Below are 72,089 nucleotides of genomic sequence, written 5' to 3' on the forward strand. Positions count from 1 at the left end.
AGATAACAGACTCTCAACAGATGGTAGAGAGTCTTCATTCTGAAGAGAAGGTCATTGGACCTAACCAGGGTGACGAAGGCAGTTAAGAGTAGGCCAGAGGTGTGGTAGGGCTTGGGAAAAGCAGGTCAGGCAGCTGGTGGGATTTGCAGAGTTGAGGAGAACCTTCTGGGTGCATTTAGTTGCTGACAGAGTCTGGCCCAAGCCCAGACCACAGGCACAGTCCCAGGAGACATGCTCATGAGCTGCCATCTCAGTCCAGCCGCTGACTCACCCCACAGGCAGGCACCCAGGGAGCAGGTGCTACAGCTGTTGCATCATTAGACCTCTAGGGCTGTAAAAGCTGATCATTTTCTGGCTGATGGAGTAGCTTGCCCACAGGTGGGGATGGGAGGGGTGAAGGCTCAGCCTCTTTTTCTTGTGTGTCTAGGATGAGAGGGGCAGTATCCTCACCTTGGTCTAGACCTTGTTGTTTAAAAGGTAAGCTGAGGAGCAGCAGGTTCAACATGACCTGGGCACATGTTATAGATGCAAACCTCTGGTCCAGTCCCAAACTTGCTGAGCATTTGGCAAGCTCTCCAGGTGATTGCTTTGTATGTAAAAGTCTAAGAAGCACTAGCTACCATCTTTCTGGTTCACATGCACACAGAAGCTTAAGAAGTGTTGGCCTAGGAATCTTTGTGGATTACAAAGAGAAGTCAGAACACCAATAACCAGCACGAATTCTGATTGTAATATCAACAGCTGAAGGATCAAGGTATTTGGAACCCAGGAATCACAATGAGAGTTTTTCAGCTCACAAATGGATTGTAAAAACAATGGAGGTCTCGCTGATAAGGTGACATTTTAGCTGAGCATGGAAGTGAGTGAAGACATGAACCATAAGCGTATCTGGGGGTCAAGCAACAAGTGCAAAGGCCCTGGGGCTGGAGCACAAATGGCAAGGAGTTCAGTGTGTCTGATGCAGATTAAGCGAGGAGGCCAGGAATAGGAGGTAGTATGGAAAGATTGTGCTGACCCTGAAGTTCAAGCTAAGGCCTTAGGATATTATCATGAGTGAAATGGGAAGCCATTGGAGGGTTTAGAGTGAAGGAGTCACATGATCTGACTTTTGCACTAAGAGGAATCTCTCCAACTGAGTCTAATGTGCTGAGAATAGACTGAAGAGGGGCACAGCAGGGCAGTCTGGTCAGAGGTACCTGCAGGAATCCCAGATGGCTGGTAGTGAAGGAGGCGAAGAGCTGAGCTTTAAACCTGGTCCTGTTTAAAGCAGAGCTGGCAGGACTTTCTGGGGATGAGTGCATGATGTGGGAGAAAGAGAAGAAGCTCCTGGGTTGGCTCTGTGCACCTCTGTGAGTCAGCCTTCCTGGAAGTGCTTTGCTGTTTCCCTTCAGTGTCTATGGCAGGCAGGGGCAGAAGAGTCTTTGCTTTTTTTGCGGAGGCGGGGGGGCTTTTTTGTTTATTTGTTTATTTGGTGATGCAATTTCACTCTTGTTGCCCAGGCTGGAGTGCAGTGGCATAAACTTGGCTCACTGCAACCTCTGCCTCTGGGGTTCAAGTGATTCTTATGCCTTAGCCTCCCAAGTAGCTGGTATTAAAGGCACCCACAACCACCCCCAGCTACTTTTTGTATTTTTTAGTAGAGATGGGGCTTTACCATGCTGGCCAGGCTGGTCTTGAACTCCTGACCTCAGGCGATTCACCCGCCTTGGACTCCCAAAGTGCTAGGATTATAGGCATGAACAGTGTGCCCAGCCCAGGTGGAAGAGTCTTAAACATAGCTGGTGGCATATGCACTTTCATCTCTGTTTCTGCCCAACCCCCCTAAAATGTCAGTAAAAGCATGAAAACAGGGAACCTACAGGATGAGGAACCCAGGACTGGGGACCAAAGCAGACGAATGACAGTGTGAGTTATGCCTGGAGAGGAAAGCAGACACAGCTGTGAGTGGGAGCTGACTTAGCAGAGGGAAGGAAGCCCACTATTGAGTGTCTGCAGTCAGAGGTACAAGCTGAAGACCTCTAGGATCCACCTGAGAGGCTCAGGAATCAGACTCCAGGCCCTCTGCAAGGTCAGGTTGAGGTGGGGCTGATAAAAGGTGGGTTGTTGAATGCTGTCCAAGGGTTGTTATATCTGCTGCTCAGACAGACACTAGCTCCCTGATCACCTAAGAGACTCAAGGGTGATCCTCTGGGAAATTGAGGCAGCTGGCACTCTAGTGCAGGGTGAGGCTGGGGTATAAATTCTGCACACTGAATTGTGGAATTCCAGCCCCTTCCCCATCCCTGGTCCAGGGCAGCCATAGCCAAGCCTATGACCAGTAAACAGGAAAACAGATGACTTCTGAGGACAACGTCATCCAGAGGACAGGCTCCAGATGCCAACAATGTGGGCTCCTCTGAACACACACTTTGCCTCTCACTTCACAGGCAAATCCTGCCCCAGCACATAAGTTTCCGATCAATATTTTAGTGCCTCGGTCTTAACTATGAAAGATAGCCAAGGATCACCAGACAGGAAGTCCTCGAACACACACAAACAGAAACTAAAGACAAGAGAGAAAGCGTCTCAGAGAAAACAGGAAATTCAGGGAGCAGAGGGAAACTTTCTGGACAAACCCACAATTAAAATCTTCCAAGACGTTTGGGGGGCTGCATACTTGTGATTCAAGATCAGGCTCCTAGCAGGAACATTCATAGCTCCAGATTGGGGGCAGGAAAGAGGACAAAGCTGAAACAAAATTCTACAGAAGGATTAGAAGATAACAACGAGAAATTTTGCAAAAAAATATACCACAAAAGACCAAAGAGTCAACAATAGGAGAGGAAAGCTGAAAAGGTAAAAGAATAAGTCCTGAAGGTTGAACTCCTGACAACCAGGAGTTCCAACAGAGAGAAGAGGAAAAAAAGATACAGAATTAAGTTATTTTTTAAAATGCAAGGACATTCCCTAGAGCTAAGTGATATAAGTCTCGTGATAGATGCTCAGGCCAAGGCAAATCATCATGGAATATCACTGCACCAGATATAAAGAGAAGGACTGAGAAGCTTCCAGGGGAATACAGAGGCCACTTAGCAAATATCAGCAATCAGGAGATCCTTGAAATTCTCAACAGCAACAAAGGAAGCTAGAAGACAAGGGAGCAGTACCTTTGAAATTCTGGAAGGACAACTAATTTCTAATATGGAATTCCTGGTTTAGGAAACTATTGATCAATTATGAAAATCAAATACAAGCATTTTCAGGTACTCAGGATCTCAAGAAAGGTTTTTTGAGACCCTGAATGCCTTTCTCAGGCAGTTACTGGGCATGTGCTCATCCAAGATAAGAGAGAAAACCAAGAAAGAGGAATCCCAGCAGGGAAACCAACACAGCAGAGCAGGACAGAAGGGATGGTCAGGCTGACAGCCATGCAGGAGGCCCAGGGAGCTCTCTGTCCAGGTGGGAGCCGTGAGACCAGGGGTTCCCGGAAGGACTCCTCCAGGAAAAACATGGAACTGAATGAACTGAATGTTTTTTTGATATATAGGCTATGTGGAAAATAGATTTGAGAAAGGGTTTTATTAATAAATTGTGGCTGTTGAAAATTAGCCAAAGGTGCATGGGGGGAAATCCAAAGTAATTATAAGCTTGAAAACGTACACATATATGAGACAGAAATGCAATCTTATTTCTTAATGTGGCTCAGTGGAAAATATTTACATAATCATAGTATTGACTTCACTGAAGTCAATACTATGTCTTCATCTTCCCAAACAACACTGGGAAGATGAAGAAAGAGAAGCGAGTGTTTGTTGGGGCAACAGGGTGGTAATTTGGGGTAAGTATAAAAGAGCGGTATTTGCTTCCTGTTGCTCCTCTAACTCATTACCAAACATTCAGTGGATTAAGACAATGCAACTGTGACCTTGCATTGTCACACTTGCGTTGTCTTAATCCACATTGGAGTTCGCAAGTTTGAAATGAGTCTTCCCTGCACGAAAATCAAGGCATCGGCAGTGCTGTGGTCCCTGCGGAGGTTCTGAGGAGACTCTTCTTTGTGGTTTTCAGCTTCTCGAGGTCGCCACATTCCTCAGCTTTGGCCCCTTCCTCTGTCTTCACAGTGAATTGCTTCAACCTCTGCTTCCATGGGGACCTCTCCTTTTTTCTGACTCACTTTTCCCTCCCTTTCATATGCACCCTTATGATTCTATTGGACCAGGCTGGAAAATCTAGGAAAATCTCCCCATCTCAAGGCCCTTACTTGAATCACACCTACAAAGTCCCTTCTGCCATGGAAAGTGACATGTTCACAGGATCCTGTGTCCCAAAATCAGGAAGTGGACTTCTTTAGGGGGAGAAGCCATGGCTTTGCAGACCCCAAAGGCCAATGTGCTCAATGGAGGATCAACATTTAGCCCTACGTTATTAACAAGTGTAGAGGTAAATTCCCAAAAGCATCACGAAGTGCACTGGTAGTCATAGTCTCATGGCTATGAACAGGGTGGTGTAGGCAGAGCCAGGGGCTAGTTGTTTCCATTAAAAGCCTTGTAATATTTTAAACCATTTGTATCTAATGCTGTGATAAAGAGTAAAATGTCCAGTCAGGTGCAGTGGCTCAAGCCTGCAATCCCACCACTTTGGGAGGCCAAGGCGGGAGAATCACTTGTGTACGGAAAATCCCGGCCAGCCTCAGCAACGTAGTGAGACCCTGTCTCTACGAAAAATAAAAAATGAGCCAGGCATGGTGGTATACCCGTAGTCCCACCTACTTGTGGGTGGGGCTGAGGTAGGAGAATTGCTTGAACCCAAGTGGTTGAGACTGCAGTGAACCATGATTGTGCCACTGCACTCAGCCTGGGAGACAGTTAAGACCCTGTTCTCAAAAAACAAAAAAACCCAAAAAGATAAAATGCTATCGTTAGACCCAACTCATACCTAATCAATCAAAATGTAACATAAGTTCTGGAGATCTAGTGTCCCCCATGGGGACTGCAATGAAAAATACTGTACTGTACACTTGAAATTTGCAAAGAGGTCAGATCTTGAGTGTTCTCATCACATATCATCACATACCAAAAAGCTAACTGTGAGGTGATAGATATGTTAATTAGCATAATTGTGGCGACTATTTCACAGCGTTATTTCAAATCATCAAGTAGGACGCCTTGAATACGTACCTTTTAATTTGTCAGTTCTGCCTGAATAAAGCCAAAAACAAACTAGATAGAAGCTCTGGACTCCGTATTTTTAGTAGACTTAGCCTGGGCTCCCCCAGGCTGTTGGCTGCAGAGCCGCGCAGGAACCACCCCTCGTGACTTCTGGAGTTTATTGCTGACTTGTCTCCAAAGCAGGGTGGGAGCGCATAGGTTGCAGGGATGGTGCCGGGACTTCTGGCTGCCTCTTGCCCACATCTGTTTCTTACATTTTCAAGGTACACAGAAGGATGTGTGAATGCACAGGAAATCTCAAAGGGGAGCATTTCAGAGGTTCCACCCCGTGTTCTTCACAGACACAAGGTTTCCAGGCGGCCAGAGCATTGGCTTCCCAAGTGCCTGCTTTCTGACTGGGGTTGGTCCATATAAAAATCTTTTCACTGGTCTGCAAACAAAAGTGGAAAAATAAGGAATGTTTAGCAAGTTTTCATACTTGTAATACATTTAATTAAGAAACTTATTTCAAGATAATTTTCTTTACCCTTCTAAATATTTATATTTAAAAATATCCTTTTATAAAATAATAGCAAAAACTAGTGTAGCTATCTTTTCAATTTCCTTATCTGGCAAAGTGGAAGGTTGAAAGCCCAGTAGGCTTGCTCCTTAAATGTTCATTGTTGTTGAAATTGTACAGGGCTTTGAAATTTACAGTTGGGAAACCTGTGAACAGAGCTGGTTTCTCCACCCTGCCAAGGTCCTGCCTCACATCACATGCGGCTATGTGTCCAGGACAGGTTACTGGTCAATTTCCCTTCTCTGGTTTGGACGTCGACTTTTTCTTGTGGTCTTTGTGCAATATCTATGTGGTGAATAATGTAGTGAGTGACTGGGCGACTTCCAGGAGCTTGGGATGTGTGCTAGATGAGAAATCATCTTCGAATGACATTTGAGAATCCCTTTTTCATTTATCTTGGCATATAAGTAAGCCTGGACTGGGAATCTATCGATATTTGCATTTCAAAAAGGGTTCTTGCATTGCAGAGGTTCACAGAAGTTCAGTAATGAATTTCTGAATGAATGAACTACAAATGGTTGTAGTTCATCATGGTTTTGTAGACATCTTGGTTGTCACCCTTAAACTTGGCTTGATTAAACTTGTCCTGTGAGTGACATGCAGACAGACCGCACCCCACAGTCAAGGCTGCGCTGGGAAGGGACCCTGAACAGTCTTGCCAAACTGGAGAAAGTTCCCTCATTCTGAGAGGGGTTGGGGGGTCCGAGGCTATCCCAGATCAGGCTGGAGGAGTAAGTAATGATTTCCAATGCAATGCTTTAAAAGTCCCATTATTTTTTACAAAGTAGAGGGCAGAGATGATGGCACTGTGCTGAAGGAGGTGGCTTCACAGCCAGATGGATTTTATTTCATGTGAGACTGGCTGACCAGGACTAGGATGACCTTAGAACAATGGCACTTCCTAACAGTCTAGAGGTAAATTGTGTTCTTACAATTGTATACAATTTATAGTTTTAATATTTGCTAGAGTCTTAATGTGTCCCCAGAATTCATACATGGGAGGCTTAATCCCAGTGTAACACTGTTGGGGGTGGTTGAGCCTTTTGGGAGGTGTTTAGGTTGTGAGGATGGAGCATGTGTGTAACTTGGTACAATCATATACAAAATTAAAAGGGAAGAATATTTTCTATAAATGTGATGTGCAACTAGTTGCTCTCCACAATACATTAAACATCATTAAATACAAGTATTTAAAAATGAAAATAAAAAATTTGCAGAGTAGAAAAAACACTGTCTAATAAAATGTGAATAACGTAAAAATTAAAAGTGTCATCATATTTAACAAAATTAAAAAATTACTAAATTTTGGCAAAGGTACTCTGAAGTGGACATTCTTGTCTTGCTGGTGAAAGAGTTAATTGGTACAAGCACTCTGGAAATCTCTTGCTAAAATATATCAAGAATCTTAAAATGTTCATGCCCCTGGATGTACTTTAGCACAGGAATTCCAATTATAAAAACACATCCCAGGAAAATAATAAGTGTTTGGACCAAACATACCACAGGAAAATACTTATTACAGGATTACTTATGACAGCAAAAATCTAGAAATAGTACCACAAAATCCATGAACAGGGAGACAATTCAATAAATTCAGAGATTGATTTAGGGTGATGATATTTGACTATGGAAACCAGGGGATAGCCCTTGAATGGAGAGAGCTACATGATTAGATATAGATTACTGTCAGTTAAGTTTTTGTTTGCAGGGTGAAATAGAGGGTGCTTATTACATTGTTAAAAATACATACACATGTATGAAATGCACCTACCATGCATAGATCAATACTGAGATTGTCCCATGAACTGAGGAGCAGAGTTTGCCCAAGTCTGAAAATAGAGACTCAAACAAAGATAGATATAGACGTAGACATTAATATAAACATAGAGCTGTAGTGATTGATATGTGTATTTTATATATATATGTATTTTATATATACATATATTTTTATATAGCATTTAAAAATAAAAAATTTAAAATGCTCTTTACAATAGCACCCCAAAATATGAAATACTCAGGGATAAATTTAACAAAAGGTATGTAGTACCTCTATAATAAAAGTTATAAGTTGTTGTTGAGAAATAAAAGAAAACCTAAATAAATGGAAATATATGCAATGTTTATGGATTGGAAGACAATTTTCTTATAATGTCAGTTATCTCCAAATTTATGTGTAGATGCAGTGCAATCTCAACCCAAATCACAGATGGTTTTTAAAAATAGAAATCAATGAGCAGATTCTAAAATTTAAATGAAAATTCAAAGCATATAGAATGGCAAAAATAATTTTGAAAAAGAACAAATTTGGAGGACCTATACTACCTGACTTCAAATTTTAACATAAAGCTGCAGTAATCAATATAGTATCTGATATGGTTTGGCTGTGTCCACACCCAAATCTCACTTTGGATTGTAATAATCCCATGTGTCAAGGGCAGGGCCAGGTGGGAATAAGTGAACCATGGGTGTGGTTTCCCCATATTGTTCTCGTGGTAGTGAATAAGTCTCATGAGAGCTGATGGTTTTATAAGGGGAAGTTCCCTGTATACACACTCTTGCCTTCCACCATGATTGTGAGGCCTCCCCAGCCACGTGGAACTGTGAGTCAATTAAACCCCTTTTCTTTATACATTACCCAGATATGTCTTTATTAGCAGCATAAGAACAGACTAATACAGTACTATACTGCTGAAAGAACAGACAAAAAAAGATCAAGGGAGCAAAACAGAAATTCCTGAATTAAGCCCCCAACTATATGGTCAAATGTTACTTTCAACAAAGATGCCAAAGCAATTCAGTGAAAAAAAAAAAGGTTATTTTCAAAAACAGATACAGAAACAACTGAATATCCACATGAAGAGAGGGAAGAACCTCAATCCCTACCTCATAACATACACAAAAATTATTCCAAGGTGGACCATAGGCCTTATTATAATACTAAACCTATAAAACTTCTAGAACAAAACTTAAAAAATATCTTTATGAATTTGGGGGTGGACACATTTGTTAGCAGAGTCACAGAAAGCATTAATCACAAACAGGTTTTTGGAATTAACCAAAATTCGGAACTGGAATTCACCAAAATTGGAATTAGAATTTGTATTAGTCCGTTTTCACACTGCTACAAAGATACTACTGGGACTAGGTAATTTATAAAGAAAAAGGGTTTAATTAACTCACAGTTCTACATGGCTGGAGAGGCCTCACAAAGCAAAGGGGAAGCAAGGCACATCTTACTTAGTGGCAGGAGAGAAAGAGAGAGAAGGGGATAGCACCAGGCCCTTATCAAACAACCAGATCTTACGAGAACTCACTATCACAGGAACAGCATGGAAGAAACTGCCCCCATGATCCAGTCATGTCCCACCAGGCTCTTCCCTCAACACGTGGGGACTACAATTCAGATTACAATTCAAGATGAGATTTGGATGAGAACCTAGAGCCAAGCCATATGAGAATTCACCAAAATTTAAAACTTCTGCCCATCAAAAGACGTTATTAAGTTATCAAATAGGCAAGCCGCAGGATGGGAGAAAATGTCCATACTTACAATTTTTTGACTTTATGATGGGTTTATTGGAATGTTAAATGCATTTGCAACTTCTGATAGTTTTGACTTACAATGGGTTTATCAGGATGTATCTCCATTGAAAGTCAGAGAGCATCTGCATATATTTTTAAAAACTGCTACAATTTAATAAAAAAAGACAAACAACCCTAGTTAAAATTAGGGAAAAGACTAAAAAGAGGCTTTACCAAATAAGATATGTGACCAGTAAGCACATGTACACCAATAGTCATCAGGGAAATGCACATTAAAACCGAGATAGGACTTCAGCCCTCCAGTATGACTAAAATGAAAAGATTGACCATTCCAAGTACCGCAGAGGAAGCCAAACTACTGGGACTCTTATATGTTACTGGTGAGCTTGTAAAATGACATAACTATTTTCAAAAATGGTTTGGAGTTTCTTACAATTTTAAACATATATCTACCCTATGACTCACAATTCAGTTCCTAGAGAAAACACATGCCCACAAAAATCCTTGCACAAAAATATTCATAGCAGCTTTATTCATACTAGCTCCAAACCAGAAATGTCCCAAATGTTCATGAACTGGCGAACCAATAACAAAATTGCAGTGTATCCATATATGACTCAGCAACAGACAGGACCAAAATACCGATACACAGCCACATGCCTGAATCTCTAAAGCATTACTCTGAGTAGGAGAAGCAGACACAAAAGTACATAGTGTATGTTAACATCTGTGACCTTCTCAAGGAAAACTAATTCATGGGGATAGAAATGAGAATAGAAGTTGTTTCTGGAATGGTGGGAATTGATCAGGAAGGGGCGCAGAAGGAATTTTCTAGAGTGATCGAAAACATCTATATATTAATAGTGGTGTGAGTTCCATAGCTGTATGCATTTGTCAGAACTGATTGGTATGGTCTGGATCTGTGTCTCTACCCAAGTGTCATGTCCAATTGTAAGGCCCAGTGTTGGAGTGGGTGCCTGGTGGGAGGTGACTGGATCATGAGGGCAGTTTCTTTGTTTGATGCTCTTCTTGTGATACAGTTCTCACGAGATCTGGTTGTTCAAAAGCATACAACACCTCTCTCCTTACTCTATTCCTCTTGCTCCAGCCACGTAAGATGTATCTGCTACCTCTTGCCTTCCGACATGATTGTAAGTTTCCTGAGGCCTCCCCAGAGGATGTCATGCTTCCTGTACAGCCTCTAGAACCATGAGATAATGAAACCTCTTTTCTTTACAAATTACCCAGTCTCAGATATTTCGTTATAGCAGTGCAAGAATAAACTAATACACTGATCAAATTGAACTCTTACAATCTGTTCTTTTTACTGCATATAAATTAAACCTCACTTTTTTAAAAAAGGAAAGACCTTGCCATTATGGAGCTTGAAAAACTATTACATAGTCATTAAAAAACATATTTTTGAAATTTTTCTAGTAACATATTAATAGTAACAGTGTTACTTATTAAGAAGCTATACAGGCTGGGCACAGTGGCTCATGCCTGTAATCCCAGCACTTAGAGAGGATGAGTCAGGCATATCACGAGGTCAAGAGATGAAGACCATTCTGGTCAACATGGTGAAACCCTGTCTCTACTAAAAATACAAAAAAATTAGCCAGGTGTGGTGGTGTGTGCTTGTAGTCTCAGCTACTCAGGAGGCTAAGGCAGAAGAATCACTTGAATCCAGGAGGTGGAGGTTGCAGTGAGCCAAGATCACTCCAGTCTGGTGACAGAGCAAGACCTCTGTCTTAAAAAAAAAAAAAAAAAAGCTATACAATCATATGTAATGTGATCTTCTACCGAGAAAATTATTGTATGTGAACTTTAAATATTGGAAAGAAATACAAAAAATACAATCAGTAATTATATCAGTATGCTTGGGCTGCCATAATTAAATACTATAGACTGAGTAGCTTAAACAGCTGACATTTATTTCTCACAGTTCTGGAGGCTGGAAGTCCAGGACCAAGGTGCCAGCCTATAGAGTTTCTGATGAGGGCATTCTTTCCAGCTTATAGACAGTTGCTCTCTCCCCTTTTGTGCCCTCATGTGGCAGAGAGAGACAGAGATAGAGATAGAGCAAACAAGCCCCTCTGGTGTCTTTTCTTATGAGGACATCAATCTTACTGGGTCAGAGCCCTGCTCTCATGGCCTCAGTTACCTTAATTATCTCCATAGTGACACTACCTCCCAATACAGTCCCATTGGTTGTTGGGAATTTCAACATACGGATTTTGAGGGAACACGATATAGTCCATTGCAATAATGATAACGATCTCTGGTTAGTGAGATTATAAGTAATTTTAATTTTTTTCTTTATTTTTTTCCCATGTTGTTCTGTTCTCCAAGAATGAGTATGTGTTACTTTTATCATCAGAAATATACAATGAAAATTTTATCTTTTAGAGAATACTATTTTATAGCATACCTCCTGCTGTCACTGAAATGGCTTGGTTTAGTTTTCTGTTGCTGCCATAACAAACAGTCACAAAGCTAGGGACTGAAACCAGTAAAAGTTTATTGCCTGACAGTTCTGCAGGTCGGAGGTCTGGGTTGGCTCAACTGCTTTCTCTGCTTTGGGTTCTGTAAGCCTGAAACCAACATGTCAACCAGCTGGGTTCTTACTGAGAGGCTCTGGGAAAAATCGGCAGCCAGGTTCATCCATGCTACTAGAAGTTCCCATGGTTGTGGGCTGAGGTCCTTGTTTTCTTGCTGGCTGTCAGCTGGGAGGAACCATTAGAGCCCCTAGAGATCGCCCTCTGGTCCTCACACGTGGCCCCTGCATCTCAGCGCCAGCAAGCATGCCTGCCATCCTTCTCGGAATCAGACTCCCACTGACTTCTCTTCCTGCAGCATCCCTCCTGCTCCCCGCCTAAGAGAGTTCTCTACTGTGACGGACTCATGAAATTAGATTTGGCTTACCCAGAGAATCCATGACAATCTTGCTATTTTAAAGTCCCTAAATTTAATTACATCTACAAAGTCTCTCTGACCACATACACAACATATCCACAGGCCTCAGAGATTAGGGCATAGAGATATTGGGGAGGCCCTTATTTTGCTGATCACACACATTGTGTGTGAAATTAGAAATAAGGCACATTGGTTGCACAACCAAGCACAAGGCCGTACCCCTTGGGAGGTTCTTGGTTCCTAGAGTGGAGTACAGCTCTTGAATGAACAAGACTGTTGTAGTCATCGCCTTGTTATAATGAGGGCAGCATTGGGCCAACACTTTGACAGAGTGATTCAAAAGTGGGTAATCTCTGTGGAGATATGATTTTCTTGTTACTGTGTGATCAGACAGCTTCACTTCATGGAAACCACCAACATTCTTATTTGTACTTTGATATTTCCATTGGGTATCTCTCAATTATCAGCAAAATGAGCTTTCTTGGAAAGCAGTTCTGTAAATCCTAAATGAGCCTATCTTTTCAATATGTTTTAGAGATAAGTGCTAGGGATGGTGCACAGAGTTAGGGAGAAAACGATCCTGGAAATAGGCGACTTTGAGGAGGGTTCATACACCAAAGGGCTGTTCACAAAGGTGTGGGTGTAGGAAACTGCAAGGTAGAAAGTGAGGTGTGGTACATGCAATAATGGCCTCCAAGAGGTCTGCCTCCTGCTCCTCAGAACCTGGAACATGCTGCCTTACATGAGAAAAGGGACTTTGCTGGGTGATGGAGGCTCTGAAGAGGGGCAGACTGTCATGGATCACCCATGTAATCACAGGAGCCCTTGAAAGAGGGAAGCAGGAGTCTCACAGTCAGAGAGGCAAGGATGAAGGCAGAGGGCGGGCAGAGAGAGAGTTGGAGATGCCACATTGCTGGCTTTCAGGATGGTGGAAGGGGCTCTAAGCCTGGGAAGGCAGGCTGACTCTAAGAGGTCCAGAGGGCACTAGCCCTTGACATTAGCCCAGTGGTACTTATTTCTGGACTGTTGTCCTTCAGAAAAGTAAGATGTGTTGTTTTAAGGGAATGAATGTGTGGACATTTCTTACATAAATTATACCTGTAATTTTGTTACAGGTAGTGAATACAGGCAGTAAACTGGGGCTCCCTGCAGTCCAGCTTCAGCAACTTCTAAGCCTCAAGGGACAAAGAGAGGGACTAGTTAGAGAAACCACAAGAGGAGTCATGGGGAGTGAGCCTTCTTTTTCTTTTTTTCTTTTTTTTTTTTTTTTTTTTTTTTTTTGAGACGGAGTCTTGCACTGTCACTTGGACTGGAGTGCAATGGCACGATCTGGGCTCACTGCAACCTCCGCTTCCCGGGTTCACATGATACTTCTGCCTCAGCCTCCCAGGAAGTTGGGATTATAGGTGCACACCACCAAACACAACTAATTTGTTTTTTGTATTTTTAATAGAGATGGGGGTTTCGCTATGTTGGCCAGACTAGTCTTGAACTCCTGACCTCGTGATCCACCCACCTCGGACTCCCAAAGTGCTGGGATTATGAGCATTAGCTACCTGAGAAGAGCACAGCTTCAGGCCCACAGACAGAGCCAGCTCAAGACCAGTTTGTCAAAAGGGAGGCAGGAGAACACAGTGGCTCACACCTGTAATCTTAGCACTTTGGGAGGCCAGAGTGGGCAGATCACTTTAGGTCAGGAGTTCAAGACCAGCCTGGCCAACATGGTAAAATCCTGTCTATACTAAAAATATGCTAAAATAACAAAAATTAGCCAGATGTGGTGGCACGTGCCTGTAGTCTCAGCAACTCAGGAGACTGAGGCAGGAGAATAACTTGAACCCAAGAGGTGGAGGTTGCAGGTCATGCCATGGCACTCCAGCCTGGGTGATAGAGTGAGACCCTGTCTAAAAAAAAAAAAAAGAGGGGTGAAGTGAGGCAGGAGAGTGAACCTCCAGTCTCCTTCTGAAAATCCCCATGGGCTAAACCCAAAAGAAGCAAGGCGTAGGAACCAGGAACCTGTTTGAACCCCACAGGTCAGCAGCACCCCGCAGGGTAGAGGACAGAGAGTAGACACGAAAGACCAAGCTGACCACACTGTACACCATGCAGTCACGAGACGTGAGAAGTGGGAGCCCCTTATGCTGAGTCAGAGGCAGACACATGTTTCTCTCTGGGCCACACTCTTAAGATCATGCCTTAGTGCAGTGGCTCCCTAGCTTTGCCAAACATTAGACTCATGAATGGAACTTGGAGAAAATACAGATGTCCAGGGCCCACCAAAGAGCAATGGAATCAGAGGCTCCCAGGGAGATGTGTTGACTACTCCATTGTCTTCCTAGCTGCTCTTTCTATAGTTCTTTTCCTGGCATAGCAACTCCATATCTTTCCATTATATCTTGAGACTCAGTGTCTTACTTCACCACAAAAAATGTCCTTGGATCTGAGTCAAACAGATGAATCATTTGTCTATAATTCACAAGAACGTTGCATCATACGAACCTTAGAATGGACTCTTGTGAAACGATTTTCAAGCCTTATATCTTCAGGTCCACAATAAATTAGGGGGTCCTTAACTTTATACCCACACCTCATTCAGCTTTTATTAGGACCTTCACAAGACTGAGGTGGCTTACATTTGACCTTTAAGAATGTAGAATTGTCTTAATCAAAAGTGTGATGTTTCCACACGGGTTAACTTGGCAAAGCAGTGGTGTTTCTTTGTCTGTCCACGGCTGTATTTAGAGTTTGATTTGACTCATGTTGTCTATTTTCTCATGAGCTTCTATATTTTAAGAATGATGCAGTTCTCTTTGAAAAGTTTGAACTCAAGTGACCCATTCATTGTGTGTGATCACATAATTTATTGTCGTAACTGAAGCAATTTTAAGAGTGAAAGGGAGCTGTGAATAATACGTTGACCCCAGCCAGTCCTGTCCAGGGCACGTGGGGATGTGTGCTCACCTTTGCTGTTCATGACCTGAGGTAGGAGACAGGGACCAAGGCCAAGGGCTGCTGCAGACTCACCATGTGCAGGCCAGCCTGGCTTCACACAAAGCATGCTCAGGTCTTTGGCAAAAGGTCCAGTCTGGCCATATGCAGTCATGAATTGAAGGAAGTAATAGTGAAGTGGGGGCCTACTAAGGGAGGTGATTACCTGAGGAACAGAGCGCCTGGGAAAGAGGTGATGGTGGCTTGCAGGATGGTGGTAGTTGAGATGGACAGAAGAGAAGAGAGGGGCTTTGCAGGGTGGAATTTATGAGAGTACCTGATGGATGGATGTAGAGGAGTCAGGAGGGATTTCCAGGCATCTGGGCTGAGCAACCGGGGGAGCAGGGAGTTGTTGACCCACACAGGGGATTCTGGAGGCCAAGCATACCCTCCTTGGTGGCTTCTCCAAGGGGGACCTTCAGCCTATGCTTCCTCATGCTCCTCTGAGACGGGTGGTATCCTGAGGACAAGACTTACCCACAGCAGATGTGAGTGTTTCCGAGGATAATTGGGAAGACACCCTGCACAAGCTACACACTGGTTCTCAGGGTCCTGTCCTCCCTGCCTGATGCTGAGCTGCAGAATCCCAGTCGCATGGCGCAGCCCACACAGACCAGGCTGTTTGTGCCCTCGTGTCTTTGCCTGGGCTGTACTGTCTGCTGGAAATGCTCCTGTCCCTCCAACTTTCACGGATATTGCTGTACAATTATCTAAGGATGCTTGGTGTTCCACATTTAATCCTTCCATAGGCTTTTCCTGGGAGCAACCCAGGGTCTCAGCTCTTGCTTCAAGACCTGATGAATCCGAACCTGCTTAGTTAAAGGTCTCCAAGTGATTCAGCTACTCCTTTGTGTGTTGAAAGCATTGGAGATAGGTCCTACTTACCTGTCAGTGTTCAGCTCAGAGACCACCTTCTCTTCTCCAGAGAGCCTGCCCTGACGTTCCCACCCTCCCCAGCCGCTGTAGAGACAGTTGGAGAGTGGGGCGCAGCCCCAGCAATGAGCCCTGGCCACCTTAGTAAGCATGTCTAGCTCTAGTTTCTCTAGGTCCCATGACAGTTCATCACTGGGCTCAGATAACAACGCATCCTCCTCCCTTTGGGCCCAGAGGTGAGACTACCTTTCCTGGAGCTCTACCCTGGGAGCCTCATTATCTCTTGTCCAAGCCTTTATCTCTGCCCAGGAGACTGTGACAGCCCGCAAAACTGTCCTTCATGAGAGGCTTTCATCTGTACCCTTGGGATGAACTGTTTCTTGTTGGAACCTTGTCTGGTAATCAGGCAACTCTCCTTTAGTGTGTAGACAATTTAAGTGTCTTTCCTGTATGTACAAATTGTGTACTACACATTTTTCCTTTATTTATATAAATATTTAAAAAACACTTTGTGCCTCTCTTAATTCTATGTTTTCTTCAGGTACTGACATAACAACTGAAAGCCCCTTCTATCAACATTGGGTGTGTGTCGTGTGTGTGTGTGTGTGTGTGTGTGTTTGTGTGTGTAACAGAGAATGGGTTTGCCATCAATGGAAATCTTTTTGTTGATTATATGGCTTAGAAATGTTTAAACAATATTGTTTTAAAACAGCAATGGTTGCAAAAAATACAAAACAAGAAACAAATAGTTGTAAAATAGCGACTCCTCCAAATTGGTCAATAAATGTAGGACTAAACTAATACAAATGTTAGGTGGTTCGAGTGGCATGTTGTTTTTAATTTTTTGTGTTGTTTTTTCAAAACAATTAAAATTATTCAGGTAAATATTGTTATTGTATAGATGTACAAAAACAGTTTATGGCATACAGAAATGAACTTTATTGTTTTAAACGCCTCCACCCATCTCAAACTTAAAAGGAGATATTGAATAAAAATGTGATACTCATACCATGTAATCTAAAGGGTCCAGTGATGAGAAATTGTATTTATGAGAATTATATTGATAGATCTGTATTTAAAAATGCTAACATAAAATTATAATGCTATACCAAACTTCAAGAAATGAAAATTGTGGCATCATCAAGTAACAGTAGCTAAACTAAGAGGAGCTAAATCAAGATGACTTTAAAGAGACAGCCCAGGCTGCTGTGTCCCGCTGTGATCCTGTGCATTCAGGGTCCTGCTGCTGGGAGAGCTGAGTGACACCTGCTGGCCTGGGTCCCTGAGCCTCACAGCACCTCCCTCTTCTTTGCTGGGGACCTGATGACCCAGGGGACCCCTGGTACTTCTGGGCCTCTGTGGGCTGTGTCTGGAGAAGCAGACGCAAAGGAACTCCCAGGGAAAGACTAGAACTTGAACTCCACATCAGCCAGCATCTGCCTACTCACACCATCTTCTTTTCTTAGCTCCTGGGGCTTTCTCTCAGTGGACAGAACTGCCCTCCAACTTTCCTGAGCTTTCCCCTTGCAGGCTAGAATCTCATTCTAATAGAAGGAAGTGGTTCTCTCCAATTCTTTGCCAATGTGTTTGACCATCTCCTTGTAGAAGCTTCGAATCTGCTGTGCATGTTCACATTTCTAAACGTGCTGGGAAGTTTCTTCATCTCTAAGCTGTGTGTTTCCTCCTCAGGTGATCTTCTCTGAGGTTGCACTATGTGTTCTCTTGATGTGGTTCAAGCAGGATTTGAAGCTTCATCTACAGGTTCTGGATCCCACAATTTTTTTCTGTTGTTAAGATGGAGCCTTGCTCTGTTGCCCAGGCTGGAGTGTAGTGGCATGATCTCTGCTCACTGCAGCCTCTTCTTCCTGGATTCAAGCTATTCTGCTGCCTCAGCTTTCTAAGTAGCTGGAATTACAGGTGCATGCCACCATGCTGGGCTAATTTTTTGTATTTTTAACAGAGACGGGGCTTCACCACGTTGCTCAGGCTGGTCTCGAACTCCCAACCTCAGGTAATCAGCCCGCCTTGGCCTTCCAAAATGCTAGGATTACAGGTGTTAGCCACTGCACCTGGTCCCAGCTGGGAATTTTCAAACTGCAAAGATGCTTTCTCAGTTTGGAGGCATTTGATTTCTCCTGTGAGCTCTTCATTCATGGCATTTTCTTCCCACAATTGTCTGGCTATTTCTTGATTTTTCTTCACTTTCACAGAACACATTTAAGTCACTATCACCTAACACACTCTTCAGATCACCTTCTGACTGATAGATGGGTGGGCGGGGGCTGGGGGAGACGGTCTTCATTTTCTGCTTTCCTCTTAAGCTCTGCTTTCTGGTTCTCGTCACTGTGGTCCCTAGGGAAATCTCCCAAGCACATGGTGTCCAGCAAGTTTTCAGGCATAGATTTTAATTGGCTCATGAGATCTTTCATTACCTGTTTTATTTGTGCATTCAAAAGTTCCAGCCTTTCTTTCTCCTCCTTTCTTTCCTGTACTCTCTGCTTCCATCTCGCAATTTCTTGGTGGAGCACTTCTGGACTTTCTGCAAAATGAGTGTTTTCATTCAAACCACCTGTTATTTTTTTCTGAAGTTTTTCTCCATCTTTCTTTGATCCTTTTAAGATGTGTCCTACATCAGTGACTTGGGAACATTTAGGGGGCTTGTTTTTCCATGCTTTTTCCAGAAAGCCTCCTGTGTCCCGCAGGGAAGATCTGCTCAGATTTGTATTAATGGTTGGCAAGCAGAGAGATTACAACGTTCAAGATCTGGCCTCCATCAAGGTGAGTTGAGGGCTTCCTTGGACTGGGTCTTGACTGCTGTCCTTTTACATGTTCTGGCTGCCTTCTACATGGACACCCTGATGGAAACAAAGTGTTTTGCTCAGTTGTTTTCCTCTGTCATGAAATGTGTCACCTCTTGATGATTAAGATCACTACAGCAGCACAACTCGGGACCTCCCAGGGATGCCCAGGGACCCCCAGGGCTTCTCTCAAGCCATCACCAGTTGGACAGCCTCCAGCAGCTTCAGAGTGACTAGAGTGACATTCTGGGGAGCAGCAACCCCTCCGTGGCTCTGCCTCTGCTTTCCAGTGGCCTAAGTGCCACAATTGGCCACTCAGAACCCTGCAGTGTTCTGTCTCTCATGCAAACAAGTGCTTGGCAACCAGGACAATCAGCTGGACTGGGAGAGGGGAGCCAGCTAGGTTCCTGACATTGCTCTGCTTACTGTACAAATAATAATATACTAATGAAAAAAGTGGAAGAGAACACAAACAAATGGAAAGACATCCCATACTCATGGAATGAAAGAATTAGTATTATCAAAATGATCATACTGTTCAAAGCAATCTACAGATGCAATGAAATCCCTATCAAAATACCAACGTCATTTTTTTCCACAGAAATAGGAAAAAAAGTGTAAAATTTGAATGAAATACAATGAGATCTGAATGGCAAAAGCAATTCTGAGAAAAAAGCAAAAAGCTGGAGGCATCACACTATCTGACTTTAAAATATATTACAAGGCTATGGTAACCCAAACAGCATGGTATTAGTATAAAAATAGACACAAAATCCAATGGAATAGACAACCAAGAAGAAAATCCATATACTTGCAGCCAATTGATTTTCCACAAAAGCAAAGCATACAATGGAAAAAGGACATCCTCTTTAATAAATGGTACTGGGACAATTAGATATTCACATATAGATGCATGAAACTGAACTCTTTTATCTCTCATTATGTACAAAAATCAAGCCAAGGTGAATTAAAAACTTGAGCATAAGACCTGAAACCATAAATTGGTAGAAGAAAACATAGCAAAAACACTTCAGGACATTGGGCTAGGCAAAAAAATTAAGGCTAAGACCTAAAAAACACAGGCAACAAAAACACAAATAGGCAAATGAGACTATACTAAGCCAATAAGCTTCTGCACAGCAAAGAAAACAATCTAAAAAGGGAAGAGATGCCCTTTTGAATGGGAGAAAATACCTGCAAACTATGCATTTGGACAAGGAACTAATATCCAGAATATGCAAAAACCTCAAGCAAGTCAACAGTAAAAACAACAACAACAAAATAATCCCGTTAAAAAGTGGGCAAAGGACACGAATAAACATTTCTCAAAAAAGACATAGAAATGACCAACAGGTATAAGAAAAAAGAAGCTCAACATCACTAATCATGAGAGAAATGCAAATTGAAATGCAGGGAAAAGGGAACATACTATTGATGGGAGTGAAAATTAGTGCAGCCACTACAAAAAACAGATGAAGATTTCAAAGAAGTAAAAATAGACCTATTGTATAACTTATTTAGTGTTGAGGTGTATATGGGCTGTATTGTGTGGCCTCTAATATGTTGAGGTCCTAACCTCCAGAACCTCAGAATGACATTGTCTTTGGAGGTAGGTTATTTACAGAGGCAATTGAGTTAAAATGAGTTAATTAGAGCTGGCCTTAATGCAATATGACTGGTGTCCTTATGGAAAGGGAAAATTTGGACACAGAGACGGGCATGGAGCGAAAGTGACGTGAAGAGACACAGGAAGAAGATGATCATCTACCAGCCAAGGGGAGAGAGGGTTGTAGCCAACCCTCTCTTCGCTTCATTCAAAAGAAGCCAATCTTATAGACACCATGATCTTGCATTTCTACCTTCCAGAACTGTAAGAGGACACATCGCTGCTGCTTTAAACCACCCAGTTTGTGGCACTTTGTTATAGTAGGTAGTACTGGGGGAATTGATACAGGAGACAGGGCAGGGGAAATGGTGACTACCAGGAAGAGCAGAGACAGACAAGGTGAAGCAAGCAAAAGCAGTGGTTTATGTGGGCACACATGCACATGCGAGTTAGTGTATGAGTGTGCATGTGTGCATATGAGTGCATGTGTGCACACACATGTGTGTCTACATCTATGCATGTGTCTGGATGTGTGACCCGCACACATATACATGCAAGTGGGTTGTGTGTGTGCATGTGTGTTCTTGGGATCCTGAACTGTCTCAATCCCAGTTGCAGGGCTGATTTACAGAGACACTTAAGCATGAGTGGCCCCAGCCCCTATCACAGTGTTGGGTAGGGTGATTTCCTATGGCCTCTTGCTGTGATGCAATTGCTGACATGCAGCTATCAGGAGCAATTGGTCATTTTGGCTCTAGCCACAGACATAGTCGAAGTGCTGGGCTTCAAGATTCTCTTCTAGGGAGCTTCCTAGGCTGTTGCCTCTCTTCCTGGGCTCCTTCCCTAGAAAATGGCTTCCAGAAAATGTGAGCAGCCTGGTTTCCAGTTATCTTCAGATTCTCAGAGGCTGACATTGAAACATGATTGGGATTTGCTTTGGGGCCCATACATAACTTGAGAATACAGAAGTCCCAAGGCATGCAAATTTGACCCAGAATACAAGTCTGATTGCTGAGGACCTGAGAATTAGAAACAAGATGCTAATTCTCTAGGACAGGCTTCATCCAGAGGGTGGGAAGGCAAGGAGCACCTGCAGCACTGTTCACAGCTACCGGGGTCGTGAGGAAGCCAAAGGAGGGTACCATCTGAGGGAACGTCTGGCCACTCAGCTGAGCTCCAGCCCTCTGAGTCCTCCCCTATTCCCAAGCTACAGTCTACATCTCAGGCACAAGGAATCAGGGACTACTGATGCATTAGGATAGGGGTTTCACCTCTCTGAGCCTCAGTTTCCACATCTGTAAAATGGGCGTAATAAAACCAATATTCCCGGGTTACAGGGTGTAAATGAGGTGACAGATGAAAGTGAGCTTTGAAAATGGTGCCATATTTCCCAATTAACTAATTACATGCTTTGACTGCAATGAAAAATAACCTCTTCTAGCACCAAATTGGGTGGAGTTTACCAGCAAATCTTAAAGGCGTTTCTCATCATGAGCTTTACAAGGAGATGGGCTATAGCAGATAAGCAATCTTTTTTGCTTAAGAGCTCATTTTTTTGCTTACTGTTCTTCATTCGCTCCCACTTCCACTTTCTGTCCTTCAACCAAACCTTCCTCCAGACCACAGGCTTTCCTGGATCTGTGTTTCTGACCTTGTGCCACTCAGACACACATATGCTTGCTGAGTCCCAGGTCTATGTCTGGAGAGTATGAAGCCATAGACACAGAAACAGCTAGAGAGAGTCAGATGTGGCAATCCTGGGCAGTTTTACCATCTGAACATGACTTTGAGAAGCGGGGAGGGGACAGTTACTCATAGCACATGGAACAAAGGCCATGTCAGTTCCAGTTGCCAAGATGTCATCACCTCGGCTATGACCAAAAATGGTCCTTCCCCTAATGTTAGATTTCAAGCAGAAATCACATGTCCAATCTCCACCCCGGAGTTACAAAAGAGTTGCATAATAAGGGGTTTCCCCCTGCACTGCTTCAAGACTCACCCTTCTGTTTTGCTCTTATAGAAAAGACAGATTAACATCTGGCCCAGATTATGAGATTCTTGCATCTGTTCAAATTCAACTAGCTGCCACGAGCTGCTGTACATGAGGGCTGTGCGTTCTTTAAGTAGGAGGTTCCTTGATAATTTAAAATTCAAATCAAGGGCTGTGGCCTCTGGTGTGTGGAAGGAGGAACTGGAAACTTGGAGGAGCCTCTAGGTAGCATCTGGGCAGCGTTTATAACAACTTCAACCAAACATGACAGGGTTATTGTGGCCAGAGAATAGCACCAGAAAACAAAAGACCAGGGTTTGAGTCTTGGTTCAGTTTAGTGCTTGTTTCATCACTGAACTCTGCACTTGGGTTTCTTTTTATGAAAATGGAGACATGATTGTCCAGGAACCATATTTTCTTCGCAGACCCTCTGGCTCAAACATATTTTCCTTGGAGTGCTCTGCTCAAATAGCACACCCACCCCAGGTTACTGACTTCACACAATCCCACACTTCCAATAGATCAATCCCACCCACAGCCACCAATGACCTGGATTTATGGAGGGGAAACTGAGGAAGAAAGTGATTAAATTGCATGCCCAAGGTCACAAACAGTGCCTGACAGACCTGGTGACAGTCTCTCAAAAATAAAATGTGGCAAAATATACATTTTTTGTTTCCTAAAACAGGTTTGGAATTGGATCGGAGCATGGAAAAGAACAAAGAAGGATGGCAGGAAGAGTTTTGAGAGTGTCCACTTCACCCTGTGTGAAGGAACTTTTCTTTATCATGCAGACCAGACAATTCTTTTTGTAAAAGAAATGCTTCCTGCTTACCTGGCTGTGAAAAAGTCAGAAGATTGGAAGCAAGGACATTGGACTCGAGAAGCCAAAGGCTAATTTTCCTTACCTTTGCTCCATCCTCCTGAGGTCCACCACTTTTGCTCTGAGTGAGCCCCTCTTCTTTCCAGAGCAATTCTCAAAATGTGGCCCACAGAATCTGAGGTCTCTGAGACCCTTTCAGAAGGACCCTCACAGTTAAGACTATTTTTACAAGGATACAAATCCATGCTTGACTTTTTGACATTTGCTGTGATGGTACAAAAGCACAGGTGATTTTGTGCTATGGTGCTGAACCAGAACCACATGAACCAGAACAGTTGCACTAAACTGTAATGACAGTCACTGCACTCTCCACCACCACCATGCACTTGCAGAAAAAAAGAAAAGAAAAAGTATCAGTTTCACTCAAGAATGTTCTTTTTTTTTTTTTTAGTCAGAGTCTTGCTCTGTCACCCAGGCTGGAGTGCAATGGTGTGATCTTGGCTCACTGCAACCTCCACCTCCCAGGTTCAAGCAATTCTTCTGCCTCAGCCTCCTGAGTAGCTGGGACTACATGCACATGCCACTGCATCTGGCTAATTTTTGTATTTTTAGTAGAGATGGTTTTGCCATGTTGGCTAGGGTGGTATCAAACTCCTGACCTCAGGTGACCTGTCCACCTCAGCCTCCCAAAGTGTTGGGATTACAGGGGGAACCACCACACCCAGCCTCAAAAATGTTCTTGATGAAGCAGTAAAAACTAATTTTACTAATGGAACACACATCTTTTTAATTCCTGTGTAATAAGTACCCATTAAGAACTTGTCTGCAGACACACTGAAATATGGTGATTGTTCTAAGGAAATGCAGTTGTGTATTTGAGTTACAAGCTAAACTATCTATTCATGAACACCATTTTTATCTGAGAGAATAACTGGCAAATTATTCTGACTTGGGCATTTGGCTGATATTTCCTTAAAAACAAATAAAGTGAGTCTGTCACTTCCAAAAAACAACTTAGGGATATTTGTTGCTGATTTTAAAATTTGAGGTTTCAAGTGAAAATTTGAATTAAAAAAAATCTGTATCCACCACTATGAGTTTGATAGATTTGATTCCCAGTACTTTTCTGATGTGATTTGTGGTGTTATTAAGTAATGTGATTGTTTAATATTGTATTTTGAAATGTGTTAACATTCTGAAGCAACATTTTCCAAAGGACCAATGCAGGAGGTTACAAAAATCACACATGGGTAAAAGATCCATTCATAGTGCAAGGTAGACCAATGAAATTTAATGTAACCTTAGGAAAGTTTATTGATATGGTTTCACATCTTAACTGCAACTAAGGAATTATACTTTGTTAAGTTTTGGCATAGTAAAGAAAGAATATCCACAATTATCTGAAACAGCCTTAAATGCTCCTCCCTGTTTCAATTACATATCTGTTAGGCCAGATTTTCTTCATGTACTCTATCAAAATATATGTGAGCAGACTGAATGCAGAAACAGAAGAATCCAACTCTAATGCTAAACCTGACATTAAAGAGATTTGCAAATGTGAAACAATGCCATGCCAACTTTCTAAAAAGGAACTACTTTTTGTAAGAAAAAAATGCTGTTAATACCAATAAGTGAAATTATTTTTAGATGAATTCTTTTAAAATTTACCTTCATTTCTAATATGGAAATCACTGACAGACATAACCATTAGGGTGCTGGTAAATGTTTAACAATCAGCACTCTGGTGGAGAAAAAGCCCTGATTTGTAGTATCTGCTGATTCCCATGGTGTAAATACTCTCATCATGCCCCATCTCAAGCTACCGTTACTGATGCAGCACCATGGTGGGAAGAGACAAGTGCTGTTAGCTCTCAGGAGCATGCAGTGAGCTGGCTCTAGTACACCAGTGAATATAATCCACATAAGCTGCTTGGCTTACTCACTAATTTTGAAGCATGTAAAGGAGCCTTGAGAACAAATATGAAAACAGGTGTCCTAAGACCACTATCACCCTACCAGTATCAGACTCCACTGAGGGGACAGAGAGTTGTGGCCTCACTTCCAAAAGTACTTAAACCTCAAATTCTAATGTACTTTACATAAACATCCTAGAATCTCTCCTCAGTTATCTCTGCCAAGCTTCTGGCAAAGACATTTGAATCTTTCTATTATAACACTTTCTTAAAAGAATTTTTTGCTTTGAAGGGACACTTTTTGGGAATTCCTTCAGGAAGGACTCAGAGTTGATTCCAATTTGGGTTGTGGTTTCTCAGTCACTTGTGTATAAACCAGTTAAACAGAGACTTGCCGCTTGATGATGGAATGTTTTGGGTAGAGAATGGGTCTGGGGTTAACATCCTTACTCCACCTCCTGCGTGCTGGATGTGGAGAAGAACAAGGACTATCACGAGGAGTTTATATAAACAAAATACTTTATTACTGAGAGAGTAAAGGCCCAGTTACAAAACTTTTATACTTAAGATCTGTTCATTACCATGCCAATGGTTTATAAGGACTTTAGTTTCTGTAACTGTTAGGTTGAACCCCATGAAACTCCTTCTTTGTAGATAAAAACCAGTCTAATATGGGCAATTTCACGTGGCTAAACCTCACATCCAATGAGCCAATGGCTAGCATTCTTTTGGCAGCAAGATGTTCCCAGTCACATGTCTGTTTATATCATAAACAGATATATCATCTGTTTATATCATAAACAGATGTCCGAGTGATAAATATGTCCCTCTTGAGAAAAACATCCTGTGTTTAAGTATACTGGGAACGTTCTTTTGTGGGTATTTAGGCGTCGCAGCTCTGGCTTTGCTCTTCCCAGCTTGCCAGGCCACCCGATTTCTCAGTTTCATCACAGGAGGATTCTTTACAGATGTCAGCCACCGGTCCAAGGCCACACAGCTAGTAAACAGTCAAGCCCATCGGACTTTGAAACCAACTTGACCGGGTCGTTTATAAAGGCCAGGAATACATGTGACTCAGGTGCTCTTTTGAAATGACTACAAAAGTCTCCATCTCGATCAAAACAATTTCTCCGAACGAATGGCTCCGACGCATTCTCTTTCCCATCTTAAGTACCTGCTCTGTGCCTCAGAACATTCTGTGTCCAAGAAAATAAGAATAACACCATCTTACTGTGGGCACTGAGCAGAAAAGGGGCAGCATGCTATTCAGATGGTTTGAGACACACAGTGAACAGAGATGGGACAAGCCGTGCTTCCTTGAAGAGGTTTCATTGAGACCCCCACTGCTCACCGTCCTTCAGCTCTGTACAGTAAGTTTAACTTTACATGGAGCTGAGATAAAAATAAAGCTTTCTTAAACAAATTACATTTTTTTTTCCAGTGAATTACTTTTGCAGTAAAAATAGCTGCTACATAAATCCCTCCTGATCTCTGAAAAGGAGTTGCATATTTCCAAAAATAGTATTCTTATTTTAATCATACAGAAGAACGTGGAGCGCAGGAAGGAAATGGCTGGTTGGTCAGGGAGAGGTGAGCTGTTGGAGAAACGCAGTTAAACTAAAAAATAAAATCTATTTTGTGTATAAACTGACTGAAAGGCATGCACAAGTGGAAAACATATGCCATTTGTCAAGAAAAATACCGCTTTATAGCTTTGACTTTACAATTAAAGGAAAAAGCAGAGGCCAGATATAACCCCAGATAATAACATTTAGGTTTCTCATAAAAATCCCTAAATGTACAAAGTCCTTGCCAGACAACCAAGGCAAGAAAAACCCCAAAAACAAAAAACACAAAAAGCAGGGATTACCCTCCATAGGCCTTATCCCTGTAAGTCTATTAAATGTAAATAACACATACTTTACAAGTTCTCTTCGTCGGCCCTTGGCAGATTAAATCTTTGCAAAATTCCATATGTGCTATTGAAGAATGAAATAAAACCTTGGATGCCTGAATTCTTATTTCAAATACAGTTATATAATTATTTTAAATTACAATATATAATTTCTGATAAATAGAACTGTTAGGGGATTTTGAGAACAATTATAAGATTATAATAATATATACACACTAACTTCTGAAATGACATGGTTGTTTCCTTCCCACCCTCCTACCCTTCTCAAAGAGTTTTTGCATTTGCTGTTCCTGGTTGCAGAAGGCAAAAGAAAATCTAAAAATAGTGTGGGGTGTGTGTGTGTGTGTGTGTGTGTGTGTGTGTGTGTGTGTGTCCGCGACATGCTCGCTCCTTTGAGAGTCTCAAACAGCCAGAACCATCCCGTCCACAGCCTGCCAGGCGCCAGGATGGCTTCCCGGTGCCTCTTTCTCGACCATTTTCACTTAAAAGCACTGTGAGGAGACATAGCTGTGCCGTCGCTGTCACTAGGGAGACAGCCTGGTCAAGAGGCGTGGTTTGGGAGGCAATAAGGCCACTGCTTCTTGGCGACTTTCCCGGGCGTTTTCTTTCCTGTCTTTCCTGGGTCTTCGGAGCAGTTGGTCAGGATGGACTTCCCACTCAGTCCACGAGCCTGGGGCCGGCTCAGGGAGGTCCTGGCGACCTCAGTCCTCCGTGTCGGGCTGGACGCCCAAGATGGCGTGCAGCTCCTCGGGTGTGAACCCCAGCAAGTTCTGGAGGTCGCACACAAAGCGGTACACGTAGCGCTTCCCCGATGTCTTGTGGATGATGTTCTTGTCATAATAGTAGCGTAAGCCCCGGCTCAGCTTCTCGTAGTTCATCTTGGGCTTATTTTTCCTCTTTCCCCACCGGCGGGCCACCTTTGGTGAACATGGATGGAAAAGAGTTAAACTCAATTTGTCAGTGAAGAAAACATGGATAACATTCCTCCCTGATTATGATTCTGAGGCACCTTCACCCTAGAGAACTTGACATCTACATAAGGTCCACAGGAGGGTCTATCTCTCTGAGTACATATGCCAGGGACACTGTCCCCGCAGGACAGAACCACTGGGAGTGAAGTCCCTGCTCCTTGTCCACAGCTCAGCGAAACCTCCTGGGAGCCAAGGGTTCAGAGCCAGGTCAGCCACCCTCCAGGCTTTTATTCCAACTACTGAAGTTAACAGGTGCTGAGTGGGATTCTGAGCTACGTGACATACTCATTCCTCAATGCTTGTCTCCCAAGGGACTGGGGGCCGGGTGGGAGTGGTGACAGATTATGCTCTCTGGTGCCAGAGACCAAGGGCTTCTCTCTAATGCTTTTCTGGAGGGGTTGGTATCCCACGTGCCCTTGGCCTTTTCCTTTAGACAGGGTTCTAACCCTGCAGGGCTGGTGCCAATGCTGCTGGGCTCAGCTATGGAGCAGACAGAAGGCCGGCTTGCGGCTACATGAGGCTCGTTCCCCTAGTGGACGAGGGCAGCCTTCCTAATGCATTTTCAGATGGTCCGCAGAGAACCTGCGTTTGCAGCTTGGGCCTCTTCATCAGACAACTAGTGAGACAGTGAAATCTGTGCAACACCCTTGTATGTAGCATACCCAGGAAACACTGTACACATTTATCAACAAAGCAATGACTCCACTTCCATTTTCCCAACAGTCAAGGATGCCTCATGTAGAAAGATTCTCATCAGTACCGGGGAGCCCTTTTGTGTGCCCAGAGAACTGAGTTTTTGAACCCAAGCATGAAATCCAGTTTTCAAGCCCAGAGACTTCCCAGGGCTCTAGCCGTACCTCGTCGGGGTCGGCGAGCTTGAACTCCCACCCGTCTCCAGTCCAGCTGATGAATGACTGGCAGGATTTGTCTGATAACAACTCCAGGAGAAACTGCCACAGCTGAATGGGTCCACTTCCTGCGGGGAGAGTGGGGGAGATGGATCACACCCTTTCATAGATGTAAAATACAGTAAGGCTTTAACCATCCTAATTGTGCATGCTGATTCAGGAATGCAGACCCAACTCTCTGAATGGGGTGTTCCAATGTGACACTCAAGGGTGGCACTCAAGGTGTTGGTGACAGAACTAAGTGCTTTAATGGGATAGGGCTGGGCATCAAATGTGACTTCCTCCTCCACACTGCCTACTCCTAGAAAATAAGGTCACTAGATGCAACACTCTTCCCCTTGATTGTCGGGTTTGTTCTTTCTGGAAAAAAGTTGAGGGCCACCAACTCTTGGCATTAAAATTCCTCATCTGGTTTAATTGTTCCTTATGTAAAAACCTTCAAGGTTTATTTCTAGAAACACCCAGTGGGGCAGAGATGGGGGTGGCTGAAGGGGCATTTCATCACAGAACGAGGCATGTCATACGTGGGATCTCATCCTATGCCAAATGACCATGTGTACATTGCTTAATGTGAGCCCGGTTTACTCACCAGCCACACAGGGTCACATCCACTGCCTCACAGCCTCTGCCTGGTGAAGCATGCTTCGCCAAGAGCTTCTCATGCATCTGTTCTCAGTTGATATTTAGAACTACCACCTTGCAGGCCGGGTGTGGTGGCTCATGCCTGTAATCCCAGCACTTTGGGAGGCCGAGGCGGGCGGATCACAAGGTCAGGAGTTCGAGACCAGCCTGACCAACATGGTGAAACCCCGTCTCTACTAAAAATACAAAAATCAGCCAGGCGTGGTGACATGCACCTGTAAACCCAGGTATTCAGGAGGCTGAGGCAGGAGAATCGCTTGAACCCAGGAGGTAGAGGTTGCAGTGAGTTGACATCGCACCACTGCACTCCAGCCTGGGTGACAGAGAGAGACTCTGTCGTAAAAAAAAAAAAAAAAAAAGGAACTACCACCTTGCAAGCCAAGTGCCAGTGTGGTCCTGTTCTAAAGAGAAGGGATAAGATGCAGCTCAGAGACCAGGTGCCTTGCCCTGGACCACACGCCCATCACAGCAGAGGGGAGAAAAGCCTAGCTCTTATGACGCTAAGCCCAATCTCTTTCTACCAATTAGCTCTTCCTCAGAAACACAATGGCTGTTTTCAATAAAGCTTTGCTGGAAAGCATGGGGCAGGCATTCTAGAACCAGAGCTCTGTGACCACTGAGAGGGGTCTACTTGTGAGCCAATTTCCCCATCTGTAAAATGGCCTCATACCACCCCCATGCCAGGCTGTCCTACCGACAACAGACCGTATGACACTTAGCCAGAGTTGACAGTCGATAAACAGAAACTTACAGTACTATTAACATGAAACACGCTGACGTTATGGCTGTTTATTATTCTCAGGCCCTGAACTCCCAATAATGAAAACAGTAACAGCTTTCACACCCTCTTTCCGTGTATTTTAATACATTTACGTGGCTGCTTGTTTTTAGGTGACAGAAAAAGAATGAATGTCTCAGCATCCTTATTTTAACTTATCAGGCTTTTTAAAGTTAGGTGATTTCAGTCCACAGTGGCTCCATAGGGTCAACAACAACAACAGCAAAACACATGTAAGGACACATGAAGCAGTGAAAACAAAGTCCCAGCATTTTCGCGAAAGTACTGGAAATATCTGGTTCTAAAAGCAGCGTTAATATTTGTCCTCTGCCTAGAATAGCTCTCACCCAAGCCTCAAAAATAAGAGTAGATAGATTTTAGAAGCAAGAAAAGGTAAACAGTGCCCATATTATTAGAGGCCAGCTCTGCTGCCCCTCCCTAAGCCAGTTTACATTCTTTGAGATTCTTGGAGTGGGTGAGTCAGGGCTAAAGACTGCCCAGGCCATGTCCCCTGCTCCTACTATGCCTCAGAACGTTCCAGGTGGAGGGAGTGGCCTGCCGATTTTCATTCACTCCACTGAGCTCTGCGTACATGAAGATTCCTGCAAGTGCGGCTTTTCTGGAATTCAGAGACACAGCAAGCCATGCAGAAAACATGGAGTGTAGATCCAGTGCACCCCGCTTAGAAACACCCTTGGTGAACGTGGTACTATGGCTCGAAAGAAAACAAGGGATGGGGCCCAGGAGACTGGGTGGCCAGGCTCCGGGAGCTGCGCACGCACCTGTGAAGCCAGCCAGCACAGCCGCAGGTATAACTGGTTTGCCTTGCTCCACCGGGTCACTCCTCTCTTGGATGTAATCCTTGAAAGACATGGTTGGCTTATTGAGGCAGAGCGACTGGCTGCAGTCATCGTCGAAGCTCTCAAAGGAAGGCACCCGCTGCACATCCAGCAAGGACGACTGGCTGTTCCAAGACTGGAGGAGGGAGTCTGAGCTCTCGAAGCTGTCTGCACCATTCTCGGTGGAGATGTGGTCTTTGGGCGTCCCTGGCAAAGACAACCAAGCACATACTTTGATTCTTCCAGGACACGGTTGGTCTTGGGCACGACCACAGCATCACCAACCACTCCCAGTACAACCGTACACCTCTGGTGTAGAGCCATGCAGACTACTCAAAATGCTCTCCACTCAGGTGCCAATTCCTCAGAGTAACTGTACTACACAAATCCTACCTTCCATCAACAGTAGAATGAATAACACTCTTACAATGGAATACTATACAGTGATGAAAAAGAACATGTGGCTCCTATATCCAACAACCTGGATGAATCCCAGACATCATGAGTAAAAGACAAACCCAAAAGAAAACATTCTTCATGATCCCGTCTATGTAAAGTTCAAGAAAAATCAAAACCTGGATTCATGATGATAAAGGTCAGAATGGTTTCCTTTTGGGCAGAGGGGATGTTATTGATGGGAAAGGGTACGAAGGCACCTTCTGGGCTATTGGAAACTTGTCTACATCCATCCTGATGGTTATTACGTAGGTATACATACGTACACAAATTCAACCAGCTGTATGACCTGAGATTTGGGCACTGCTTTTATGTTATATCTCCATAAAAAGAAAGGCCACTTTCCTGCATTGCCTCCATAAATATCCCAAAGTGTGGAGAAATCCGGCTGTAAGAGCAGGGGCTGTGTTTTGTTTACTCAATCCCCACAGTACCTGAAGCATATTAGGGGTATGCTTGTTGGAAAGCCACTCAGAACGTGGCCCAGTGCTTTGACCTCCTTCTCCAACGACTGAACCCAGAAGTATTGATTAAGAAGTCCATTACGGCTTTGGGATTCTCAGAATCCAACCAACAGCCTTGCTGAAAGATGCTTCCAATCTTACCAGAATTGTTGGTGAGCAAACTCAAGTTGCTGCCTGGGAAGTCCTGACTGACGGAGCAGTAGGCGACGCTGAGGGAGCTGAGCCGAGACTTGGGGAACATCTGAAACTCCTGCTCGGAGCTGAGTACACTGGGTGTGGAAGACGGACACATGCTGTCCAGGAGACCGCCTTTGGGGTAATTTTGTGTCTGCATTCCATAGGGTGCCTGCTCTGTGCCAAAACCTGGAACAGAACAATCGGACGGCAGAGCTCTTAAAGTCAGTATTACTATAGCAACTAACCCCAAACAGCAAATCACAGGTGACCACACCGCACACTGCAGCCCTCTGCAGAACCTCAGTGGAGACCTGGGTTTTGGGGGGGTGGTCTTCATCAGGTCTTCTTCTCAAACCATTGATCTTTTCAGCCAGCAGCCCTTTCCCAAAATGACCGCAGCCTCTGCGGGCAGGATCAATGTTCCTATTTCCACAACACTAGTGTTTTCATGGCACCCTTGGGAAGACAGGGCTCACTGGCTCTTTTAGTTTCTGAGGAGAGTAAGGCTCAGAGAACCAAGTGATGTGTCATGCCCTGTGTGATTCATAAGGAGCAGAACCAGGCCGTGAACCCTGTGTGCTGCGACACCGCCCACCCTGCTTTCTGCTCCTTCATCACGCTCCTCCTGTCTCTGTTCATTGCAGAATAATTCATTTTCTGGAGAGGGAAGGAAGATCTCTGACTCTGATTCAGGCTCAGGCAGGCAGAGGGTGTCCCACTGTGCCACATTCAGAAAGACCTCCTGAGCAGGAAGCCCCCAGTGGGGCAGAGAGGTGGGTTTCACCGGGTCTGAAAGGTGGAGCTGGGGCCAGAGAAAACACTAGGCTGGACCAACACCACCCAAGCCTGCCGTTCCGAGGAGCCCTCCCACACTGGCCTGGCCAGACCATGTGTCCTCCCCAGTGCCAGCAACCAGAAGAAGGGACCCAGCTCCCATGACAGTTCTTTAAACTCCCAAGCTCAGGGCCAGTTTACAAACTGCTTTCCAGACACTCTCTGTGCCTGCCGCCTCTTGTTTGTTACACGAGATCAACAGGTGGTGACCGTGGTAATCAGTTCACTTATTCTGCCCCTTGCTTTAAGAATCAGCTGGACTGGCACTAACAGTGCTGAGCTATGCAAAGATAGTGCCATCCACTTAAGGAACTTTGAATGTTCTAGTGGCCGTATTAAAAAAGCAAGAAGAAACAGGTGAAGTTAATTTTCTTATTTTACTTGACTTCATACAGCGATTATCATTTCAGTATGCAATCGATGTGTTAAAAATTACCACAGAGACATTTTGTATTCTTTGTTTCACACTAAGACATCCACATCTGGTGTACATGACTATATTCTTCCTACACATCTCCATGTGGACCAGCCACATTTCAACAGCTCAGCTCAACACCCACGTGTGGCACCGTAAGAGACACACAGGTCTAGATGGCCCCTTAGGAGCCTACAATAGAGAGAACCCAAGTCTACTGGGCAGACTGAAGACCAAATTCTTAAGAGCAGAATCAATCGGACTGACCTAATGTATTGCTGTTAATCCAATGAGGAACTGAGGTGAGGTGTGAATTTTCTTCATATTGATCTTCTGTCTTTTCTTGGTTTTCTGAAAAAGACACAGGAGACATAAGAGGGCAGAGGTAGGTGAAAACCACATTAGAACAGACTTACTTTCTGAATTCCTATTAGGTGATAATTTTAGAATGATAAAATGCATTGAGTGCTTCACATTTAATCTCATGGTGCTCCATGTCACTGCAAGTCTTTTTCAAAACACGAGAGAAAGCAACTCATCTTTCTAATTACTAAAATAAATTTTCCAAAATGAATGATGTCATTGGCAATGTTAAATTTTCTATCGCAAAAGGTCCAGATGGTGTATTGAATTCATTCATGCATTCAAGAAACAGTGAAGTATTTATGAAATGCCATCTGTACCAGAGGCTGCATAGAGAAAATTAATAAAATGGATGGTGTCTGCCCCCGGGAAGCTTACAGTTCCACTGCTTCCAAACTTGCAAGCTTCCCCAGGGTGTGGGAGGCCTCCGGAGCTGTGGGAGTCTAGAACGGGGAACACACGTGTCCAAGAACTTTGAAAGAAAAAAGGTTTGTGCACTGTGTATGCTGCTTACTATGAATATATTATGAAGCACACATGCACCCAGAAACGCAGACACACACAAACTTTCAGGCCCTAGGAATGGCAAAACGGGCCCAATTTGCCAATAAACAGATCATCAGAAACTTGTTAGAAAAGCCCTGTCCAAGTTCAGAAAAAATGAGGGTCTTTAAAAATGAGTTTCCCTGGCCCTCAGAAGCCGTAACTAATAAAACTTAGCTGTTGAATCCTAGGTGTTTTTGAGATTCTGAGTCTACAGTTGACGTTGAAATTCAGTGTGTTTAAAATCAGTAGGGTGAGGACTATTTCCCTGAATTCTATCAACATGCTTATTTTCTTATACATTTTTTTTAACTTAAATAATCTCTACTGTATTTTTTTTTTCTTTTGAGACAGAGACTAACTCTCTCACACAGGCTGGAGTGCAGTGGTGTGATCTCGACTCACTGCAACCCTCTGCCTCCCGGGTTCAACAGATTCTCTATTGCCTCCTCCCGAGTATCTGGGATTACAGGTGTGTGCTACCATGCCCAGCTGATCAGTATTATTTTTTTGTATTTTTAGTAGAGACAGGGTTTCACCATGTTGACCATGTTTAAGTGATTCACCCACCTCGGCCTTCCAAAGTGCTAGGATTAAAGGTGTGAGCTACCACGCCCAGCCTTTTTTATTTTTTAACTCAGTGTGTTTTAAACATTGGTCTCCCTGGTATTTTAAGTTTTGAATCAAGACTTTCTTTGTTTTTGATGAGAATTCTACTGATCAATGGCCGCTTTCTGTACGATACAATAGCATAAAAATAAATACCAATTTCTTACTTGTTTAAAAACATACCTCCTCCCCAATCCTCAACATCCAAAACACATTCCATTTGGACATAGGAAAATTTATAATAGAATTCACAGGGTTTATGCAAGTAAAGGCTTCCTTTCATTAAGGCTGCCATATCTTTCAGCTCTGTAAGGTGAGCTTATAAGATGTGAGAATTCTTGCTGTCCTACATATGAGTCAACGTGGACTCCCGTGACGAATACAGCCCAGCAATAGTGAACAATTCAGTGACTAAGGCTACTGCCTTGGGGCTATACTTGATGCTATATACACACACACACTCACATAAAGTGGGATAAAAATCTATAATCACTGTCACATATCTGACTCACTTGAGTGGCATTTTGAGGCAATGTACTCTATGCCATTTCAAGTGCCAACCCTAAGGTTGAAGAACACCCACGTGACTTTCCCGGCCACAGCTCATCCTGGACAAAGAGAAGCAAGACATTCAGCCGGTACCTTTGATCATTTGCTCCAGATGTTCCCAGAGAATGTCACCCACAAAGTCAGGTGCCAGCTCCAGAAAGCGTTCCTTGCCAAGGTTACACAACATCTGGCCATTCATGCCAAACCTCTGCAGATTCACGTTCACCAGGCTGAACTCGTTGGTGGCCCAGAGAAGCCACTGGCACACCTGCTGCTCACTCCACAGCCAGGGGTCTGCCAGGAGAGAAAAGAGGCACACACGAGGTAAGAACAACGGAAAGGGGGTGAGACCACTGTCATCCCGAATTCATTCACCAGGTCCAGACACATTCCAGAACCCATGAATGAGCAAGACACCATTCTGACACCTGTCACCATTCTGCACAACCCAGGCAAACTCCAAGACACCAGTAACGGTTCCTTCTACTATAAATTTAGTGAGTTATGGATCAAGTCTTCAGTTGACTGGGGTGAAACAGAAACTGGCTCAGGTTAACGACATCTCTGCTACTTTTTGCAGAATACCCCAGGCAAAAGCTTACAAAACAAGTCAAGATCATCAGCTACACCCAGGTCTGTTCTCCCCCAGTGCAGGCTCAGGAAAGCCGTACTCACTCTTTGGAATGCCGAGGCGCCGCTGCTCCTTTTTGAAGCCACTGAAGGTAGCTTTTAAGGCTTGACTCATCACAGCCTTGCTGCATGGGGTTAACAAAGGCAATTCACAGTTGGCTGAGTCTGCAAGAAAACCCCCCCAAGGGGACATTAGTACTTCAAGTGGGTGATATAGGTGGAGATTTAGGAGAGACATCTTAGTTTTTGGAAAAGGACAATTTTAATCTCAAACTTTGGCATGATTCCTTAAAACAGTGTAACTATTAACAAAAAACTTTTCTGACTACAATCGAGAAAATATATGTCTCAGAACTACACTTATGAAAAAAATCTAAAATAAAACTCAAATTTTATTCTGTTTTACAAAGTGTCACAAAGCAGCTGTGTATAGGGAAAACGGCTATCTAAGTCTATTTTTAAATTGTAGGCAAGGGAAGGAATTGTGTGCTTTCCAGTCAAATGGCTGAAAGGACTCTATCATTTGGAAGTTGCTTCCATTAAACTAGGCACATAGCTGAGAAGTGCGCATGATAGAAACGTGCTGCTCTTAGCAAGGTAATGAAACCACACCTTCCATTTTTACTGGAAAACAATCTTCTCCAGACACCCTCAGCAATTTCAAGAATGATAAATGGCTGCCATGCAATGTTATGCTTACGCCAGTGTATGCGTTTTAATTAATTTTCCTAGTATTCTCAGCACCTACTTCATAGGACACAGTTATTTCTGGCATGTTCCCAACTAATAACTCTGTCACAGTCATTGCACAGACATTATCTGACGTGCTATTCCTTTAAAAAGAATAAACAGTGACACAAAGAACTACAGAAATCAATACAGATGGAAAAAGATGACAAAGGACAATTTGTTGCCCCAAAACTCAGGGCAGGGGAGACGACTTAACTCATGATGCAAACCTCAAATTACAAGGTTGGGTGTGTTTTAATGTCCGCTCTTCTGCTTGTTTTCAGAGCAGAGCAGGGGGAGGAGGACCTGCTTGCTAATGTTGAAATCATCCACAAGGGACAGATCAGGGGTTCTCCCCCCTCTCGGCCCCCCGCAGTTTCCAAACAGTGGCTCACTGGGGGGCGTCTGGCAGTCAAGATATCAGAATCCACATCAGAATCACCAAGTTTATACAAATGAAAGCCTGCTTTATCCCAGGTCCAGAACTTCTGGATATTCATACCAAAGATTCCAGATGCCAACATTCCTCACTTAGGAACTGCCATCTCTTTATTAACTGAACTACTTAGGAAATATCATGCAGTTTGTCAAGTTTGAGGAACAAATTACCATGAGAAATTGAATCCAAGCCTGTTGGCACTTCTTGTAGTGTTTGCTCTTCATTGAGAGAAGGGAAAACAGCAAACAGGGACCCATCAAAGGTGTCAAAGGCTGGCTGGCGCTGCAGAGACAGATGGAAAAGAAAATGGAAATAGAATACTAAAACTGATTTCATTACCTATTGTAAAAGTGCACCACAGGCAATCCTACCAATATTCCCTGATTAAACTGGCAATTCTGAAGCAAACATGGAATCAACCAGTCAGTCCTCAAGGCAGATTTATAAAATGATCAAAGTGACTGAAATCATTTTATTTTACTGTGTATTATAATTATTATTATTTTGAGATGGAGTCTCACTCTGTCACCCAGGCCAGGGTGCAGTGTTGCAATCTTGGCTCACTGCAACCTCTACCTCCTGGGTTCAAGTGATTCTCCTGCCTCAGCCTCCCAAGTAGCAGGACTACAGGCGCCCGCCACCACGCCTGGCTAATTTTTGTATTTTTAGTAGAGATAGGGTTTCACTGTGTTGGCCAGACTGATCTCGAACTCCTGACCTTGTGTAATCCACCTGCCTTGGCCTCCCAAAGTGCTGGGATTACAGGCATGAGCCACGGTGCCCGGCTACTGTGGATTTACTTAAGTAACCTCACAGAGTTAGAGTGACTGGGAATTTATTTTAGTGGCCTAATCCACTTAAGTTAATATATTAAATACACAAATCTAAAAATAACAGAATCTTACAACGCTGTCGAGAGGAGCCTCAGAGACCTCTTTACCCAGCACCTGACCCTCCTGTTACATGGAGAAAAGTTTAATTAGGCTGTGTATATAAGAAAAATGACCCTTGACAAGGCTGTCTGAGTATAGTGCAGTTAAAAAAAAAGGCAAATGACTGGATAAAAACAGAAAATCAAACAATGAAATAAAATGCTTTATCTTGGGAAGCATTTATTTTGAAATGTTTGCCATGAAACTATTTAACTGAAACTAGAGATGCTTTTCCACATCGATTTCAGTGGTTTGGAAAACAGTAATACATGACAAAATTCCTTTACGTTTCTTTTTATAAAAAGTAAATTGTCTTAAAAAAGAAACCCCTCCCCGCCCCTGAGGCCATGTGGGGTGGCTTATTCCTGTAACGCCAATGCTTTAGAAGGCTGAGGCCAGAGGATCACTTGAGCCCAGGAGTTCAAGGCTGCAGTAAGCTATGATCAAGTCACTGCACTCAAGCCTGGGCAACAGAGAGGGACCCTGTTGCTTAAAACCAAAAAACAAAAAGCAAGCAAACAAACAAAACTCAAATCACCTACTAAGGGGAAAGATTTCCAAAGGAAATAGGTTTAAAGTTAAACTAAACTATCTGCAGAAGAGAAGAGACAAACAGAAAGATAAAACTTACACTACATCAATTTCGGATCATCTTACATAATATTTATGAAAGAAACAGCTTTTAATATAAGACTTGTTTGTAAGTAACAGATAATGTCTTGATTCATAATTGCCTAAATTGTTGAGGAAAATGTGAAGAAAGACTATATTTTTTCCAACATAAGCTGGAAATCCCATGCTATGTGTAATACAATGACCCATCTGTTGAGTCATCAATAAGAAAATGTGTAACACATTTACAAATAAAATCGGTTACACGGTTTCTTTTTAGAAATGCAACAATGAATGACGCATTGCAAAAGAGGGCAGGCAGAGGCTGGAGCCAGCGCAAAAAAATTCAAGTCAATGTTGACCAACTGCCTGGGATCTATAAGGAAAGCCAATCAATCAGGCCTGTGCAAATTACTCATCTGGATTTATAAACTACTTTAGAACAGAGCTAACTTTGGTGAAACCTCCAATAAACTTTTAAAGTTCCCACAAGCATTGCCCAGGCAACTAAGAAATGCCTTTCCTGACTGTAAATTCTTTTTTTTTTTAAGCCAGGAAGCCAAAAGACAATACAAATCTGTGCTTCCTATTTCAACACATCAGTTTCAGCAATGACTGCTTCTTTTCCGTATCCAGAAACCGCATGAGCATCATCAAATTATTTGAATTCATAGAAGGATTTTTCTTAGGGGTACAGGTGTGGTTTCAACTTAATATCATGACTTTTTGTACCACTTCTGCCATGCTTAAAATGTCTGGCCAAATCGAACAAGCAAACTTACTAGTCTGAAGTCTGATGACCTTTAGAATACTCCAGAAAGGACTGTGCTGAATTTTGTCTCTTTGGGTCACATCAGACAAATAACCTCAATAATGATATACAAAGGAAAATGTAATATGCCACAGACGTACATCATTATTATGCAAGACACTTAGCTTTGAGGAGGACAATTTTAAAATCATGCTTCTGAAACATGTTTACTACATAATGCTGAAAACAATCAAATCTTGCTGTCATATTTGGAGAAGGCAAGTGGGAAATTACCAGTTTGTGTTACTAAAGAATGTTCCCAAAAGGAATGATGATAGAAACTACATAAAATGTTTATGCAGCAGAGAGGGCGCTTTCATTTCTCATCTGGTTTTTAGTTTAACAAAAGCAGGCCTGCTTGTTCTCTGTGCCAGTAACAGGCTACCTACAACCCCAGAAATGCTGCTCTTTCTGATAGGAGCTTGGGTCTGTCTGCCTCTTCTCTCTCATTTCAGTCCTTAAACAGCTTCCCGTCATCCAAGGAAACTCCTCAGTAGACAGAAAAGGCATTAGAGCCAGCCTCTCCAGCTGTTTTATTGGTAGTCATAGGACTTTCAACTGGAAGGAGCCTCAGAAAATAAACCATAGAGACCTTTGGTTTCATATCGTGGAGAACAAGTACAACATGATCAAGATACCCATTCTGCAGACCAGAAAACCAAGGCCCAGAGCAAGTAAGCAAATAGTTTATAGTCATATGGCCAATAAATTAAAAAGCTAGGACTACAACCAGTTTTCTGGGACCCAGGCCGTTTTTTCTTTCCTCTTAGTGATCAAGGTTTCCATTTAAAAAAAAAAAAATTAAGACTTGCTCACTCACCTTGAGCGTCCCTCTGTAACTGTTAGCCACAGGGGCTACCTGGTCCATATTCTTGACTCCGAAATCATTCATCTTAAAGAAGAAGAAAAAGAAAGCGTCAAAGAGGCAAGGAAGTACACTAAGAACTCATCATTGGTGGCATCAAGACTAGGTTATGGCTGAGTTCTACAGCTAACAAGTAATTCAAAAGTGAGTGCAGGGAATTCTTATTTAAATAGCTGTCCTCCCAGGGGTCTCAAGAGGAAAGCCTTTCTTCAGTATAACAAGGGGATATGCTGTTTAGGTGATTGAATAATAATGCTGATTCTCCACTGAATTCCACTTAGATGTGCACAAAAAAATGTCACAGGCTGGCTGGCTGGTCAGAGCCTCCTGGCTGGGTTAGCTGGGCAAGAGGGCCTGAGTCAGGCTTTTCCTTGACATTTCCATGGTCAGCTTAGGTGAGCAGTTGGGTGGGTATGGCGTGGCAGTGGGCTGCCTCCTGTCTGCTCTGGACACAATCAGCTCAACCTGAGAGTTTCAGGGCAGCTGCAGGGGGTCATCTTCCAGAGGCAGGAAAGCACGCTGAACGGAAGCCCTCTCTCTTCCCTTCCCCTCTCCAGGCTGTGAAAAAACACACACCCAGGGAAGGGATCAAAGGGAGAACTGAAGACCAAACTCCCTTACTGGGTCCCAGATCTTCCTGCTTTGAATACAGAGCTCAAAATATATCTGCTTTTTCTGTTGCTTGGCTGTGCATTTCTTCAAGAGGAAGTAATTCCAAGCACAGAGCTGCCTTACTTCCTCTGACTGAGTCTTAGTCTTCTACTAGGCCTGGGCTAAGCAATGTGGTAGCCACTTGCCATGTGCAGCTACAGAGCTCTCAACCAGTGGCCAGTAGGAATGCACACAGATACACTAGCTCTCAAAGGCTTAAAAAAAGTGGAAAAAAGTGAAAAGCTCAATAATTTTTATACTTATATAATATTTTGAATATATTAGGTTAATTTGAAATACATTGAAATCAATTTCAATTTTTACTATTTTTAACGTGGCTATTATAATGAGGCTTGTAATTGGATAATGCCATAATAGACTGAAAACTTATTTGGGGCTCTAAAATGTAATTGTTCAGCCAGGTAAGTTACAGATCAATAAGAAATCTATTGATATGTATCTTACCCGATCGAACAATTACTCAGTATCTCCACTTGGTGGATTATGTCACTCACATTCACTCAACAATCACTATAATAGAGTATTATCTAAGTATCTTTCTTATTGATAAATATCAATAAGAAAGGTAAGTTACATATCAATAAGTTACTTAGATAATAGAGTAAATAAAACTCATTTTCAAAGACCTTGGGTTAACACTGATGAGTGGCCTTCATCTCTAGGGCAATTGCTTGCCCTACCAGGTTCAGGGCTGTGGAACTGAAGGCTGGTAGCAAAGCTCCAAGCCCAGCTCCATGGCCTCCACTGAGTGCTCTCACCTGTTTGCAACTTAAAAGTAATGAAGACAGCACTCAACTGATAGAACTTACTGGAGGTGGTGAAATAACATATTCTCACAGAATTATTTAATTTGCATTTGTTTTCTTGTTTTCTCTTTATGATCAACATTATGGCTAAACCAGACCTTCCAAGAACCCTACCACCCAACACACACCCAACACACACACACACACACACACACACACACACACACACACACACACACCCTCCCTCTTGGGTAAAAGGCAGCAGGTGAGGCCAGAGGCATCAGAAAACTCTGTTAAAACCCTCCTAGTGCAGGAAATGACCACGGTAGCCAACAAAGGCTGGCCAGTACTGGCAATAAACAATAGACCTATGGGCGGACTGAAAGGGGCAGCAGCCTTGGATCCAAAGTGGCCAAATTTACTCAGAATCTCCACTTGGTAGATTATGTCACTCACATTCACTCAACAATCAATATTCACTCCTACTGATGGCTGCCATTGCCAGAATGCCTAGTCACTAATGGCTAAGCCCCGTGCTGGGGGACCACCCACTCCAACCTAATTGAATCTTCCTGCATCCTTGAGAGGCAGACGTCATACAGTGAAGCAACAGAGACCCAGCAACATGGACAACCTGCCCACGAACCACACAGCCACCATGGGGCTACCACAGGGCAAAGTGGAGATCAAGCCCCATTTGAGTGTGGTCCTCAATCCTGAGTCCTCCACACAGTTCTCCATGCCCAGAGAACATGAATGATGAGGAATGGACCCTTCCCACCCCACCCTGATATTAGACCAGGCTCTTCTCACTACTCCTTCCAATGTGAAATGCTCCTTCCTTTAGAGCTTTATGTCATCTATCCGCATGAAATACGCCCTGGTACCTGTTGATAAAAGAAATAAACAAGCCTCAAACAGAAGGCCAAAATCAGAGACATCTTGAGTGTTGCCAATTATCCATCCAGAGCAGGATGGGTCAGCTCTTTTTCTTCCTTAGGCTTGCAGACTGCTTGCTGACTTGATTCTGTTTTTCAGCTTCTCTGAGATAGACACAGAATGAATGTGGAAGGCAGTGGAAAAGCTCTGCCCCGCTTTTGTGTACAAATACCAGCCTACCACTCCCACATAAAGAGCTGTAATTACTAGCTACAGAATAGAATTCTTTTGTTGTCCAGCTTTTAATGAGTTTTGTAAAAACCATGCAGAATTAAAGTGCTCTACTAAATGGTTTCAGGCAGACACACAACTAATCAAATTTAAGCTCGCTTATTTTACTCAACAGTGATTGTTAGGTGGCAGACAAGCCAAGTTTTTCCACATAAATCAATTTCAAGTTTGGTGTTGCTGATGGATCACTGCTTTTGAACCAAAAACAAAAAAAGAAGGAAAAAGGGCAGAAGCCTAACAGCTGAGAATGGTTAAATTTTAAAACAAGGAGGATTTGCCTGACAACAGTACTCTTATTGGAACAAGTAATCACATCTCTAAGATCATTTAGATAAATTTGAAAACAAAAAAAGAAACACCACAACCTTGTAACACACATTTGAAGGTAGTTTGCTTTTTTCGCTTTGAAAGCGATCAGTTTAGAGAGATGAATGACTAATCCCAGAAATGAGTATCTGAACATTTCCCTGGGGATGGTCGGTGTTAACATTCACTGTACTGCGTTATTACTCAGAATTTTAATAAAGCTTAACGTGGAGATTTATCTCCTTGATTGGAGGTGGTGTGGGCAGATAACGCATAGGCGCTACCATTGTACAGAACAAACATAATCTCTTACTGGCGAATTAAAATAAATTACTCTTATCTCCAAAGGGGACTGCTCATTTCTTTACTTTCTGAATAACTGGCGCGTCAACTACTATTTTAGGCTACCCTGAAATTGGGTACAGGTTAACATAAAAGGTCTCCTGCGCTAAAAAATAAAACAGGCTAACACACGCGAAACCCAAACACACACAAGCAAACAGTTACCCCTTCATTCAAATGCTGTACGAACGAGAAAATAAAAGCAGTCCAGCACAACCAGATCCCACTTTTGACAGGTTTCCCACGCTCTCCTCGCAGGACCGAGCGGCCCCCAGCCCGGGTCCTGGACGCGGCAGAGCAGGTGACCATGGTACCCTGCGCCCCGGAGGTTCCCGCGGTGCCGCAGCCTCCAGGTGTCTTAGGCGCCCCAGATCCTCTGGGCCCGGCACCGCTCCAGGAAGTCACCCTCAAAGCCGGGGCGCCGGGCCACCATGGACACCCTCTCCTGTGCCCCCAACCCCGTTCGCGAAATCACATTTGCCGGGACGCCCACTGCGCAGGACCCCCCACCAGGTCCACGTTTCCTTTTAAAAACAAAAGCGAGAGAAACAAGCCGGCAAACCCCGGCCGCGTCCGTGGCTCGGCGACCCCGCGGACAGCGGCCCTAGCGCGCGGGGACCTCGGCCGACCCCGCCTGCCTCGGAGGCCACTCCGCAACCGGAAAACGAGCCGGCGCGGAACTCAGACGCGCGCCCCTGGAGTCCTCGGAGCAGTCGACACCCCCACCTGGACGCCCGGAGGCGTCCCGCGATCTGCACGTCGGTGGCCCCCGCGCCCCCCGCCCGGGCCCCGGGTGACCCTCCCTGGGACTGGAGCGGCGCCCCGGGTTTTGCTCTCCGCGGCCCCGGTTCTTACCACGCCGCTGCGGGCAGGGCTGGCGCGCGGTTGGGGCGGTGGCTGCTCTGGGCCCGCGGCTGCTGGGTGTGCGCCGGGCGAGGGCGAGGGCGCGGGCCGGAGACGATCGGGGAGGCCGGACGCGGGCCAGGCGGCTCCGGGAGCTCGGGGCTGGAGGAGCGACACCGCGCTCGTCAGTCGCTGGAGGAAGTAACCGGCCCGTCCCCTACGCGGCGCGCTCTTCAGGAGCGGGGGGAGGAGGGAGGAGGGACGGCCGAGGGGAGGGGAGGAGGGAGGGGAGAAGAGCGTGGGGAGGGAAGGGGAGGAGAGAGCGGAGGAGGGGAAGGGAGGTAGGCAGCGTGGGGAGAAGCGGGAGAGGGAAGGGGCAGCAGCAGGGGTGGGGAGCGGAGGGGAGGAGAGCGAGCGCACGAGGGCGGAGGCGGCGAGGGAGCGCGGGGCGGCGCTGGCTCCTTCCGGTCCAGCCCTCCCTTCGCCGCCTGCTGTCACTTGGCTGGGTCCCTCGCCTGCTGGCCCTGGGTCCTGGGGACCCGGGCCTCGGCCCCACGTGCGCGCGAGTGTGCGCCCTGGGAGCCGGGCGGAGACTTTCCGTGGAGCGCTCGGGTCCTCCCCGGGGCCGAGGCCCTCACGCCAAACCTGCCTTTGGAATTCCGCAGCGACGGAGCAGTGGTGCTGGTGGCGCCGAGGGGCAGCCGGGCTTGGGTAATGAGGCCCTGAGGTTGAGCCGACCCCTTCTTGAACCTCCAAATGGGCTTATGACGAAGGATCATTTTATCACAAAAAGGCTCCCAATAATGAGGCGCTGCCTGTAGAAACCGGGCCCCGGCTGTGTCCCCGAGCCGTGGTGCTGATCCGCGCGGCTCCCGGGAAGCCCCGATCCCGCAGGCTCCGCGGGAGTGGCGCCCTCTGGAGCTGAGCGGTGCCCACATAGTGACCAGCCTTGGCCGCGCTTCCCACTTGGCTGGGCACTTCACGCACACCATCATTTCATCATTGTCACTCTCGGAGGCCTTATGGCTCCTACTTTATGCAGGTGGGAACCGGACCTTAGGAGGAATAACCTGCCAGGTCAGATCAGCGAGAAATTCACGGTGGAAACCAGAGTTTATCTGACTCCCAAATCCGCAGTCGAAAGCTCCCTCCACACTGTGGTTTCCGTTTTTATCAGAAGGTGCTTGAGTCCATGGCTGTTTAGACTCAGGTCACATGCTCAGCATTTTGCAGGAAAGTTTAGATTCCTAAAGTTGCGGATGAAATAGGAAAGCCCAGTTTAGGCAAAGCCACGGGGCTGAAAGCTGCTCATTTATCTCAAGGACTGCGGCACCGGTAAGGGAGAGGAAGGGCTCAGCTTCTCTGTGACTCAGGGTTCCCGGTTTCCATGGCGACTCTGGAACTGGAGTTATCCGGTAATTGAGATATTCGTGCACCTTAATGTTTCTGGGTACCCGAAGGTCTCCAGGTATCACCATGGCATGAGTCACAGCCAGAATCTATACCGCTGAAACAGTCAGGTATAGGGGAAGTGATATTTCTTGGAGATTGAATGGATTCTGATGGCTTCTCAGTGTCTATTCAGGCCTGCATTAGAGAGAACAGATAGGTCAAGAAAGAGTTCCATAAATGGAATACAGATTCATAGTAAGTTACCATGGAGACATGAAGAGTATGTTACTATTTTTTTAAAAACCATAGCAGAAAATACTGATTCATCTGAGCTGCAGTTTCAGCTAATATAGGGTCTTTCTCCCTCAGGCTACTTGCATAGCCCTGAGAAGCTGGGTGTAGATAGCTGCTCCCCAAAGCTCAGCTACTTCCCAAAGCTCTCTTGCCCGGAACAGACTGCCTTGTCCCACTGCGCCCACCCTCGTGTTCATGGGTGCTCAGTGCCAGGTGCTCCAGGGCTCCCTGAGTAGAGACATCTTTCCTCTTTGCAGGGCTGGCCCAGGCTGGGGGCTGGAAGGTGGTGCTTTGCTCATGCTGGGCTGTTTCCAATCTATATGAACAGAAAGATATCCAAAGAGGAGCACAGGAGTTTGAAGACCACTGGTTCTTGACAGCAGAGCCCTCCTCTGCTCACTAACTGTGGGCCTCCTCTACGGATTAAGGGATGATTATGGAACCTATGTTGTTAAGACTGCGGTGAATGACATAGAACCAAATCTGCAGAATTTATTCGAGTGTTGAGTACATGGTAGAGAAAGGCTCAAAATGATCTAGTTATTAAGAATCTTTTCCCCAGCTCCCCTCAGGCAGGATTTTATAAAAACTTTTTTGAAAAAAAACTATCATATACACACACAAAAAATCATCCCTCCCCTCGTGAGTTTAAATGTGTGAAAGCCTTGGGAAGATGATCCTGGCCGGAAGACCAAATGGCAGAGCTGAGAGGGTGGGGAGGCCGCTGGAAGAGGAAGCCGGCCTGTGTGCTGGAGTCATCTTAAGCCTAAGCTCCTGCCTCCTAACCAGGTCCCTCTTCCTCCCTGTTTCCCCTTCGGAAGAGCCTGGGGCTTCCCCAAGCAGCCCCCTTGCCCCGGGGGGCTGCTCCACCTCTGCAGGTGGGCAGTCACATGCTTATAATAAAATGGCGTATCCTGGTTCTGTGGCAGTATCAGGGTTCCTTACATTTTTGTCCTTAATACTAGTTGGCTCCCCAGTTACTCAGCAGAATTAAAACACAGTCTGGCTGCAGCCTGTGATTATTCATTGACTATTATGGTGCGATTCACAGGGAACAATGAGCTTTACAGTAAATTAAACCTAATAAAAGTACAATCCTTGTGCTTGGTGATCAAAAGTCGAAGGTGTTGGAAGGAAATGAAAAGTCAGAAGGTGCATGGGGTGGAGCGATCAGAGGCGCTAACCAAGGTGGACTGAGCTTAAGAGCAATTCTAATTAACACTTTCTCCTGAAGAAAGAGGGACGCTCACAGAAGTGAGGAGGAAAAGGGATATTACAGTAGAATATATGTGTTACAAACATGACATATTTAGGGAGTAAAATGCAGAAAAAAGAACTCTTTAGGACCCAGACATAATTATGAGAAATGATTAGCTAGTTGACGAAGTCATCCTCTTAAAAAACATGCCCACAAAAACATCTCCTTAGAAACACGTCTGCATTTACCTTAAAATCCAAATCAATAGTCGACATGCAGTTTGTGGTAGTTTCCAGTTGCAAGTTAAACAGACGTCATTTGGTCTGAGGTGCATCATTTATTCACTTAGCACACACAGAGTCAGATGCTGAGAAGACAAATATGAATAAGGCTTAGTAAGTCCCTGCCCTCAAGAGGTAAAAGTGAGGTGCACAGTTCAGTAAAAATCACGTGCACAGTGAGACTTTGGTGAGGAGTGGAAGAAGAGAAGAATGAACCTAGAGATAGAAATCGTCTACTCAAGTGTGAGCTGGTGCCTGCATCTGCCCTGCTGACCGTTCAGGGGGGTGTCTGGCAGTGGTGACTATTTCACTGATATATGTTGGGGTCAAGGATTTGATAAGCTTAGCCCCCACTTCCCCTCACTCCCAAATCTGACCAACCTTGCCTATTTGCAGGCTGGCCCAGGTACCAAGAATCCTGGGCAGATGTGGGGCCATGGAGCTGCCTCCTGTTCCATCAGGGTGGACCCAGTTTATGCAAGAGCTGGCCAGTGTCTAGTTTCTTCTCTGAGATTCCTTGGAATGGCAGATAGGGTGCTCTGCTGGTGGTTAAAAACTTTTGTTAATGCTCCTTTCTAGTTCCTTCTGCTTGCTGTCAGCCTCCTTTTTCCTTGCACTCCCAGTGGGCATGAAAACATGGTACCCAGGTAGTGGCTGCTGTCTTCACCTCTGAAGGGCAGCCTGTGGGCCCAGACTGCCTGGGGTCAAATCCCAGCCCAGCCTTTCCCTAGCAGGCCATCTGTGGGTCCCTCTGGGCCTCCCTCTGTTAATGTTTCCCAGGCACTTAGAACAATGCCTGGCACGTCATTCAGTGCGTGACTACTAAGTAGCAGGTCGCCTGGCTCTGGAAGGCTTGGTCTTCTGCGGGCATCCCTGATCACTCCTGCCCTACACTGACGCTTCTGGAGGAAAACAAGGAATAAAGTCAATCCCACTGCTGTCAATGGGAGCCATGGTGTCTTTGACTACGATTTTCTTGCCTTTGGTCGTCAGAAACCAGAATGTGAAACGATTTTAAAACTGGAAAAAGCTTCAGAGTTGGTGTCTGAGACCAAGTCTGGTTTTTAAGATGCAGAAACTGAGACCCAGGGAGGATCAGTTCCTTGCCCAGGATCAAGTGGCTATTTCCTGGCGAGGCTGAGGCCACACTCCAGGCCTCCTGCCCCCTCATGCACCACGCTGTCACCCCAGAACGGTAATTTTCCCTTATAAGGCAGTACTCTGGAAGGGTATAAACCGCTTGAAAATCCACCATTATATCAAACTGCACAGTGACGTACTTTAGGCAAGTCTGAACAACCAAAATAGTAATAGCCACCCGTTGTATTCTGTAAAACTGATAATCCCTAAATAAATGTGTCTGAACTGAGTCAGACCTGTACAGATATATGATTTTATAGTTGTGTGTTTTTGTCTGAATCACAAAATGATTCCAACAGTATGCATGGAACTGAGTAATCTCAGTGCCTCAGCTTATGTATTTTGCTAACCAGAAAACTGAACCACCAGTCTTCACACAAACTCAGCGTTAGTCATTACTGTGCCAGTCAGTCTAGCAAATGATTACGTTAGCTTCACTCACATTTTGGTGACAAAATAAAAGTTGGATGAAATTGTTAAGGCTGAATAATGTCACTGACTTAGGCAGGTGTATAAGGAAATCATTCAGAAATTGGAATATTTTTAAGTTATAGCACGTCTTTGGAGGAATGGCTTTCCAATTGCTGCAAGACATTCCACCCACGTCTTCCTATTTGTGACTTTTAGTGTGTCTATTTCAGACCGACTGAGCTGTTAGTACCTCTCGTTTATGGCTGTAAAGTCATCTCGCCTCGTCTCATGTGCTCTGCTCCAGGCGAATGCTGCCTTTACCTCTAAATGCTAGTCACCACACCTGGGACATGCCCCTTTGGTGCAGGTTGAGGAGCCAGAGGAGGGCCAGCACCTCCGCCCTTAGCTCTCAAGGCAGAGGGCGCCAGCCTTCATCTTCTGAAGATTCTCACTGAACGCCCTAGGACTTACCCCAGTTTTCCTAGCAGGGAAATACCCCTTAGAGCATAAACACTTGGCTTAATTCTCTGTGGTCACCACCTTGAAATTGATCATAATTTTTGCCTCAGAGGCCCATTTTCATTTTGCACTGGGCCTTGCAAATTCTGCAGATGGTCCTGGGTAGGCCTTTGCCCTGTGTGCAGGAAGCTAACAGCACTGCAGGTACACAGGGCACATCCTGGTGAGGGGTTGTCAGCCCCTGCTCCCAAGGTAGGGCTGGGTTTCCATGTCACACTCACTCTGTCTCCACACCTTAAAACCACTCTTTCTTGTTTGACAATGGGAGTTGAAAGGGCATGTTTACAAACTCTCCTGGCTGAGTGTAAATACTTCTATTTGTGATTATTAACCTTTTTAAGAAGTCACAAAAGAGCACTGCGTTTATGTGTATGTGCATCTATGTATGCATATGTATATGACACACACATATGGAAACACCTTTACTGACATATAATTCACCATAAAATCGGTCCATGTCTTGGTCCATTCCTCCTACTAGGACAAAATACCTTTGACTACGTAATCTGTAAACAACAGAAATTTGTTTCTCACGGTTTGGGAGGCTGGGAAATCCAAGATCAAGGCACCAGCAGACTCAGTGTCTGGTGAGGGCTTTCTGTTTCATGCTGGGTCCTCACATGGCAGAAGGGATAAAGGGCTCCCCAGGCCTATTTCATAAGGGCACTAAGCCCATTGATGAGGGCCCCACCCTCATGATCTTGTTGTCTCCTAAAGGGCCCACCTCAACACCATCACCTTGAGGGTTAGGTTTCAACATAGGAATTTTGAGGGGACACATGCATTCAGAGCATAGCAACCCGTTTAGACTATACAATCCAATGGTTTTTAGAATATTCATAGGTAAGGGCCAGGTGCAGTGGCTCACACCTATGATCCCATCATTTTGGGAGGCTGAGGCGGGCAGATCACTTGAGGTCAGGAATTCCAGACCAGCCTGGCCAACATGGTGAAATCCTGTCTCTACTAAAAATACAAAAATTAGCTGGGCGTGGTGGTGAGTGCCTGTAATCCCAGCTACTTGGGAGGCTGAGGCAGGAGAATCACTTTAGCCCGGGAGGCAGACGTTGCAGTGAGCCAAAACCGTGCCACTGCTCTCCAGCCGTGGTGGTGGTGACAGAGTGAATGAGACTCTGTCCCAAAAAAAAAAAAAAAAAAATTAAAAAAAACCCAGAATATTCATAGGTTAAGTACAACCATTATCCGAGTCCCTTTTAGGACATTTTCATTACCTCAAAAACAAGCCTGTTTTTATTAGCTATCACCCCATTATCCCTCTGACCCCCAGCCCTCAGCAACCACAGAGCTAACTTCTGACGCTATGGATTTGCCTGTTCTGGACACTTCATAAGAATGGAATTGAACACTGTGTCGTCTTTTGTGACTGCCTTCTTTCACTGAGCATAATATTTCCAAGGTTCTTCTGTGCTGTAGCACATACTGCATGGATGAACTTCATTCCTTTTGATGGCCAATGTATTTTCTTTTTTATTAAACCCAATTATCCCATTTCTGTTTGTAGGCACATGTGAAGCTGCTGCTGGTCAGTAGTGATGGAGGAGTCTCAGGCTGTCTTTGACACCGGAATTGGGTCACAACCCTTGATGATCTTCTTCTGCAGCAACCTGGGTGGGGCTGGAAGATGTGCTGCAGGGACCTGGGTGGAACTGGGCAGCCCATCACAGGCCTCTCTCAGGTGCCCTTGTCCCCTCAGCTCCCACCGTCCCAGCAGAGGCGGGTGAAGGAAGTCATAGCTGGGCTCACCCTTCTCCACTCTGAACTCAGCGTTCTTGGTGGCAAGAAGCAAGTTTGACTAAACTTAGTGAGTTGTGCCTTCTCGTTTCTTTCTTTTCATCCTACTCTTTGGTGTTGGTATAGAAAACTGAGTGGACTATTTCATTGCAAGAATGACCTGCTCTAGTTTAGGGGAAAAAGCAAGCATGTGACATTTAAAAAATGACTTTCAGTATGACTTGTGAATTCAAATACTTATACTCATTTCTAAAGGCTTCTAAATGCGATGCCCATTCTCAACACAGCAGCCAGAGGGATCCTGTTAAATAGCAGTCCTGTCTGTCCTCAGCTCCCGTGTGACTCAGAGGAAAGACCTGAGCCCCTGGGGGCCCTGAGACCCAGCCTCTGGCAGCTCCATACCTCTCTTCCTCATGCTCAGTTTCCCCTCTGGCCACCAGGCGGGCTCCCTGCCCTGAGCTGTTCCCTCTTCCTAGAAGGTTGTTCCCAAGAGTCCCTGTGACTGATCTTTACTCAATAGTCACCTTTGGTGAGGCCTTCCTTGGCCCTCCCACCTAAAATTTCAACAACTCCTTTCTGACACAGAATGAGTCTTTTTCTTATGCCCTTATCATTATCATTACATTATTTATCTTTTGCTTTTTCTCTGTCTCCACAGCGCAAATTCCACCCCATTAGGGAAGGAATTGTATCTGCTTTTTTCATTTCTCTCCTGCAATGCTTAGAATAATTCCTGACCCACAGCACTCAATAAATATCTGTTGGAAAAATTACACTGTCTGATTCTGAGGAATTCGCCCTTTCAAAGGACAATGTAAAATGCTGGTTAGTAAGTACTAACGCGTGTAGTAAACGTTGTATCAGTAAAAAGATGTAAATGCATTGCATAATGTCTTTTACAAACTTCACTGAAATGGTAAACATGATAACAATGACAGAACCTCACATTGATACAGTACTTTATATCTTTCCTAGGTGTTCACACCGTGATACTACTGATTTAGAGTAGCATTACTATCTTCAGTTTAAATAAGTTGCCCAAAGTCGCAGAGCACCATTCTAGAGGATGCAGGTCAAAAACCCTCCAAAGTTTTTCCTAGAGGGATTCCCCACTAAAACAAGCAGAATGGCAGGAGCCCTTCACAGCTTTCAAACCGTTTCCCAGATATCAGCTCCATCGCCCCTTGCCCTGTGATAAGCGGAGTGGGCACTGCTATCCTGCGTTAAGCAGTAGGGACACAGTGACTCAGCCTGGCCCGGAGCCCTGACTGGCTAAGCTGAGTGCCAGGCCCAGACCTCTGCTCTTTGTCCCAACCTGATGGCAGACAATGAACAATGACATATCACTTGGCATACCACTTCCTTATGCTTGGCAGAAGAGGGCACATCTTGACCCCTTGACATTTGAGGCTGTAGAGCCCATTGGTTTCATCATTTAAGAGCAGCCCTGGCTGGGTGCATCAGCTCACGTCTGTAATCCCAGCACTTTGGGAGGCCGAGGCAGGTGGATTACCTGAGGTCATGAGTTCGAGACTAGCCTGGCCAACATGGTGAAACCCCGACTCTGCTAAAAATACAAAACTTAGCTGGGCATGGTAGTGCGCACCTCTAATTCCAGCTACTCAGGAGGCTGAGGGAAGAGAATCCATTGAACCTGGGAGGAGGAGGTTGCAGTGAGCCGAGATCATGCCATTGCACTCCAGCAACAAGAATGAAACTCTGTCTCAAAAAAAAAAAAAAGGGGGGAGGCAGCCCTGAAGACCCACAGTGCATCGTTTTGAAATTTGGCCAAGGCATAATGCCTTAATGGTTGTGGCTATGTGGCTTGCAAAGGAACCTTACCCACTGCCCAGCTTGTATTTTACTTTGACTTGACTGGATTTCTTTTCTCTTCCTGTGCATTAACCCTCGACAAGGCATAACAGTGACTCCCTGACATGGGTCGAATGGTGGTCCCCAAAAAGACATATCTATGTCCTAACCCCTAGAATCTACGAATGTAATTTCATTTGGAAAAAAGGACTTTGCAGTTGAGTAAGTGAGGGATCTCAAGATGAGATGATCCTGGGTTATCCTGGTGGGCCCTGAGTCAAATGTCAAGTGTCCTTCTAAGACACGCGGAGAAGAGACACGGGGAGATGAGGAGGTGGCTGGGTGAGGATGGAGACAGAGCGGGGAGAGGAGCAGGCACAAGCCGGGAGTGTCAGGGACCCAGGAGCTGGAAGAGGCCATGAAGGATCCCTGCTGACATCTTGATTTCAGACTTCTGGTCTCTAGAACTATGAAAGAGTAGATTTCTCTGTTCTGAGCTAACTTGTCACTGGAAGCCCAGGAAACAAGTCCAATCTCATCATGAGAAGTGATCTGTAAGGGAGTGAGAGGGAGGGGGCTGGCAGCAGGGATGAGGGCCAGGAAAGGAACGCATTCAAGGAAAGTGGGGTCACTCAGCAGGGGCAAGCAAATGTGGAATACATTGAAAAACTCGGGTAAAGGGCAAAAGGCTGAATTAGCTAGTAGCTTGATCTTAGGCATTCTTTCTGTAAAAATGAGAAAAAGGGATTTATCAAAGGGCTTCAGCCAGTGGAGGCCACATGCATTGCATAGCGGCAAGTTCGTGTGGAAAGGCCGAGCCCGGTCCGTGGGGATGAGTCACCCTCTGCTATTCATGCAGGAAAATAGTGGTTAAAAAAAAAAGAATAAGAATTTACAAATTCAGATCAATTACATATTCATAATGGTGTGAGGTGTCGGAGGCTGGAGAAATGAGAAGAAGCCAGCAGGCCGACTTTGGCCCTCCTGCTCCGGTTCACTGCTAGTTTCTCACAGCTGGGTCCTCTGGGGCCTCTCAAATTAGAGTCTAATCCAGTCCCTCTTCCTGAGTCAGCAAGAAAAAGCTGGCCTTAGCCTGAACAACATGGCGAGACCCCACCTCTACAAAAAATGCAAGAATTAACCAGGCGTGGTGCTACGTGCCTGTAGTCCTAGCTACTCAGGAGGCTGAGGTGAGAGGATTGCTTGAGCCTGGGAGGTGGAAGTTGCAGTGAGGCACCACACTCCAGCCTGGACAACAGAGCAAGACACTGTCTTAAAAAAAAAAAAAAAAGCTGGCTTGTGGATGTCAGACTGGAGACCTGAAGTACCCCAAGTACCCCAACAGCCACAGCTAACCCCATGATGTGGTAGGGATTGGACTGTCCCCTGGCCATCCTAGGGTCACTTCTAGGTTCTGAGATCCCCTTGGTTCCTGCCTCATTATGGATGAGAACCTCCTGTTTCCCTCAGCCCTCATCTTCTGGGTGGGCTTCTGCCTTGGTCTCATCCCTTCAACTCAGGTGTCTTGCCTACCTGGTGCCCTTATTCCCCTCCTTGACCAGAGATATGCCCAAATCCTGCCATCCAAGGACAGTCCCACACAGCGACCACCCGCCTGTCTGTTACCTGTGTGTGAACCACACAGAGGCTTCCTTCTAGCTCAGCTGTCGGCATGTGAGAGTGTTAATGTGGACCCCAGGTGCTGCCCTGCACTTTCAATCCCAGACCATGGGGAAGAGGCATGGTGGCAGTGGGGCAACCAGCCATGTGACCATAGGAAAGCAAGTGACGAGGCTGGCTCAGACCAGCGAGTTATTGGCAGAGATGGAGAAAAGGGCTCCTTGTCCCAGGAACTGGTCTCGCCACCCACCAGTTGCTCAGCAAAAGACCTGGAGTTGCCTTGATTTATCTTCTTCCTTCACACCCATCAACCATCAGCAGATCCTGTGGACTCTGCTTCCAGAAGGTGCCTCAAGCCCAATCTCTTCTCTAATGCTCTGGTCACCACTGCCATGCAAGAGCTTTCTGGCTGTCAAGCTCTCCTCTGTTCTACCTCCTGGAATCCACCCTCCACGCAGCAGCCAACGTAATCTTTGGAGGAGTCAATCCTATGACACCAACTCTCTCCTCAGAATCCCCAGAAGGTTTCTAACCCTGCAGAGAACAGAATCCAAACTCCTTACCATGCCCTCTGTGACGTGGTCCCCACCCCCTTCCTCCTTCTCCTCTTTGCTGGTCATACTCCAGTGCACCTGCATGGGTCTGTTCCTGGAAAACTCTGGCTGCTGACCCCCGAGGCCTTTGCACGTGCTGCTCTCTGGAGTTCTTTCCACCTGACTCTCAAGCCTGGTTGTTTTTCATCATCTGAGGCAAATGACACTGGCTGAGGGCAGCCCTTGCTGATCCCGAGCGTAAGGAGCCCTACTCTCATGTCACTAGCACGTCCTGCCAATAATGCTCTCCCTGCATTATCTCCTTAAAAATAATTTTGTTGCTTTATCTGTCTGTTGTATTTTTTATTTTTCTTTTTTGAGACAGTGTCTCTCTCTCTGTTGTCCAGGCTGTAGTGCAGTGGCACAATCTCGGCTCACCGCAACCTCCGCCTCCCGGTTCAAGCGATTCTCCTGTCTCAGCCTCCCAAGAGGCTGGGATTACAGGTGCACACCACCACACACAGCCAATTTTTGCATTTTTAGTAGAGATGGGGTTTCACCATGTTGGCCAGGCTGGTCTTGAACTCCTGACCTCAGGTGATCCACCTGCCTCTGTCTATTGTATTTCATTGTCTTTCTCCACATATGAAAGTGCAGGGTCAGTGAGAGCAGGATGCTTGTCACCTGTGGTGTCCCAGCACCTTCCTGAACGCCTGGTACCCTCCGGGTGCTGATGAATATGCTTTCGCTGAGTGACTGGGTGAGGGAGGAATGAATGAATCTGTCTATTCAGTGCATCATTGCAGTCTCTCCAGATCTTCATGACCCTCGAGCTTCTTATCCAAGGTCTCTTCCATTAGTAATTGCTTTGGCCCACCTGTAACCCTGATAAGCAAGTCATTGAACAAATAGTGACTAAGGCCAAGCCCGTAGTATGTCACTAGGACTCTCCCTCTGCGGTAATATCACCTAAGGGTGGTAAGCTCCTTTTGTATAACTACCCATGAAGATGTAAGACACTGCACAAAATGTCCCGCTGAAGAATAAATAACAGCTGCCACAGTCGCCTGTCTGCTTCGCCTGCAAACCTGATACAACTTGTTTTCATGAAGTCTGAATGACCCTGAGGCCTTCATTCAGTGGAGTCGCAGGGTCATTCGTTGCTGGAGCAGCTGTGTCCACCACTGCCAGCTGCAGGCTCAGGCCCACGTGGCCTCTGTCCCTGGAATGGTGTTTGCTGTGGATACCTCAGAGGTGTTCTTCGTGCCACAAGTCAACATAGAGACCGTGGGCAGAGGAAGTGTGGCTTTGAGAGTGGCTGGTTCTGTGATACAGTCGCTTGAAATATAACAAAAGCAAGTTGTTCTGCCCCTCACATAGAATGACACTTGAAAATAATGTCAGTGACAGGAGGCCACATGTACAGGGGCTTAAGTAGAGGTCTGGCCGGACGCAGTGGCTCACTCCTGTAATCCCAGCACTTTAGGCAGCCAAGGCGGATGAATCACTTGAGATCAGGAGTTCGAGACCAGCCTGGGCAACGTGGTGAAACCCTGGCTCTACTATAAATACAAAAATTAGCAAGGTGTGGTGGCAGGCACCTATAATCCCAGCTACTTGGGAGGCTGAGGCATGAGAATTGCTTGAACCTGGTCGGTGGATGTTGCAGTGAGCCAAGATTACATCACTGCACTCCAGCCTGGGTGACAGAGCATGACCCTTTCTCGAAGAAAAAAAAAAAAAAGAAATAGAGGTTTGTTATTCACTCCCAAAACACTTGGGGAAGGTGGCCCTTGGCGAGTTTGGTGGCTTGGTGATGTTCTGGCAGTGTTGGGACTTAGGATCCTCCCACCTTGCTCTGTCGTCATCCTCCTGGCTGAAGATGTCTCCCTACCACATTCACATTCCTCCCTAGGAAAGGAGGAAAGAGAAGCAGAGGCTCATCTTCTTAAGGGCACTAATCAGAACTGTACATGGCAGGCCCATTGGTCTGGATTTTGTCAGGTGACATCATCTAGTTGAAAGGGAGGCTGGGAAATGTAGTCTTTGACGGATGAGCCTGTGCTGAGAATGGACACCCGCAGGACAAGGAGAAGGCCTGTCCCTGTCCATCTCTGAAGTATGCCCCTTCCTCTGAGTGACCTTCCAGTCAACCAGGGACAATCCTCAGGCTCCCCTATCTCTTGTCCACTTTTAATGAATCTGGAATGGGGGCCTGTGGATTCTAATGTCTGAATTTCTTTAATAATCCGTCTCTTCTTTCTGTTCTTCATGGTTGCAAAGGAGCAGGTACCATAGCATCTGGCAGTGACTTTTCAGATCCCCTCCCTCTGTTATCTTTCTTTCTGTCAATAGTATGCCAGACAGCCAGATGCGCTTCCCAACACAGGCACACCTCATTTTACTGTGCCTCACCTTGTTGTACTTTACAGACAAGTGCTCTTAATAAACTGAAGGTTGTGATATACAGCAGGTCCACTGGTGCTATGCCTCCAAAAGCATGGGCTCACTTCCTGTCTTTGTGTCCCATTTTGGTAATTCTCACAATATATATTTTTTATTATTTATTCTCACAAATTTATTATTATCATTCTATCTGGAAAGGTGGTTTGTGGTCAGTGGTCCTTGATATTATTATTAAAATTGTTTTGGGGGACTGCAAATTGTGCCCAGAGAAAACAGCGAATGGAATCAGTAACTATGTGTATGTTCTGACTGCTCCACTGGCTGGGCGTTTCCAGGTCTCTCTCCCTCTCCTTGGACATCCTTAATTCCTTCAGACACAACAAGACTGAAATTAGGCCAGTTAATAAGCCTCCAGTGGCCTCCAAGCGTTCAAGTGAAAGAAAGAGTCACATGTATCCCACTTTAAAAAAAAACTAGAAATGATTAAGCTGAGTGAGGAAGACAGGTCAAAAGCCAAGGTAGGCCAAACGCCAGGCCTCTTGTGCCAAACGGTTAGCCAAGCTGTGGGTGCAAAAGGGAAAGTGCTTTAAGTAAATTAAAAGTGCTACTCCAGCCAACACGTGAATGGTAAGAAAGTGAAATAGCCTCAGGCTGATGCAGAGAGACTTCGAGTGGTCTGGATAGAAGATCAAACCAGCCACAACATTCTCTTAACCCAGAGCCTAATCCAGAGTAAGTCCCTAACTTCAATTCTGTGAAGGCTGAGAGATAGGAGGAGGCTGCTTAAGGAGCAGTTGAAGCTAGCAGGGTTGGCTCATGACATTTTTAAAAACGAAGTCATCTCCAGGATGAGTGCAACGCGAAGCAGCAAATGCTTGTGAAGGAGCTTCTGCAAGTTATCCTGAAGATCTAGCTAAGGTCATTGATGAAGGCGGCTGCACTAAACAACAGAGTTTCATTGTAGATGAAACAGCCTTGTATTGGAAGAGTAGCTAAGACTTTCGTAGCTGCAGAGGAGAAGTCAATTTCTGACTTCTAAAATTTAAAGGACAAGCTGAGTCTCTTAGTAGGAGCTGTTGCAGCTGGTAACTAAGTGGAAGCCAGTGCTCACTGATCATTTTGAAAATCCTAGGGCCCTTAAGAATTATGCTCCATCCATTCTACCTGTCCTCTGGAAATGGAACAAGGCCTGGCTGACAGCACATCTGTTTATAATATGGTTTACTAAATATTTTAAGTCCACTGTTGAAAACTACTGCTTAGAAAAAATTATTTCTTTCAAAATATTACTGCTCATTGACAATGCACCTAGTTACCTAAAAGCTCTGAAGGAGATTTACAAGGAGGTGAATGCTGTTTTCATGTCTGCTAATATAACATCCATTCTGCAGTTCACAGATCAAGGGAGTAATTTTGACTTTCAAGTGTTAATATTTAGGAAATACATTTTATAAGGCTATAGTGGCCATAGAGAGTGGTTCCACTGAAGGAACTGGGCAAAGTAAATCGAAAACTTTCTGGAAAAGATTCCCATTCTAGATGTCATTACGAAAATTAATGATTCATGGTAGGAAGTCAAAATATCAACATTAACAGGAGTTTGGAAGAAATGGATTCCAACTCTCAGGGATGTCTTTGAGAGGCTCAAGACTTTGATGGAGGAAATAACTGCAGATGTGGTAGAAAAAGCAAGAAAACTGGAATTAAAAGTGGAGCTTGAAGACATGACTGAATTGCTGCAATCTCATGATAAAACTTTCACACACAAGGAGTTGTTTATTATGAATGAGCTGAGAAAGTGGTTTCTTGAGATGGAATCTACTTCTGCTAAAGATACCCTGAACATTGTTTAAACGACAATAAAGGATTTAGAGTATGGCATAAATAGTTGATAAAGCAGTGGCAGAGTTTGAGAAGATTGACTTCAATTTTGAAAGACGTTCTGTAGGTTAAATGTCATCAAACAGCATCGCGTGCTAGAGAAATCTTTCATGAAAGAAAGAGCCAATGAATGCAGCAAACTTCACTGTTATCTCATTTTAAGAAATTGCCACAGCCACCCTGATCGGTCAGCAGCCATCCACATCTAGGAAGACCACCCACCAATAAGAAAATGATGTCTTGATAAAGACTCAGATGATTATTAGCACTCCCTAGCAGTATTTTTAAATTAGGGTATGTTTTTTAGACCTAATGCTATTGCACACTAGATAGATTGCAATATAGTGTAAATGGAATTTTTATATGCACTGAGAAACCTGAAATATTTGTGTGACTTTCTTTAGTGCTATAATTGCTTTATTGCTGTAGTCTGGAACTACTGCAATATCTCCGAAGTACACCTGTACCTTCCTTAATGTTATTCTCTGCTTAAAAAACATTCAATGCCTTTGCACTGCTCTTAAAATGCAATCTAAACAGATGGCGTGACTTTCATCTGCGCTGCCAGGCTCTTCTTCCAGTGCTCCCCTCCTCATCACTCACCCAGGAGCCCCAAGAGCCACCAAAGGGAAGAGCAAGAAAGTGAGCAGAAGAGAAAACATGTGCCCGTTTAATTTATTGGGTACCCACTGAGGGCAAGGCTTGCTATGTATGCAATTCTACAGTCATGTCCACATTCTGTGACCCGACTCCTGGGTCTCATCTCCTGGGTGGTAATGGTCAATTTTGCCTGACTGTTTCTCTCTGGTGACCCTAAGCTTCCTCATGTCCCAGAAAAATTCCCTTTCGCCAAAGCCTTGAGTATTGAGGGTGAAGGAAGCACTGAGACCTCTTAGAGGAGTCACCAGGAGCTTGATGGGAGAAGCTGAGATTGAAAAGAGCCCCACAAACTCGGGTCCTAGCTGGCTGAGCAGAGAACTCCCTTTTCACTCCCAGAGATGTCCAGAAGAGGCAGCAAGGCCTGGTCTGTGCTCCTGGCTACTTAATCCTGAGCCTTTTAGAACTAAAAGCCATAGGCAGCCACAGAGGGGACACCTGCTATGGATGGCTGGAGACACCCCAGTCTGGGGAATGGGCCCCATCTGTGCCACCAGGATTGAACCAGGAAGCCCCTCAACCGATTCTGATGCCCACACGTATTCACAGACCAGAGACCCTTGAAGGACATGTTGGTTCTCTTGTGGGAGGACCTCACTTCCAGCAGCCATGTGCATCTGAGCCTTCCAGCCAGCCTCCTACGAATGGAGGTCATTTATTTATCGCGTCGTTTATCAGGAACTTATGCACTGGGGAAGGAGTGCTCCCCAAACCTTTCGGGATCAACTGGACACAGGTTCTCTGCTAACACCAATGGTAGGGAACTCAGGTACCCTGAAGCTCTGCTGGAGGAGAAGGGGATGCCTTAAAGGGTTAGATAAGAGTCATGTGACAACAGAAGCTGTGATGGAGCCCTGGCTTTGCCACCTGCCATGTGAGCCTGTGTAGAGCTTCCATCCCTGTGTCTCCATCTCTTCTGTCACACAGAGGTGGTGCACCTGCCCTGTCCCTTATACAGACACTGAAAGAGCTACGCCCTCTCCCCTCTCCTCTCCTCCCTTCCGTCCCAAAACATAGACCAAGTGCCTGCTAAGGGCCAGGCCCAGTTCTAGGCAGCCTGGGATGCACTGATGAACATCATGGACAAATATCTCAGTCCACATGGAGTTTATATGGGAGGGGGAACACATACGGTAAACAATAAGCGTAATTAAGAAGTCAGGTACTTAAGAATTGAAAAGACAGTAAATGTGAGATGACTAAAGAGAGAGAGAGCTGAACAAGGCAAGGGAGATCGAAATTCCGGGAAGTCCAAGGACCCTTCTAGATGATGGTTGTCAAATATTTTGGTCTCTGGATCCCTTTACACTCTTAAAAGGTTTTCAGGATCCTTACCAGCCCTAGTCTATGTGATTTTATCAATTTTTGCCATATTAGAAATCAAAACTAAAAAGCACTTAAAATATCAAATTCACACATAACAGTATTAACCTTGGATGTGAAAAAATATGCATTTAAAAGTAAGAACAATAAGCCTATTACATTAAATCATATGAATAACATTTTAAAATGAAAAGTAACATGTTCTAAAGTAACAACAAAATAATCAATGGGAAGCACAGCATTGTTCTACATTTCTGCAAATGTTCTTCATTTCTGGCTTCACAGAAGGCAGCTGGCTTCTCCTATCTGCCTCCGGATTCCGTCCATTGCAGCATCACGTGTCAGGAAGCCTTTGGAAGACTCCATTGTTCGTGCATGAGAAAATGAGAGTGAAAAATGCAAACCACACTTGCGAAAGTAGTTTTGACCTCACAGATCCCCAGAAAGAGGCTCGGGGACCCCTGAGGGCGTCTGGACCACACATTGAGAACCGTGGCACTAGTGTGTTCCAGTCTTATTCTTTCAGTGTACATACTGCAGTCCTGGGTGGACAGTGAGTTCTGAGGTCTCACAGTTGGTCAGCAGCACAAACCGAGACCAGACCCATAACTTCCCACCTTAGCCAGGTTTCTCTCCCCAGTGTGGTGTGTATTTGTTGCTGTATTATTTCAACACAAATCACAGGTCTAGGTATTTAATTCTGCTTATAATGAGGGAACAATTTTTAAAATAAGTAAGGTACAAGCTCAGTGGCCATGGTGCAGCCACAGGTAAGTCTTGCTTGCCTACAAAGCCCGGCTGTTAGCCGGCATGTCTACGCCCCCGTCCATCTCATGGGGCGGGGGTTTGCACAATGCTCCTTTGTGCTTTCTGAAAGGCCTGTGTGTTTCAGGTGTAGCCTTGCGTCCTGTGAGAGGAGTCATTACAATAACAGTAAATATTCCCCTTTGATGAATGGAACAAAGGTGATTGAAGCTGAATCTTGATGGGAGGAGGGGAGGTAGGGAGCCGCTGTGGGCCAGCCAGTCACACTTGGAAGAGCACCTATCCTTCTGCATGGGTGCCTTGGACACACCTTGACCTTCAGGGCTGGGGCTGCCAGTTGAGTCTATGTTCCAGAGGCACTGGTCAGCTTAGTCATGAGCCAGCTAATGTGAGTGGGTATTGACTCTTCTGTTAGATGGAGCTACACATGGAGGCCACCAACTTTTAGTTTCTATTCCAGTAAGAGCTGGCCCTTGGAGTGAGGGTGGCCTGAACAAACTGTGCCTTCCCCCAGCTCTCCAGGTGGTGTAGGCATGAGTCATTTAGATGTTATCAGCAGGGAGAAAGTCCTGACGGGGACGCCAATGAGTCACTGTGCCCGGCAAAGACCGGTGAGACACACAGAAACGAAGTCGAAAAAATCAATATGGTGTGTTTCCCCCAGGGGCTGGCGGGGATTGTGCAAGCCATGATTCCACCTCCCGGAGGGAAGGGCTGGGCCGGGTTGCGGTGAGTGGGGGCAGATGGCTGCAGCCAGCCCTGGAAGCAAGGAATCCATGGGGCTCTAAGCGGGAGCCCCAGCACCTGTCGCCTTAGCCTACTATTAACATGCCGATCTTTCCCGGTGGTCTTCCTTTTAACATTTAAAAATGTAAAACCAGATGCATGGGGCAGGCCCGAGGGCCTTCTGGAATGGAGGAAAGGAATGGAGCTTTGCAAGAGAAGGTCAACTGGCTGCTCCTGGAACCAGGAAGGCCAACTTCAGAGAGTTTAAAATTTATCCTTTTAATAGACAGCTCTAACTGAGAACCCGGGTTTTAAGATTGTAGTTCCTTATTTTTTTTCAGACAACGTCGGCATCATAAAATAATTTGGTTGATAAGGTTTTTATGGTGGCTGTAAATGTGAATTATTACATATGTACCACGTTTACTGAGACTCTGGAGTAAGTTTAAGGGAACTTTCGTGTATTCTATACTGCAGAATTAGAAATTTGTTTTCATGTTTCTTTTCAAATGTTCAACTTTTTAGTTCATCTTACTGATAAAACAGGACTACAATTAAAAATAGATGGTAAAAATCTTATGCCATAAATACTGCCTCATTTTGGGGGTCAATACTAATGCCAACTTAGACAAGTTGTCACTTTAAAATCCAAAAAAAGTATCTGGGTATGTAAATATCTTTACACCATACTTCATGCTGTTAGTAAATAAATCATTTAAAGAACCATATATGCATTTCTCTTGAATTAACACTTAAATGCCCTTATCTCTTTCACAATAAGACTTTGCCATTCTTATTAGGGACATTCACTTTCTGGTATAGAGATGTTAAGCGCTCTGTACTGGTTGGTAAGTGGGTGGCAGTGAGAGGGAGTTTAGACAAAAAGCTTGGCTTTTATTTGTGTCTGACCAAGCTAAGACCTTTCTTATCATGTATTATAAGAACTTGGACCCCTTGCTCAATTTACCATATTCATAAGAACATTCTAGATCTACCCAACTCAGGAGCATGCATTTTCTCTCTGTGGTGTAAAATGGGGAGTGAGAAAATGCAGGCTTTCTAATGATCCACACTTCTGGCTCTCCTTCGAATGGGCTCGCTCAGCAGGTACGAAGTGTTCAGTAAATGTTTCTGAATGACTGCCAGCATCCAGAAACAGATTGCAGAAGGAAAAGTAAAGTTTATTACAACGCCATTGCACCACAAATTTTAAAATAAAATTTCCAACTTGACAGACAACATTGAAACAAATTTTGTGACCACTTTGTGGTAGCCTCAGACTTGTCAGGCCATACAGAAACATCAGGAAAAAAAATTAAGCAAAGTCAGTCAAGATACAGGCACAGAGGCTGGGCTCAGTAGTGTTCCCCTCCATTTCAGACAAAGCCCTCACAGAAAAACATTTTGTAAGCCGCCCCCACTGAGCCCCGGCCCAGAATCTGCAGCGCCCCTACCTGGAGGGCTAAGAAGATCACTTTGCCCATAGCTTTGGTCCCAAACTGCCAAAGCTGGGATTAGAAACCAACAAAAACTTAATGTTAAGATGTAATCTTAAAAGGCATAGTTGGCCAAATATGCAGCCACATTTGCACTGTTAAACAGCACGCAGCCCTATTATTCATTTATTATTTAATTTTGCAACTGGATATTTTAATTTGTGTTACACTAAGGCATAACTCAATGCAGTAGCAACCCATAGAATTAAATGCTCATGCTATACAAAATGTAAGTTTTGTTTTGGATGTATTTTGACAGGCAGCCTAGCAGTGTCGATCAAATGATGGCTCTGCTGTTCACAAACTGTGTGATCTTGGGTGTGGTACTGACTCTCTCTGGGCCTGGGCTGTAATGTGGGGACCGCAGTGGTGGTGTGAGGATCATTAATCCTCCTGACCATCTCTCTCTCAGTCATCGATCAGCCACACAGGCTACACACCAGGCCACACACACAATGCATCAGCGCAATCTATGCTGCTGGGAAGACAAACGCCGTCCTTGACCACAGTGCATCCGTAAAGGAGCAATTTGATACTTTTATGTAAAGTAAGATTGTTTTCTCCTCTAATTTGAGACCCTGTTAGAATGATGGAAGTTTTAGAGTCTGGAAACACAAAGCAAAAGTGAAAAACTGTCAAAGCAGAGGTATAATTTCCTTATTTCTGTTCTGTCCCACTGTTGTGTAGCAGAATAGAAATGACTTTTTAAAGTTCAGTTTAATACATCACACAATGGAATGAATCAAAACCTATTATAGCAAGTGGGGGCTTCTTGCCCCTAAGTTGGGTAGCCAACTGAGGCACACAGTGGCTTCTTATCCCATAAATAGAACTCATAGGTCAAACCTCTTTATAGGGTTGTGGGGAAGATTAATGAGACAGTGTTTGCTCAGAGAAGGCGGCAAAGTAGCAAAACCTTCTCCAAAGACCTTCTTTAAATTATGTAATAGAGACTATTTTTGTTGTTGTTGTTGTTGTTTGTTTGCTCTAAGACAGGGTCTTGCTTTGTTACTCAGGCTGGAGTTCAGTGGTATGAATATGGCTCACTACAGCCTCAACCTCCCAGTCTCAAGCCATCCTTTTACCTCAACCTCCTGAGTACCTGGGACTACAGGTGCATGCCACTACGCCATGCTAATTTTTGTATTTTTTGTAGAGATGGTGTTTGCCATGTTGCCCAGGCTGCTCTTGAACTCCTAGGCTCAAGCAGTTTGTTTGCCTCAGCCTCCCAAAGTGCTGAGATTGCAGGTGTGAGCTACTGTACCTGGCCAACTATTAATATTTTGATTTAAATGGAAGCTGATGATTAGTTAACAATGAGTGATTTTCCTGGTAAGCCCAAAGTAAACCTTCAGTGAAAAATGAATGGCAGCCTTGAAACCTGCCCTCAAGATAAGGACTTAATCAACAGCCTGCCTTTGTTTCTGCCAAAAACAAGTGACAGTGTCTAACTCCCATGCTACAGCAAGCCTTGAATGGATCACCTCTGCCTGCTCTCCTTTGGGTGGTCTTTGTTGATTTCCACACATGTTTAGTTGTTTAGTTGGCTATATCATTTTCACTTGTTTCTTCTTCATCTTTTTTTGTGTGTGATAACTTTTTTTTTTCTTTCTTTTTTAAATTATACTTTAAGTTCTGGGATACATGTGTAGAATACGCAGGTTTGTTATATAGGTATACCATGCCATGGTGGTTTGCTGCACCCATCCACTCGTCATCTACGTTAGACATTTCTCCCAATTCTATCCCTCCCCTAGCCCCCCTCCCCACAATATGTCCTGGTGTGTGATGTTCGCCTCTCTGTGTCCATGTGTTCTCATTGTTCAACTCCCACTTATGAGTGAGAGCATGCAGTGTTTGGTTTTCTGTTTCTGTATTAGTTTGCTGATAATTATGATTTCCAGCTTCACACATGTCCCTGCAAAAGACATGAACTCATTGTTTTTTGTGGCTTTATAGTAGTCCATGGTGTATATGTGCCATGTTTTCTTTAACCAGTCTATCATTGATGGGCATTTGGGTTGGTTCCAAGTCTTTGCTATTGTGAATAGTACTGCAATAAACATACATGTACATGTGTATTTATAGTAGAATGATTTATAGTCCCTTGGGTATATACCCAGTAATGAGATTGCTGGTTCTAGATCCTTGAGGAATCGCCACACTGCCTTCCACAATGGTTGAACTAATTTACACTCCCCTCAACAGTATAAAAACATCCCTATTTTTCCACATCCTCTCTAGCATCTGTCGTTTCCTGACTTTTTAATGATGGCCATTGTAACTGGCATGAGATGGTATCTCATTGTGGTTTTGGTTTGCATTTCTCTAACGACCAGTGATGATGAGACTTTCTTCATATATTTGTTGGCTGTGTAAATGTCTTCTTTTGAGAAGTGTCTGTTCATATCCTTTGCCTACTTTTTGATGGGGTTGTTTATTTGTTTGTTTTCTTCTAAAGTTGTTTAAGTTACTTGTAGATTCTGGATATTAGCCCTTTGTCAGATGGATAGATGGCAAAAATTTTCTCCCCATTCTGTAGGTTGCCTGTTCACTCTGATGATAGTTTCTTTTCCTGTGCAGAAGCTGTTTAGTTGGATTAGATACCAATTGTCAATTTTAGCTTTTGTTGCCATTGCTTTTGGTATTTTAGTCATGAAGTCTTTGCCCATGCCTATGTCCTGAATGGTATTGCTTAGGTTTTCTTCTAGAGATTTTAAGGTTTTAGGTCTTCTGTTTAAGTCTTTAATCCATCTTGAGTTAATTTTTGTATAAGGTGCAAGGAAGGGGTGCAGTTTCAGTTTTCTGCACATGGCTAGTCTGTTGTCCCAACACCACTTATTAAATAGGGAATCTTTTCCCCATTGCTTGTTTTTGTCAGGTCTGTCAAAGATCAGATGGTTGTAGATGTGTGGCATTATTTTTGAGGCCTCTGTTCTATTCCATTGGTCTGTATATTTGTATTATATTTATATTGGTACCAGTACCATGTGGTTTTGGTTATTGTAGCCTTGTAGTGTAGTTTGAAGTCCAGTAGCTTGATGCTTCCAGCTTTGTTCTTTTTGCTTAGGATTGTCTTGGCTATACAGGCTCTTTTTTTTGGTTCCATATGAAATTTAAAGTAGTTTTTCTTAATTCTGTGAAGAAAACCAATGGTAAGTAGCTTGATGGGGATAGTTTAACTCTATAAATTACTTTGGGCAGTATGGCCATTTTCAAGATATTGATTCTTCCTGTTCATGAGCATGGAATATTTTTCCATTTGTTTGTGTTCTCTCTTATTTCTTGAGCAGAGGTTTGTATTTATCCTTGAAGAGGTCCTTCACATCTCTTGTAAGTTGTATTCCCAGGTATTTTATTCTCTTTGTAGCAATTGTGAATGGGAGTTCAGTCACGATTTGGCTCTCTGTTTATCTATTATTGGTGTATAGGAATGCTTGTGCTTTTTGCACACGGATTTTGTATCCTGAGACCTTGCTGAAGTTGCTTATCAGCTTAAGGAGATTTTGGGCTGAGATGATGGGGTTTTCTAATCTACAATTATGTCATCATCAAACAGAGACAATTTGACTTCCTCCCTTTCCATTTGAATATACTTTATTTCTCTCTCTTGCCTGATCACCCTGGCCAGAACTTCCATACTATGTTGAATAGGAGTAGTGAGAGAGGGCATCCTTGTCTTGTGTTGGTTTTCAAAGAGAATTCTTCTAGCTTTTGCCCATGCAGTATGATATTGGCTGTGGGTTTTGACATAAATAGCTTATTATTTTGAGATATGTTCCATCAATACCTAGTTTAATGAGAGTTTCTAGTATGAAGGGGTGTTAAATTTTAACAAAGGCCTTTTCAGCATCTACTGAGATAATCATGTGGTTTTTGCCGTTGGTTCTGTTTATATGATGGATTACCTTTATTGATTCATGACTGTTGAACCAGCCTTGCATCCCAGGAATGAAGCTGACTTGATTGTGGTGGATCAGCATTTTGATGTGCTGCTGGATTTGGTTTGCCAGTATTTTATTGAGGGTTTTCTCATTGATGTTCATCAGAGATATTGGCCTGAAATTTTCTTTTCTGTGTGTGTGTCTCTGCCAGGTTTTGGTATCAGGAGGATGTTGGCCTCATAACATGAGTTAGGGAGGAGTCCCTCTTTTTTTAATGTTTGGAATAGTTTCAGAAGGAATGATACCACCTCTTCTTTGTACCTATGGTAGAATTCAGCTATGAATCCATTTGGTTCTGGGCCTTTTTTTGGCTGGTAGAAGGAAACGAAATGAGCAAAGGCTCCAAGAAATATGGGACTATGTGAAAAGACCAAACGTACGTTTGATTGGTGTACCTGAAAGTAGCAGGGAGACTGGAACCAAGTTGGAAAGCATTCTTCAGGATATTATCCAGGAGAACTTTCCCAACCTTGCAAGACAGGCTAACATTCAAATTTGGGAAATACAGATATCACCACAAAGATACTCCTCCAGAAGAGCAACCCCAAGACACGTAATCATCAGATTCACCAAGGTTGAAATGAAGGGCAGCCAGAAAAGTTGGGTTGCCTAAAAAGGGAAGCCTATCAGATTAACAGCAGATTTCTCCGCAGAAACCGTACAAGCCAGAAGAGAGTGGGGGACAATATTCAACATTCTTAAAAGAATTTTCAACCCAGAATTTCATATTCAGCCAAACTAAGCTTCATAAGCAAAGGAGAAATAAAATCATTTACAGACAAGCAAATGCTGAGAGATTTTGTCATCACCAGGCCTGCCTTACAAGAGCTCCTGAAAAAAGCACTAAACATGGAAAGAAAAACTTGTACCAGCCACCAAATTGTAAATACCATCGACACTATGAAGAAACTGTATCAACCAATGGGCAAAATAACAGCTATCATCATAATGACAGGATCAAATTCACATATAACAATATTAACCTTAAATGTAAATGGGCTAAATGCCTTAGTTAAAAGACACAGACTGGCAAAATGAATAAAGAGTGAAGACCCATTGGTGTGTTGTATTCAGGGGACCCATCTTAAGTGCAAAGACACACATAGGCCCAAAATAAAGGGATGGAAGAACATTTACCAAGCAAATGGAAAGCAGCAAAAAAAAAAAAAAAAAAAAAAAAAAAAAAAGCAGGGATTGCAATCTTAGTCTCTGATAAAACAGACTTTAAACCAACAAAGATCAAAAGAGACAAGAAGGATATTACCTAATGGTAAAGGGATCAATGCAACAAGAAGACCTAACTATCCTAAATATATATGCATCCAATACAGGAGCACCCAGGTTCATAAAACAAGTCCTTAAAGACCTACAAAGAGACTTAGACTCCCACATAATAATAGTGGGAGACTTTCACACCCAATTATTAATATTAGATCAACAAGACAGAAAATTAACAAGGATATTGAAGACTTGAACTCAGCTCTGGACCAAGCGAAACTAAGAGACATCTACAGAACTCTCCATCCCAAATCAACAGAATATACATTCTTCTCAGCACCACATTGTACTTATTCTAAAATTGATCACATAATTTGAAGTAAAACACTCCTCAGCAAATACAAAAGAACAGAAATCATAACAAACAGCCTTTCAGACCACAGTGCAATCAAACTAGAACTCAGGAATAAGAAACTCACTCAAAACTGCACAACTACATGGAAACTAAATTACCTGCTCCTGAATGACTGCTGGGTAAATAATGAAATTAAGGCAGAAATAAATAAGTTATTTGAAACCAATCAGAACAAAGATACAATGTACCAGAATATTTACGACTCAGTTAAAGCAGTGTTTAGAGGGAAATTTATAGCACCAAATGCCCATTGGAGAAAGTGGGAAATGTCTAAAATCAACACCCTAATATCACAATTAAAAGAACTAGAGAAGCAAGAGCAAACAAACTCAAAAGCTAGCAGAAGACAAGAAATAACTAAGATCAGAGCAGAACTGAAGGAGATAGACACATGAAAAACCCTTTAAAAAAATCAATGAATTCAGGAGCTCATTTTTTGAAAAGATGAGCAAAATAGATAGACTGCTAGCCAGAATAATATAGAAGAAAAGAGAGAAGAATCAAATAGATACAATAAAAAATGATTTCGGGGAGATCACCACTGATCCCACAGAAATGCAAACTACCATCAGAGAATACTAAAAACACCCTATGCAAATAAACTAGAAAATCTAGAAGAAATGTATAAATTCCTGGACACATAAACCCTCCCAAGACTAAACCAGGAAGAAGTATAATCTCTGAATACACCAATAACAAGTTCTGCAATTGAGGCAGTAATTAGTAGCCTACCAACTTGTTTCTTAAACAGTGACTGTAGAATACACCTTCTCATCAATTTTACCAAGAATATTTTCTAATATCATACAGATACACAAAGGCTAAAACAGAAGCCTCAACTATTTTCAAATGCTTGAGACATAACAGACCACATTCTCTAGTGATCATGTCATTGGGGCCTTTTAAATTAGAAACCCATGTGATTGGAGTTTAAGAAAGGTAATTATGAAAAATTCATGAACTTATGGTTAAAGATAGTGTATTCATTTGCTAGATCTGCCATAACTAACACCACATACTGGGTGGCTTAAACATTAGATTTGTTTTCTCACGGTTCTAGAGGCCAGAAGTACAAGATCAAGGTGACAATGGCTTGATTCTTTGTGAGGCCTCCCTCCTTGGCTTGCAGATGGGAGCCTTCTTTCTGTCCTTACATGGACTTTCTGCCTGTGTGTCTGTCAGAATCTCCTATTTTAATCCAGTCATGCTGGACTAAAGCTCACCCTAATGACCCCATTTTAATTTAATTACCTCTATAAAGTCCCTACCTGCAAAAAGTCATGTTATGAAGTTCTGGGGGATTTCGACACATGAATTTTGGAGAGGGGGACACAATTCACCCCAAAAGGAATAATCAGAAATATTTTTGTCACTTTTCCCTTTCAGCAGCAGGGACTGTGTGCCTTCCAACGATCTGGGAGGTCTTTCTGCGTTGCTTTAATTAACAGACTGTGGTGGAAGTGTGCTTTGCTAAATTCTAGATTCAATTCCTAGACTGGCAGGCTCCTCTCTCTCTGCAGATCTGAGCTGCTGTGAGTTGGTCCAACTATCCTGAGCCTGCCAAGCTGCAGAGGCCAGAGGTAGACACTG

At 44.2% G+C, this 72,089-nt stretch overlaps 1 protein-coding gene across 3 annotated transcripts; it reads right to left on the bottom strand.

Moving 5' to 3' along the window:
* Positions 1 to 25,657: 25,657 nt before the first annotated feature.
* ETS2 (ETS proto-oncogene 2, transcription factor) lies at positions 25,658 to 45,379 on the bottom strand. 3 transcript variants are annotated; one of them, XM_032276869.1, is made up of 10 exons: positions 45,362 to 45,379; positions 40,593 to 40,664; positions 37,588 to 37,699; positions 36,295 to 36,414; positions 35,713 to 35,913; positions 33,823 to 33,906; positions 32,271 to 32,492; positions 31,153 to 31,416; positions 28,900 to 29,018; positions 25,658 to 27,988 (listed from the first exon to the last, which is right to left on the bottom strand). In XM_032276869.1, the coding sequence occupies exons 2-10, from the start codon at positions 40,662 to 40,664 to the stop codon at positions 27,773 to 27,775; spliced, it is 1,410 nt and encodes a 469-aa protein (XP_032132760.1). In that variant the 5' UTR covers positions 45,362 to 45,379; the 3' UTR covers positions 25,658 to 27,772. The 3 variants fall into 3 exon arrangements, with proteins under 3 accessions (XP_032132760.1, XP_032132758.1, XP_032132759.1); XM_032276867.1 differs by lacking the exon at positions 45,362 to 45,379 and adding an exon at positions 44,729 to 45,131; XM_032276868.1 differs by lacking the exon at positions 45,362 to 45,379 and adding an exon at positions 44,600 to 44,617.
* Positions 45,380 to 72,089: the final 26,710 nt, after the last annotated feature.

This window comes from Sapajus apella, unplaced genomic scaffold, assembly GCF_009761245.1.
Source record: "Sapajus apella isolate SASKATOON/1434 unplaced genomic scaffold, GSC_monkey_1.0 scaffold8, whole genome shotgun sequence".
NCBI classification, from domain to species: domain Eukaryota; kingdom Metazoa; phylum Chordata; class Mammalia; order Primates; family Cebidae; genus Sapajus; species Sapajus apella.

Excerpts from the sequence above, each read along its gene's own strand:
- ETS2 (XM_032276869.1), bottom strand. The coding sequence starts at position 40,664 with ATGAATGATTTCGGAGTCAAGAATATGGACCAGGTAGCCCCTGTGGCT. Across the intron at positions 35,914-36,294 it reads GCGCCTCGGCATTCCAAAGA|ACCCCTGGCTGTGGAGTGAG; the intron begins GTGAGTACGGCT and ends CTCTCCTGGCAG. Across the intron at positions 31,417-32,270 it reads TTTGCTCACCAACAATTCTG|GGACGCCCAAAGACCACATC; the intron begins GTAAGATTGGAA and ends TGTCTTTGCCAG.